Here is a 72,089-nt window from a genome sequence, read left to right as displayed (position 1 = left end):
AGGGGAATAAAATATTCTAGAGGAAATAATATATGAAAACTTCTCAGACTTAAACAACAGAAAGCATATTAAGATTCAAGAAGCCCACAGAGTCCCAATCAGAATCAACTCAGACCTGAAGACACTAAGACACATCATAGTTACCAAGAAAAAAAGTAAGGATAAACAAAGGATCCTAAAGGCTGCAAGAGAAAAACAAAAAGTCACATACAGGGGAAAACCCATAAGACTATCGGCAGACTTCTCTACCCAAACTCTAAAAGCCAGAAGAGAATGAATGGCAAGATATCCATTGAGCCCTGAATGAAAAAGGGTTTCAACCAAGGATAATATATCCTGCTAGACTTTCATTCAAACTAGATGGAGGGATCAAAACCTTCTTATACAGATGTCAGGCATTAAGTCAGCCACCCCACCATCCTGCATTGCTGATAGTATGGCCTATTTACATAATCAGTGTTTTTCTTGAAAGATCTCTATCCATCCCATTGATCTATCTTCTTTCTACCTCAAGACCTGCCCTGCCTGCAGGGTAACATTAATCCCACTGGTTAAAACACTCACAACAATTGCTAAGGAAGCTTCTACCTTCCCAGTGTGTTTTTGTGTTTCTCCACCCCCTTTCCTAGCCATTTCTGGTTCCGACTTGCCACTTTCGGTTTTATTCTATAAAAGCATTGGCTCTCTGACCAATAGTTTCTTTTGCATTACCACACTGCCACAAGTTCCTGAGTCATGTATCTTCCATGTCGCTGAGTGAGTAGCAGCCCAGGCTGAGTCTGGTTGAGTTCTCTCCAACACAGAGAGCACGTGCCTTTGGAAGAAGCACCCCCACACTAGCCCGGCAGACAGACAACAGTTAAAGGAGGCAGCCATCACCAAACCTGCCCTGAAAGAGCTATTAAAAGACCTATTATAAACAAAAACATCACTATGATACTTGCCATATATGAGAGCAAATAAATAATTGTTGACTAATGGCATTACAATACTTTCAATCCATAATATCAATAAATGTCAATGGATTAAATTCACCCATTAAAAGGCACAGAGTGGGAGAATGGATCAGAAAACATAACCCAACCATATGCTGCTTGCAAGAATCCCACCTAACCCAACAAGACAAACACAGACTTAAAGTGAAAGGATGGAAAACTATCATACAGGCTAATGGACCACAAAAAAAGGCAGGAACAGCCATTCTCATCTCTGACACAATAGATTTTAAATTAAATAAAGTAATAAAAGATAGACAAGGCCATTACATAATGATTAGAAGACCAATCAACCAAGAAGATTTAACAATTATTAACATCTATGCACCCAATGAGGGACCATTAAATACATCAAACACCTATTGAAAGAACTACAAAAATACATCAATGGTAATACAATAATAGTGGGAGACCTCAACACCACCCTCTCACACTTAGACAGATCAACGAAGCAGAGAATTAACAAAGCAACAAGAGAATTAAATGAAGAGATAGACAGACTAGACCTCCTGGACATTTTCAGAGTCCTTCACCCCAAAAAACTGGAATAAACATTCTTTTCAAATCCACAAGGCACATCCTCAGGAATAGACCACATGTTAGGCCACAAAGACAGCATCAACAAATTAAAGAGCATTGAAATCATCTCAAGTATCTTCTCAGACCATAGTGGAGCAAAGCTAACATTCAACAATAAACAGAGAAGGTGGGAATTGTGTGGAGTTGTACCCCTCTTATCCTATGGTTTTGTTAATGTTTCCTTTTTAATAAATAAGTAAATAAATTGAAATATGTATAGAAAAGGATAAAAGTGAGTAAAAAAAAAGGAATAAATTTCTTATCTTATGTATAAGCAAAGAAAAAGGGTTTGATAATTTTTTTTTCCCTCCAGGGTTATTGCTGGGCTCGGTGCCTGCACCATGAATCCACCGCTCCTGGAGGCCTTTTTTTCCCCCTTTTTGTTGCCCTAGTTGTTGCAGCCTCGTTGCGGTTATTATTGCCATTGTTGACGTTGCTTTGTTGTTGGATAGGACAGAGAGAAATGGAGAGAGGAGGGGAAGACAGAGAGAGAGGGGAGAGAAAGATAGACACCTGCAGACCTGCTTCACCGCCTGTGAAGCGACTCCCCTGCAGGTGGGGAGCCGGGGGCTCGAACTGGGATCCTTACGCCGGTCCCTGCGCTTTGCGCCACGTGCGCTTAACCCACTGCGCCACCGCCCGACTCCCAAGGGTTTGATAATTTTTAAGTGTGTACTCACACAGCACACAGAAAAAAATGGATAGAAAAATAATTTCTAAGATAAAATAGATGCCAATGTAAGCAGCATCAGTCAGGACAAAAATGGAAAGTCCTATTAGTAATAACTTTTAAAAGTTAATTTATCTAATGTCAGTCTCCTCATTTGTTTTACCTGTTTCTGTTCTTGCCTCCTTAACTCAGGATATAACCTACATTTCCAAAAGTTTGGCTTAAAATTTGGGAATCATTCTTTATAGACCCCCTTTTCTCATCCCACACACCTAATCCATTACTCTTTCAGTTCTGTTTTTCTACCTCTTAAATCCATCTTAATCCATCTCAATCTCATTCCTTCTATGTCTGCTGCTGCTTTGCTCCTTTAAAACAGCTTCATTGCAATTACAGAAGCCAGACCTTCTACCTTCTGCACCCCATAATGACCCTGGGTTCATACTCCCAGAGGGATAAAGAATAGGAAAGCTATCAGGGGAGGGAATAGGATACGGCGTTCTGGTGGCAGGAATTGTGTGGAATTGTACCCTTCTTATTCTATGGTCTTGCCAATATTTCCATTTTGTGAATAGTAATAATAATACATCACCAAAAAATAACAAGATTCTAAAAAATGAATAAAATAAAATAAAACAGCTTCATTTTTGGCTTCCTATCACATTCTTAAAATTAGCTCCTCTCAAATCTGTTCTCTACCAGTAAATCAAAGTTGTCATTAAGACATCATGTTGAGGGGAGTGGGCAGTAGAGCAGTGGGTTAACAATGCAGGCGGCACAAAGCACAAGGACCTGAGTAAGGATCCTGGTTCAAGCCCCCAGCTCCCCACCTGCAGGGGAATAGCTTCACAAGTGGTGAAGCAGGTCTGTAGGTGTCTATCTTTCTCTCCCCCCTCCTCTTTCCATTTCTGTCTGTACTATCCAACAACGACGACATCATCAACAACAATAATTACAACAATAAAACAACAAGGACAACAAAAGGGAATAAATAAATACTTAAAAAAAATGACATCGTGTTGAAATGCAAAATCATTTCAAAAAATCCTTTTCTGCATAAAATACTTCTGCTGCTGCCAAGAAAGCTAGCAGGTTACCTGGACAGTGTGCCTGTTTTGGCATGCATGCAACCCAGGTTTGAACCCAGCACTCAGCACACTGGAGAAAACTTTCCATCTCTCCTACTCTTTGTCTCTATTTATCTGAAAAAGTTGGCCTGGGATAGTGAAACCCTGCATGCAGGAGTTCCTGGTGATACCAAATGTAAATGGATAAAAAAATAAAAGAGTAACAAAATTATCTGTGTAATTTAATGTATCTTTTAAAACAGCAAGTTTCTTGGAAAACCATAATACAAAACTGTCTTAATAATTATAAAGTTTGAAACTCTAAAACCTATGAAGGAATTTAAAAAATTATTCCTTAGTAATTTTATTAAAAAATGTCTACTAAACTAGACAATTTTTTTTTTTTTTGCCATCTGGTATATTACTAGGGTTTGCTGATGGCACTATACCATGAATTCACCACTCCTGGTGGCTATTTCTTACCTTTTTTTTTCCTTTCTATTTTGACAGGACAGAGAGAAATTGAGAGGGGAGGGGGAATAGAAAGGGAGAGCAAGTTAGATACCTGTAGGCCTGCTTTACTGCTCATCAAGTGTCTCCCTGCAGGTGAGGCGTGGGGCCTTAACCGTGGGTCCTTGTGCATGGTGATATGTTGCTTAACTTGGTGTTAAGTTAACTTAACTAATGCCTGGCCCCTAAACTAGACAACTTACATCTTTCCCATTTGCAAGGAGTAGGTCATTTCTGCTAACGAAATTGTTCATTGTAAAAACAAACAAACAAAATAAGGTTAAACAAATACTATCATATTCACTTTATGAAGATTAGCTGCTTCAAAAAGCCAAATAAGGGGCCAAGTGACTGCTTACCTGGTAGAGTTACTATTTTACCATGTACAGCTCCTAGCTACCACAGGGGAGCACTATGCAGAAGGGAAGCTTAATAAGAGGTGGAGTGGTGCTACAGTATCTACCTTTCTCTATTTCTCTCTCATCATCTATCTGGACAAAGAGAAAAAAAGTTTGCCACAAACTGTGGAATTACACAGCAAAACTCCAGTAAAGCCTTGGTGAAAAACAAACAACTGAATACAAAACTCACAACTCCTGAGTTGACTTGCAGTCTCATCATTGAACATAATATCAGCAGGAATCCTTGAGGTATTAATAATCTAAATACCTTAATAAATCACCCATGGTATCCAAGTAGGACTTATTTTCTGAAATTCAAGAATGAACTACTGAGGAAAAGATTAGCATAACTACACATGAATCTAATAAGAAAAAAAAAGGAGTAAATCTTGTAAAACTATTTCAAATACATTCTGGATAAACATTTTTAGAAAACTAAAACACAAAGGGTTTGTTTGTGAAAAACTGTCCAACTGCTAAATAACTATGGTATTTATAAAAGATGGAATATGAATGCCATTATCACTTCTATGGAATGCTCTGAATATGAGTTTTGGCTCATAGAGGCCAAAATCTTCTTGTATGTTTTTTTATTTGATCTTGACCATCAAGATGGATAAATATCAGCTTGGATAAATATCAGCTTCAATTATATTTCTGACATCCCTGAGATCAAAATTAGTGATTATGTAAATAACCATCATATCTCACCAATGATGATAATTAATTTTAGTTTATATTTTGAGATTTTCATTTGCAGGTAAAAATGAACAAGTGACAGTCATTTTAGTCATTTAGTCTAATACAAGTGCTAAAAGGAAATATACTCACTAAATAACTTTAAGGAGAATGTTATATCAAAGGAGATAAGCAAGAATTTATGAGTGAAGTAGAAATTGTTAGGAGATGTATGGTAAGAAGGGAACAGTGCCTAATTCAGTATCTCTTACTTGGGTGATCAAGACCAAGTATTCTCTAGCTTTCTCCTTAAAAGCTGGTATGAAATGGAATAGGTTGGCATCTGAAATCCCCACCACTTACCTCCACTCCTTAGGAACCATCAATTTAATAATGAGAGAGCAAAATTCCTTTGTTGGGATAGTCTTGGGGTATATGCAGCTGTGATAGGGGCAAGGTGCCAAGAAAATAACTGTAACATTGGCAGATTTGTTCCTGTTTTAGGCCATGCTGAGCTCAAAATTTACTTGAGTTTATTAGAGATAAGAAACTATCCATGTGATGTCAACAGCTGTGCTGTAAATTACCACTTCCCACAATAAAGTTATTTTAAAAGTAAAAAAGAACTTATAATAGCTTGTGACACATAGTAAGCGCTATATTTGTTTTACTATTTAAGTCATAGGAGACACTGTTTCAATGAGAAAAGAGAGAAGAGAGAAAGAAGCCAGAATACAGGTTTGGCACAGGCAGCACTGGGAATCGAACCAGGAACCTGAAGTAAGCGAATCCTATTCTCTGCCAGTTGAGGTATATCCCTGACCAGGTTAAATTCTATGCTGAAATGCTATATTTATTATATAAATAAAACACAAGATAAATTAAGAATTTAATATAAGACATTACACTTTTGAAATAAAGAACATGTAGGGGATCTGTGAATTTGGGAATTTCATATATATATGTATACTCTAGTGTCAGAAACAAAATATAAAGCAGTGACTGGGTAAAACATTTTCTAATAAACATGATAGAGAAATGTATAAAGAATTCTTATATGCCAGTAAGAAAACTGGTAACATCTGGTAAAGTACATAAACAGTCAAATTACAAAAGTTATATGAAATTCCGCTTGAGGACCCAGAGAGAAGCTTACTTCTATAGCATGACCCTTCCCATGGGAGCAGTCTCAATATAAATTCTGGTACCACATGGGAACGGCACTGCAATGGAAGCAACTCTGGAGCTGTGTTCTGTCTTCTTCTTTCTGTATCTCTTGCTGAATGAAAAAGTTGACACAAAAGGAGTAAAATCCGACATGCTTGAGGTCCCAGCTCTGCAAGGAAAAAAGACAAAGAAGAAAAAAGGAAGAGAAAAGAGAAGACAGTTTGAGAAGAAGAAAAAAAAACAGAAGAAGAAAGAAATAAAAGAGGAAAGGAAGAAATTCCAATACTCAAAAATTTCCCAATCCAAAATTATAAAAATTATAAAGAATTTAATTTCAACATTTAGACTTGTCAACATATTTTTATTTTTAAAAAAATAATTTATTTTATGAGAGAAAATGAGAGACTGAAATAGATATAAATATATGATACATACATACATACATACAAGAGCATTGCTCAGCTCTGGTTTAATAATGATATTGGGGATTGAACCTTGGCTTATGTTCTAATGCCTTGAGATATCTCTTGACTCATAACCTTTATGGTTAAAAATAACTCAGTGAAAAACAGTAGGTTCCTTTCATTTTTCCCCCAATTCCACTCTGTTTTATTTATTTCATATGAGAGAGGAGGGAGAGAGAAAGAGAGAGACACACAGAGAGAAAGAGAGGTGGAAGGGCATCACACTGTATGTAAACTTCTCCTCAAGTATGCAAGCTGAGCTACTTTCCTGGCCTGCTCTGTCTCACTCTGAATGGAAGCATTTACCATTTTGTTCCTTCTCAGATTTATCTTCATATAATAAGTAATAAGCATAAATTGTTTTCCCTACTTTTTTTGTGTTTTCCCTACTTTTATCTCTTTATACACTAGCTATTGATCTCAGCTCTTACAAGACACTTCCTCTCCCATCTTATGCGATCATGTCACTGATTAAAGTTAAGTCATAACATGATCATAATCATAAATAATAATTAAGTATCAGTCATTGAGAAAATAGATAATGTTTTATGATTTTGGTTTTTCTTTCTTTCTTTTACAGATTTTCACTCCTTGGTATTCTGGAGTTTCTGTTTGCTTTTATTTTTTTATTGCACCAATTTCTTTTACATAGTGTCAATTTTTTTTCAGTGTTATTAAAATCAGGCCTTCTAAACTTAGATGAACAGGCCTGAATCTTAGATTTTTCTATTATAATTTAGACTGATTCTTGCACAGATTTGTTTAAAAGGTTATATAAAAGCAAAAGTTGTGGGAGTCGGCCAGTAGTGCAGTGGGTTAAGCACACGTGGTGCAAAGCACAAGGACCAGCATAAAGATGCGCTTTCGTGCTCCCTGCTCCCCACCTGCTGGGGAGCCACTCTTCACAAGCGGTGAAACAGGTCTGGAGATGTATATCATCCTCTCCCCCTCTCTGTCTTCCCCTCCCCTCTCCATTTCTCTCTGTCCTATCCAACAATGATGACATCAATAATAACTACAATAAAACAACAAGGGCAACAAAAGGGAATAAATAAATTTTTAAAAAATGTGGTGAGACACTCAAACACTGATGGTGGAGAATAATTTGTTATAACCACTTTGAAAACACGTTGTCAATGTATTAAAAGCTACAAATAATCCAAGACTTTGAACAAATGCTTAACTTCTAGAAATTTCTTCCAAGAATACAACCAGAGATATTGGAGTTAAATCTACTTGTTTGTGAGCTATTATTTGGTTGTAGATTGTCTGGATTAACTAAAATTATTTAGCGGACAATTTCTTCAACTTTGGGGAAACACCTCAAAAAGAGAAGTGGATATTTTCAAGAGTTAAAACGGAGGTGTAATAAGGAAATCATGTGTTTTTAAACCAGATGAGTCATATTACTCAGTCAGAAGTCCTAGATAGAGCAGTCAAAATACTGAATCTAATTGAGAACCTCAAGCATGAATTCTGCCACTTGGGCTATTTCTTTAAACAATAAAATAGCCTTAGAAGTTATCTGTAAATTAAAAGATAAAAGTATGTACACTGTAGTTTCAACTATTGACTTACTCTACAGTGTTTGCTTACCTGGATTATCTTGTGTAGCCTGTATGCTCTGGATGCATAGTAGGAGCTTTATTTTAAAGCCAGTGACGGTACCAGAGAAATAGTTCATCTGGTAGGTTTCCTGCATTGCCAGTGGCAACAATCCAGACTCTACTTCAACATTCCAGAGGGGTCTTATAATAGCACTATTGTCTCTTCCTTGGTCTCTCTGTTTTCTATTTAAGTGAAAAAAATATATATGTATAAATATATATATGGTGGTCTGAAATGATAAAATCTTGCATGCCTGAGACAGTTTCATGAAAAAAAGTCAATTGTAATTATGTTCATAATTACATAAAAAGCAATAAGGAAGACAACTGTGCATGAATCAGGAGTTGGGTTGTTATTTGAAACTGATATGGAGGAGAGAGGTGTTATTAGAGAAATGCTGAAGGCTCATAGTGGGAGTCACAAACTGTTGCTTGAACGCTCAGGTCATGAAGAAAGGGTGTGGTGAGGGGGGAGGGATGAGTAAACTCACATTGAAAATTACAAGGGAAATTATGTCATCACTGGGGAAAACCAGGTTTCAGCTGAGATGAGGCAGAGGAGGGTGTACTTGAGTAAAGATTTCCAAATTTCTGAAAGCTTCTTGGCAGCAGAACAGGCCTATGAGAGATCTGAGGTTAACAGAGGGTCAGAAGAAAGGAATGTGCCAGAGAATGGTCAGAATGCTCTGATTGGAATGGAGAGTATTCTCAGTGGTGGGCCTCTAGACTTTGTACCTTCACAGATCAAAGAAGGGAAATTCTAGGAACTGAGGGTTAGAGGCACAATGTCTCAGCAGAGCCAACAGGAGGAAACTGACAGTCCCAGAACAACAACTGAAATTTTGAAATGAACTTGTGGAGATGTCTCCATATACTATTGTTTCAACTACCTTAGGTGCAACCTATTGCCTTCGACTTGTCAGGAGTTTCAAGGCTGACTTTATTTACAAATGGTTAGGGGAAAAACCTATGACTAAGAATTTGAATAAATGCTTTGCCAGGGAATGAAGCAGTAGACAGGGTGAATTGGAGGTTGTTCACTAAAGCATGAAGCACAGATGAGAGAGTTGAAGAATTCAATAAAAGATAGAAAATCCAATATTCATTCATAGCTGGGACAGGCTATGTACCCCAAGAAAGAAGTGGCTTCTGTGGGAACATTTCTGGCATAGTATGAAATCCTAACTGGAAAGTCGAACAAAATATAGAAAAAAAATTCTTCATATTGATGGAGAATGAAAATATATCCGGTTCTGTTTATTACCTTTCCTCACCACCATCACCACAGTGTAATGAGTATTCACAGAGTAGACTCGTTTTTCACATCTCTTACATTGTACAGTTTACCACTTGGAGTTTGCAGAAGAGGTTCTAATACTTAACTTCCATCATCAGAGTTCTTAAGGAAAAAAAAAATCTTTCACCACCATGAATCAACTTGCCTGTTATTGATGCTTGGTCTAAAGTTAAACAGACACCAAGAGATCTTCAAAGAGAGGGTCAAATGGATTATTCTGAATGTCTTTCATGAGAGTTACATTCTTCTCACATTTGTTTTTCCTTTTCTGACCAACTTGTTAATTTCAGTATAGCCATTTTCTTGATTCTTTCCAGTCCTTGTGAAATAGAGAAAGAAATGTGTTTTCAGATATTGCCTTGTGAGCAAAAACATTTCAAATTACATTACAGCTTTCCATAGCTCCTTTGTCTTGATCTCTAAATAAAGTAGAATATTTTCCAGAGTAGACTGATCCTCTCCATCCAACGCTCCTTAAACTTGAGTTTGTGTTCAATGGACTTCTTTTGTTTTGAGCTCACTGAAATACTGAATGATACTTTCATTAGTAAACAAAATGCATTTACCAGCAGTTTTTAAAAAATTTATTTATTAATTAAAAAATTTTTTAATTATATTTATTTTTTATTTACTGGATAGATACAGCCAGAAATCGAGTGGGGAGGGGGTGATAGAGGAGAGACAGAGAGACACCTGCAACACTGCTTCACCTCTTGCAAAGCATTCCCCCTGCAGGTGGGGACTGGGGACTTGAACCAGGGTCCTTGTGCACTTTAACATGTGTGCTCAACCAGGTGTGCCACCACCTGACCCTAAACTTTATTTGTTTAGTTGGTTAGGACAGAGAGAAGTTGAGAGGAAAGGGAGATAGACAGATGATAGATAGATAGATAGATAGATAGATAGATAGATAGATAGATAGATGATAGATACCTGCAGACTTGCTTCACCACTTGTAAAGCTTTCCCCCTGCAGGTGGTGACCTGGGGGTTGAACCTGGTTTTTGTGCATGGTAATATGTCTACTTAATTAGGTCTGCTGCCACCCAGTCCTTCTTTTTTATTATCTTTATTTATTTATTGGATAAAGATGGCCAGAATTCTAGTAGGAAGGGGGTGATAGAGAGGGGTAGAAACAGAGAGACGCCTGGAACACTGCCTCAACACTTGCAAAGCTTTCCCCTTGCAGGTGGGGACTGGGGGCTTGAACCCGGGTCCTTGTGCATTGACACTGGAACATATGTGCTGGACCAGCTGTGCCACCACCCAACCCAACAGTTTGTATGACTATTTTTCACCTATAACACTCAAGAATTTCAAATAATGGAACAATAATTCCATGTGGAGTATACAGAATTGAAACACAAGAACTAGTAGGAGAAAAGTCGCCAGTCTCTAAGACTTTTTGAGAACTATAGTAGTTATTGTGTGTGTGTGTGTGTGTGTGTGTGTGTGTGTGTGTGTGAAATTTGCTGGTGGGTGTGATGTGGAACTATATCCTTGTAATTTTATAATGTAAATCACTATTAAATTACAAATGAAAATTAAATTAAAACAAAAAGCTCATGATGACCCAAGGGATGTGGACATTACTGTGTTGTGGAAAGATTCAAAGTGAGGACTGCACTATAACCGAACAAGATTAAAAAGACCTCCTCTGCCAGTCCTTAGCCTGTGGGCATGAAAAAGGACACTTCCATCCCCCAGCCCTTAAACCTGGAAACAATGAGAAGTCATTTGCATAAATACATGGAATGAACTTGCCCACAGTTGCAAAAACCTGAAAACCTTTAAAAGGGATTGAAAAGGGCACTAGGGAGTGGAGATGAATTTGGGACCTGGGTATACTTGCCTTTATATTGTGTGATGCGTATTTTTATTTTGAATATTTTTAATTAAACATTTATCCTAGCACAAATAAGTAAGTGATTCTTACGGTGTTTAGCAAGGTATCTTAGTTTACTGAATTTGTTGAGTGAATGTAAATAATCCTCCTGTTATGGGTTAAATTGTGTCCCTTGTATATTCATATGTTGAAATCCCAACACCCAGGGCCTCAGAAAGTGACTATATTTGGAGATAGAATTTTTGTTAAGTTACAGTGGTGGTGTTGGGGTTACTAGGGACCAAAAAATCAGTGTCTTTATCTTTTTAGGGTGAGAGGTAAGAATGCACAGAAAGACAAATGCATACAAGGAGAGATGACTATCAAAGAGACAGTCAAAAGACAGTAAAGGGGAAAGGCCTCAAATAAATAAATAAGACTGCTGACATCTTGATTTTGAACTTCTGGTCTCTAGAACACTTAGTTAATAGATTTATGTTACTTAAGTCACTCAGTCTATTGTGTTTGATTATAGTAGTCTTGGAAAACTAATACAAGGTCTTCACTTTAATATTCCTTTAGATGATGAGTATGTTACAGTTGTATGTGTTGTCTATTCCCATGGTAGCAGCTCATTTGTGTATATGAGATTTTAAGTAACTAAAGGAGGGGGAGAGTAGAAACTTAAATTGAAGAAATTTGGTCACACATAGAGAGAGAATAGAAACAAAAGTCTACATGGAAAAAAAATGCAATTGAAATGGCGCAAGCACTACCTAACATTGAGGAATCCCTCTCCACCCTTTTCCAGTGATTCAGAGTGTGACAACAAACAGAATTTTTTTTCCTAGAGAATTCATTGGTATTCAAAGTAGAGGCAGAACTGAAACCAAAACTAGTGTTTCAGTTCATCCTTTTGGATACTGCATGGGGATAGGCATTTGATGAGTACAAGTTGGGGTTAAGGAAATGAGACCAGAAGGAGAGTTGGGGGGTCAAAGGAAATTAATCAAGTGTCAACCTCCCTTTTTTGGGGGGTATGCAAGAAAAACTAGTTACAAACATCATGGAAAATAACTATTAATTTTTAATCTTATTTTTTGTGGAATGCATATCAAAGATGGCCTTGAAGATATAAAAAAAGTGGAGAAATAACCCCAGAGCTCTCAATTGATCATTAGAGGTGATCAAAAAAAGTTAAGTTTACTAGAAAAGAATGTAAAGGAGAGTTGCTGGGAAGAATATAACTATCCCAGTTGCTTTTGCTTGACTTGCTTTTATTCATTTAAATAGTATCTAGGCATGAGAATACAACCCACCTCTCAAGGGAAGAGGCATCCAGGCATGAGAGTACAATCCAAACTTCCAATTTAGTAATGAAAACAATAGACTGTGCTGAATAATACTGTGATTAGTACAATGTTATTACTTCAAAGATGAGAACACATTATGCATATTAGAAAAACAGAGGAGAGACACCTTGCTTGTTGTTGAAAGAAAGGTAGGCAGAGGAGATCCCTAGAAAAAGTGATGTTTAAGGCAAGTGCTAAAAGAAAGTGAAAGACAAATAAAGAGATAGATGAAAATTTATTTCAGGCATGTGAAAAAATTTTGATATGTAAGGCAGGGAGATGTATCTCTCTGGTTATGCAAAGAGACTCTTATACCTAAGGCTCCAAAGTTCCAGGTTTAATCCCCTACTTCAGAACTGAGTAGTGCTCTTATTAAACAAACAAAAAAAAATACAACTGTGTATGTAAATTGTTATAGATTAAGTTTGAAACAATATTTCTGACTCGGCTTTTCTTAGTGTTGGGGAGAAAGGGTAAGGGAGGAAACTCATAATATTCCCTCAGAATTTGAAAATACCTTTCTTTCTCTACACATATATATGATATAGGTATTATTATGCTTGTTTTAGTCCTTGCTGGCACTTGACCATTCTGGATTGAGTTAGAGAGAGAGAAAGAGAGAGAAAGCAGGAGAGAGAGAGAGAGAGAGAGAGAGAGAGAGAGTCTATAGCACTAAAGTTTCCTACAATACAGTGGGGTCTGGACTCACACCTGACTTTTGATCATATGACAAAGCAGATACAGCCTTTTTCTTTTTAGTCTTAGCATGAATATTATATATGCTTATTATAATATGCATGTATATTATGAATCATCTGAATGGATTGGATTTAGTGTCCATTTTTTACATCTTTTGTATTGTCTTTATTTACTTGTTGGATAAAGCCAGTCAGAAATTGAGAGGAAAGGAAGAGACAGAGAGGGAAAGAGAATTACCTGCAGCACTGCTTCACCACTCACTTCCTCCCTACAGGTGGGGACTGAGAGCTTGAACCCAGGTCCATGAGCACTGAAATGTATGTGTTAAGCAGGTGTGCCACCACCCAGTCCCCAATTTGGTGTCTATTTACAATAAAGATAATTTAAATTACCACTAGAGTTAGCAATGTATTGTTTTTCTTTTTAAAAACATTACTTTGGATAGAGGTAGAGAGAAACTGAGGGGCTGGGAGAGACAGAATGGGAAAGAGAGCGATACTTGCAGAACTTTTTGCCTCTTGTCACACACACCCCTGCAGGTAAGAACCCGTGGTTTGATCCTGGGTCTTTGCACACTGTAATGCAAATGCTTTACTAGAAACTTTCTCCTACAGGTGAGGTTCTTTACAAACAGGTTTGACTTATAAATATTTATTTATTATGAGAGGGAAACCAGAGCATATGCTCCCAGGATCAAACTCAGGATCTCATGACTGCAAGTTCTGAGCTCTTCTATGCACTACACCACATCTCAGACTGCTGTCAGGTATTTTTAATACTTGGTCTCACCAAACTTCCGTATTCTATTTACCCAAGTAAATGGTTCAGAGACACTAACTGTCCAAGAAAAGTAGCTAATAATTTTCAAATATAGTTTGACTCAGTCTTTCTTTTTTTTTTTTTTTTTTTGGCCTTCAAGGTTACTGCTGGGGTTTGGTGCAAATCTACTGCTCATGGAAGGCTATTTTTTCCTTTTTGTTGCCCTTGTTGTTTATTGTTGTTGTTGGATAAGACAGAGAGAAATGGTGAGAGGAAGGGAAGACAGAGAAGGGGAGAGAATGATAGACACATGCAGACCTGCTTCACCACCTGCGAAGCGACACCATCCAGCTGGCATTTCCTAATGGGGAAAGAAGAGGGAAATTTGAGATGGTTAGTTCAGAGACCGTGCTGAGAATTTTATGTTCCTAATAAGCACAAGTTGTACAATTTGCATGTGAAATGTGATCTATTTAAATTTGTATTTAAAATATGATTCTATCAGTACCTTCTGAAACTAAGTTAATGTGCAAAATCTGGAAAACACAGAATTCATAGTCTAGTGGATAAAGAAAGAGAGCAAGTAGTGATTCTAATTGAGTGTAATTATGTAAAGGGTCTGTATGGTGTCATTATGCAGGAGCACTTAGAAGGGACACCTAGACTTCATCTTAGCCAGAAGATGACAAGCTTTGGTACTGGCAACCAGACTAGGATGATAAATAGGTACATAGTAGTGTTTTAAGGAAAGTTCTCCAAGAAGGTGACACCTGCCTTGGGTCTTGAAACACTGACACAGAAATGGGTGTTAAGGCAATAGAAAAGTTGATAATTTCAAAGACACTGCTTAATTACTATGAGTGGAAGCCAGTGACATTTTAGAGGATTTAAAGTTCTCTTGAGGATAGTGGAGAACCAGTGAAGCTAAGTGAAGGAGAAACAGAATTAGTTTTGCACTTTGTAAAAATAAGTCTGCTAGAATCTGTTTGTTTATTTATTTATTTATTTTTACTGTTCAGGTGTTTATTTTTACTGTTCAGGTTTATTTTTACTGTTGCTGGTGCTTGGGATAAATCTGGAATCTCTCAAATGTAAGTCCTGTACCCAACCATTGCACTATCTCTCTGACAGTATGCCAGCATTTAAAATAAAGCATATCATTAGTTTTTGTTTGTCTGCACTTTTGTCTGGAGTGATAAGGAATGCAGGACAGGAGGCTTGCTATGGATGACAATTTACATAATCTTCTGATTGTTGTGGTAGTTGTTGCTCCAACTGTCTCCTCTTCAAACTTTTTGTTGGGACATTTAGTAGATTATAAAATTAGTTCATTTAAGTTGTCTTGCAACATGGTAAGTGGATTATGGAGAAAATGAGACTGGAGGCAAGAGATCTGTCATGAGTAATCCAACAAGTGCAAATGCTGCTCTAGGAGCTAGAAGTGAGATAATTGGGAACAAGGAAGGAGCAACACTGCTGTCAAGGATGGCTTACATGATTTCTAGCTTAGGCAACTTGGAGGATGGTGATATGGCAGTAGTTAATATTTATTGAGTGCTACATTCAGTCATGATTTTATATGCTTTATATGATTTTATATGTGAGCTCACTTAATACAATATAATGATCTGTGTATCACCCCCCCACACACACACACAGTTTACATATGAAGAAATGGGGACATGAAAAGGATAACTTGTCCAAAGTTACACAACTACTAAGAAACAAATTTGGGAGGCATACATTTATAGGGGTTCTCAAGACAAAAAAAAATTGGATTGAGTTAGCCAGAAACTGGGAAGAAAAGGAAAAGGCCAAGGGTAGAACCTCTGGAAATTCCAGTATTTCAAGAGGTGGCACAAGAAGAAATGCCTGAGAGAGATGAAGTTGGATCGGCCCAAGAGGATGGAAATTCTCAGCAAACAATGGTGCATTAAATACCAACGTTGGGATTGCCTCCTTCTTTTTCCAGATGAGGAAATAGAAACCAGGAAGTGACAGGGCTGGAATTCATGGCAATCCTGGATATTGCATTCTTCCTGCTGCTCCCTGCCCCCTTTGTGATTAGGTAATATTTGGAAGACAAACATGATTTTCATTTCATAAACTTTAAAATTTTTAGCTTGATAAGAAATGAAAGACTTGGTTGCAAATAAAAAATTCAGATTAGTCCCTCATTTTAATAATGTTGGTTGTTAGGCCAATCTCCTTCCTATGGGATCTTTTACTCTAGTACTTAATGAATTAGAAATTTTAACTGATTTAAATAATTTCTTTTTTTTTTACTCTTTTATTAATTTATTATTGGATAGAGACAGACAGAAATTGAGAGGGGAGGGGGATATAGAGAGGGAGAGAGACAGAGAGAAGACATCTGCAGCCCTGCTTCACCACTCATGAAGCCTTCCACCTGCAGATGGGGACCAGGGGCTTGAACCTGGGTCCTTGTGCACTGCAGTGTGTGCGCTTAACCAAGTGCACCACCACCTGGCCCCTGATTTAAATAATTTCTATCTAGGAGGACAAGCAATAGATGCTGATGATGCCCCAAATACTCATGATTAGAATACCAACAACAATTTGTAGCTCAGTAAGTTTACTTGCAACCATTATTTACAATGACTGTTAACATAACCTCATCGAATGTTTTCCCTGGACTAAAATTCAGCAAATCACCATTTGTTCTCAGGGATCTTTTCTTTTTCTTGTACCACTTTGTGTAATTAATCATTTTCTTTTCTTTTCTTTTCTTTTCTTTCTTTCTTTCTTTTTTTTTTTTTGAACTCCCCATCAGTCTGAGAAGGCACTGTTATCCTATTGTTTTTGTCCCTAAATAATAGTTGCTGAACTAGCCCCCTAATGACCCTCTGGGTCTTTAATCTTCAAAACAGCATCATTCTCCCACTTTAAATAATTCTTGTCACATATATATGCTATATAGATTTTACACTTACTTTTTTTTTTTTTTTTACCATATCTACCACACATTTTTTCTTCCTAATTTAAATCCTACATTTAAAAAATCTCTTGGAAAAATCAGTTGAATAATTGAACAGCTTAATAAGCTTAGTGCTGAGTTAATTGTTAATTTTGTCAAAGAACACTGCCTTTTTACCTGAATGGTTTTTGTCTGTCTGTTTGTTTTTCATAATTACACCATAGATTCATTGACTATTACTAGTGATTTAATATTGGTTTGCTGAATTGATTTACAAGATTTCAGGGGTGTAGTTTCTCCCACCTATAGCCACCTGATTTTTTATGTTTTTATTCCCCTCCTTTCTGTGGTAGAGCTTGCAGTTAAACTCTCGATTTAGTCATTACAAAGTTATTGTAACCCTATTTGTACAATCTTCACAGAACTTCTCAAGTTTTGTTTTATTTTTGTTTACCCATCTGGCTACTTTTCTCAACATCTTAATGACTGAAAAAGATGTGAACTGTATAACTTCTTACTTATCCCTCAAATCCTATTTGCAAGACAAGATCAGTAGAGTCTTTTTAGTACACTGCACTTGAAATAATAAAAAAAAAAGGGTGAATATGAGAATGTCATGGAAATTGTCCACTGCTGAAGTTATGTGAAAGTGCAGTGTTAGACAACCAGTTTAATGGAGTTGAGTTAGTTCTGCAAGGCAACAGTGAACTTGAAATGAGAAGAAGTGTCAGGATGGAGGCTAAGGAAGACAATAAACCAAGTTGTGAGATAAAATGAGCACAATCACATGTGTAAAACTGGAAGAATAGAATCGGAGAGAAATCAGAGTATGCTTGGTTTAGTAAAATTTTGCTAAGTAGGAGTAGCTGAGAACATTAGTAGCTGAGTTAGTAACCAGTTTTCACACCCTTGCTCCACATGTATGAACTTGAAGTCATTTCTTAGAAAGATACTTTTATGAAAACATCAACTGAGCAGGAGAAAAAGTGAAGGAAAAATTAGAAACTTAAATCATTGACTGACTACGACCTTTCAACTCTGAAAGAGGGTAAGTCTGGAATGATGGGAGACAAACACCACAGATTCTTAGAAAATCGAAAATAGAATTTACAGTAACTATTTGGTGTAAACCCCAATGTTAAATATAACTAAAAAAAAAAAGATATAACTGAAAAATCCAATTGTATGGCTTTCCCCCTGCAGGTGGGGACCAGTGGCTTGAAATGCTGTCCTTGGGCATAGTAGTGTGTGTCCTCTAGCTGGTGCCTCATCAATCAATCACTCTTTTTTTTTTTTAAATTTATTGTCTTTGTTTATTTACTGGATAGAGACAGCCAGAAATTTAAAGGAAGGGGAAGATAGAGAGGGAGAGACATCTGCAGCCCTGCTTCACCTCTTGCGAAGCTTTCTCCATGCAGGTGGGGACCAGGGGCTTGAACCCGGGTCCTTGTGCATAGTAACATACGCACTCAACCAGGTGTGCCACCACCTGACCCCCAATCAATCACTCTTTACTTAAAAATTATTTATTACATATGAAAGAGATTTGGGGGAGCTTTACATGATGCAGAGACAGAGACAAAAAGTGAGGGAAGCCAAAGCACTACTCAGGTATCTGGGTCGTGAGCTAGGGACCTCAATCATGAAAGTCCAATGTTGTATCAGTTAAGCTATTTCCCATGCTACCTTTCATTATTTTATTGTTAAGGCATCGCTTTAGCTATTGGTTTATGGTTTCTACAACCCAATAGAAATGTTCCTATAACAAATTTCATCCTTGATAAGGAAAAATTTTAAGCTATTAAAGTGAAATGAGACTTTCCCTCAGATAATTTTTTCCTTTTCAAGGTAACAGTTAAGTACATTTTCCCAGTTTACAGTTCAAACCCTATATGTCAGCTAAAATTTAGAAGAGCTAGTATGTTCACTCCTAGAATAGTATCTTCACTCTGATATCGTAAATGTAAATGTTCCTCTTTCAGATATCTGTATTAATAGTTCCATGTTTCAGTTTACATATTTTTAACTTTTCAAGCTACAAATCTGTGCCATTATTTACTATTTTAGTATTGTGTTGTCACCAGTCAACATATGATAGTAAAACTTATTTATATAAGAGATGGAGAGCTAATTTACTAGCTCGGGGGAAGCACTGCCAGGTGTGCAGTCCAAGGTTAAGCCACATGGCAGATAGGAGATGCTATAGCCAGGGAGAAAGTTCCAGTGCTGTGGTCTCTCCCAGCCCCCCTCGCTGTCTCATTCTCTCTCTGTGTGTGAAAATGGTCTTGAGTGGTGAAGTAGTAAAATTACACACATGAGAGGCCTGGATTCTACGAAAAACAAAAAAAAAACTTCTATAAAACTATTTTATAGAGAAAGAAAGACACACTGTAGAATCTGAAGAAAGAAAAAAAAAACCTCAGGAAAAGAGATCAGATATTTTGGGGAATCACTTTATTGATAAAATATTGATTTACAGTGGTTATCAGAGATTGGTAGTGGAGGAAGAGTTAGATGAAAGTGGTCAAAAGAGAAAAGTTCCAGTTATAAAGTAAATAAGTAGGGCAGGGGAGATGCCATGGTTATACAAATAAACTTTCTTGCCTGAGGTTTCAAAGACTCAGGTTCAATCCCTTGTAATACCACAAGCCAGAGTTGAACAGTGCTCTGGTTTCTCTCTGTGTCTTTTTCTCTCTGTATCTCTCTCATTAAGATAAAGCAAACAACATACAATTAAAAAAAAACATACAGGGAGTTGGGTGGTATAGCACAGTGGGCTAAGCAGTGGCTCAAAGCTCAAGGATTGGCATAAAGATCTGGGTTTGAGCCCCCGGCTCCCCACCTGCAGGGGAGTTGCTTCACAGGTGGTGAAGCAGGTCTGCAGGTGTGTCTTTCTCTCCACCTCTATGTCTTCCCCTCCTCTCTCCATTTCTCTCTGTCCTATCTAACAACAACGACATCAATAACAGTAATTACAACAAGAATTAAAAAAAACAAGGGCAACAAAAGGGAAAATAAACAAATATATAAGTAAAAGAACATACAATGTGATGACTATTGCCAACACTTTATATGATATATAGGAAAGTTGTTTTCATTAACTGGATATGAAAGATTTTTCAGAAGAGGTACTGGATGTTAACTAAATTTAATATGTTAATTATTTTTCAATATATAAAAATCAAATCATTCTTATATACACCTTAAATTTATCAGTTATAATTCAATAAATTGGGAAAACATGACAAAATGAGAAATGGCAACTACAGAAAGAATAGGTAAATGGCATTGTTATTTCAAAGTAACTTTCAAGAGATAAAGGTCTGTTTTTCCTAAACTTTACACTTCATGACTTAAAAGGAATTGCATGTGGGTCTTTGTGTAACTTACTAATCTACTTGATTAAGTTTCCCTCATTCTTTGACATACAGTCTCAATTAAATTTTTTCATCCAAACATTTTTGAGATATACAACAAGATATTTTCTCATTTTATAGTGAGAAAAGTCACATAGAGTACATTATTTGTTTGAAAGTGGGGATTTTGGATATGTTGATTGTATTTCTGTAAAGTTGTACAACTTTGTATTATTATTAAGAGTCTCACTTTCCTAGGGATTGAGTATTTATATAATTTGACATTCTTCTTAAATTAGAAATTGGGTCACATTCTCTAGGCAAGTTTTAATTTTTCCCATTGTGCACTTTTTGTTTCTGCTCTGCAGTTGTTGAGTGGTGGTTTCTCTGAAAGGTGACTAAATTTTTCAGAATCTGTTACGCTTAGAAGGGAATAAAGTGGGAGTCAGGTGGTAGCGCAGAGGGTTAAGTGCACCTGGCGTGAAGTGCAAGGTCTAGTGTAAGGATCCCAGTTCGAGCCCTTGGCTCCCCACCTACAGAGGCGTCGCTTCATAGGCAGTGAAGCAGGTCAGCAGGTGTCTATTTTTCATTCTCCCTCTTTGTCTTCCCCTCCTCTCTCCATTTCTCTCTGTCCTATCCAACAACGATGACATCAGTAACAACAACAATAAAAAAACACCAGGGCAACAAAAGGGAAAATAAATAAATATAAAAGAATTTTAAAAAAAGAAGGGAATAAAGTCCTTAGTTTTGAAACTATACAATTTACTATTTATTTTATCTTGGGTTTTGAATCAATTTCATATTATCTTTAAGTGAAAGGAGTGTAGAATAGATTAAAGAAAGTTAGAAGACAAATTTGGGATTATAGTGTTCAAAATATTTTCTTTTTACTCTCTGACAGCAGGAGGAAATTAGTCTGCATATATAGGGAAATGATAACCAATGAAAAAGAAATATTTGTATGGGTTGGGACTTTGTGCTCATTATCCCACCTGGCAGGGTTCAAGCCATCGTAAAGTAGCAAAATACTCCTTGAAAGAAGGAGGCAGGAAAGAATTGGGGAAAAAGAGGCTGCTGGTGCAGAAGCCAGGCCATTTGTCCAAAAAGTTATTTACTTTCAGATAATGCACAAAAATAGAATCGGTGTTGGGGGAGGAAGAACAGCCAAAAAGAAACAATACTGTAAAATGTTTTATCTAGAAAATGTTAGTCCTCCCTGACTAGTCTTGAAACAACTTTGGAACAAAAAGTCTTTATTTAAATTACTTCACACTTCACAAGATCTTTCCCACTTTGTAGCCTGAGAATGTGTTTTGCATAAACATTATCAGCTTTAAGATTCTCTAATTCATACTTCTCTGCTTCCCTCATACCTCAGGAAGGAGGAGGGTTGAGAATTGGGCCACAGACCCATGCTTAATTTTTTAAAGTTACCTTCTCACCAGTCTTGCTTCTTTAAAAGTGAATCTTCACTATTACTTTCAGTAAAATTCTACAAGGGGTTGAAATTCAGCCATAAGTAGATACCTTCTCCTTCTTCTTCTTTTGAATTCTGTTTCTGTTTTTACCTAAATTCTCTAAAATAAATCTATGGATACATAATAAGGCAGTGACAAACACAGTGCCATCACTTCTCATTCTGTACTTTTGTGAGTAATATGTAAGGAAGAAATGAACTCAGTGTCTTCAATTTACTCACTGATTGGCAGTAAGAACTATACACAGTGAAAGACACCAGTCAGTTAATGCCAACAAACAAACAAACAAACATAAAAAAACTGTACAGTCCATTAAACTTACAATAAAAAATTTAAAGGCATCAGCTTCCAGGAAAATTATTCCTGTAACCATTAAGAAAGCTTTTTATCCTTTTTCATTGAAGGAACAAATGGAAGATAATAATAATAAAGTGCAAATGTCAATTAAAACAAAACCCTTACTATTAAATGTATTTTAGAGCTTGTAAAATAAATTTGCATTTTTAAATTAATTGAAATCCCTTGCTAGGAAAGTAACTTATTTTTCCTCCTACAACGACAATAAGTAATAAGCATTTGCCATTCTTTCACTGTATAAACTTATTTGCAAAATTATAATACAAAGATAAATTTAATTTTATAGAGGGAGGAATTCTTCATGGTTCCTGTGACTTTCCCCTTTTTTATTTTTTAATATGGCTCTAGATACTTTTGTGGATAGGTGACAGCACAGTGAAGACTAATTTCTTCATTCTCTATTTTTGAGAAGGAGGGGGATAGAACAGAGAAATGGAGAGACAGCCAGAGAAAGGCAAAGGAAGAGACACACACAGGGAGGATAGACACCACAGCAACACTGCACCATCTATGGAATTTCTCTTTGCTGTCCCTAGTGCTTCCATAGGATTTCAGGATTTGAACTCAGGACTTTGCACAAAGTGAGATTAGTGTCCCACTGGAGGAGCTATCTCCTAGTCCCTGACTCTGCCTTTTAGTACTCCATGTTCATCCTCAGGACTTCAAAAATCATAATGTGAAAACCACAGACATACTACTAAACATTACAGAATTACTGGAAGTATTGACTACATATGTCAGCTATATAATCTCTCATTAGTATTCCTCATCTGGTTCCACTGAAAATGTAAATTTAATAATAAAAGCATTTCCTTAAATTTCCTTGCTCCTCCTTAGTTACTACTGTTACTTTGCCACAGCTCCTAACTCCCTCATCTCTGAAGATCTTCCAAGCTGTTCTTATAAATCTCCACCCAGGTTCTTTTTTCTCTTTTTCTTTGCCCTACTTTTCCTTTTTTGGTAGAGCAGGAGCCTCACACATGTGTGATTCCATGGCTTCCAGGCTGATTTTTCATTTTTTTCTGAGATAGATTGAAAGAGAAAGAAACCACAGCACAGAACTTCTCCCAGTGTTGTAGTACTCCTATGTAGCACTGCGGTTAGAATCTAGACTTTGAGTATGGCAAGAATAGAACCCTGCCTGTAGGCTACCTCTCTTCACCCAATGCTAACCCTTTCATATACCATGATTAGTCCTCAGATCATTTAATACCTTGTATTATATAACCTTTACTTTCCTAAAGATATCTTAACTTTTCCTACCTCAATGATTGCTCATATCTTGATCCTCCTGGTGATTGTTATTAATCTCATATTGACTTGTGAATGTAGAATGCATACTCCCTTTATATTGAAACACATGAAGTACATAAAATTATACCCAATGTAGAAAAATTTATGTGCTTTAATTGATGAAATTAAATAATGGGAACTTTATTATTTCATATTTCTAACATGATAATTAATTTCAAAGGCATATATATGTATTTTACCTTTCATGGATAGGTTTCTATAATAAAGGGGGACATAAAAGACATTTTACTACAAAAATAAGCTAAGACACCCTGCTTATTATTTTTCAATTATCTGTGGTATGAAAGCTTTTCATCCTTGCTGAAATAATTGAAAAATAACATTGTATATTTGAAGTGTGCAATATGGCACTTACATATTACAAATATTTACTTACCACTCTTGATTTTAGCTAAGGCCTCCACCATAGTACATAATTATTATTTATTTATATGATGAGAACATATAAAATATATCCCCTTAGTAACTTTCAGGCATAAAATATAACATGGCCAAATATCATCATCATGCTGCACATATGTTCCAGAATCAATTAATCTTACAACTGGAAGTTGGTACCCTTTTGGTGATCTTTTGTATGGTTTCCTTATTTTCAATGTTATTTATTTCTGCCCTAACTATAGTTATTTAAGTCCTTCTGGTTGCCTTAAGGTTCATTTGCTATTCTTTCTCTAGATCTTTAAGGTGTATAATCAGGTTGTATATTTGAGCCTTTTCTTGTTTTCGAATGTGTACTTGTATGGCTATGAACTTCCCAAATATTTTGATAGCTTGTGTCTTCATTTTCATTGATCTAGTGAAACAATTTGATTTCTTCCTTAATTTTCTCTTTGATTCAGTAACTGTTAAGTAGTATACTGTTGAGTTTCCATATTTTAGGACTACTACTAATCTTTTGTTCATTGTTAAGTGTTAGTTTAATTCCACTGTGGGCTGACAAGATGCTTGGGATGATTTCAGTGCTCTTGAATTTGCTGATACTGTCTTTGTGGCCTTACATATGGTCTGACATCCTAGAGAATGATCCATGTAGACTTGAATACAATGTGTATTCCAGTTTCTTGGGGTGAATGACTCTGAAAATGTCCAATAGTTCTAGTTTATCTATCTCTTCATTTAGCTCCTTCATTTCTTTATTGACTTTCTACCTAGATGATCTGTCAGGTTGAGAAAGTAGGGTGTTGAAGTCCCCTACTATGACTGTGTTGCTGATACTGCTGTAGCTCTTTCAGTATCAGATGGCCTCTCATTGGGTGCATAGATGCTAATAATCATTAAGTCCTCTTGATTGAGTGATCCTCTGAGCATTAAGTAATGTCCATCCTTATCTTTTAAAATTGTATTTATTTTAAGTTTTATTGTGTCAGATATGAGAATAGCTGTTCCTGCCCTTCTTTGTGGTTCATTGGCTTTTATGATAGTTTTCCATCCTTGCACTTTGAGTCTGTGTTTGTCTTGTTGAGTTAGGTGGGATTCCTGCAGACAACATATGGTTGGGTTGTGTTTTCTGATCCATCTTCCTATTATGTGCCTTTTAATAGGTGAATTCAGGCTACTGACATTTACTGACATCATAGATTGACGATAGTATAATGCCATTAATGTAGATTTTTAGAGTGTTCTCATATACGGCATGTTTATGGTAATCTAATTATAGGAGACCTTTCAGAACTTCTATCAGGGCAGGCTTGGTAATAGTTAATTCTTTCAACTGTTGCTTGTCTGAGAAGGTTTTTATGCCTCCAACTAGTCTGAATTACAGTCCCGCAGGATACAGTAGTCTTGGTTGAAAGCCTTTCTCATTCAGCACTGGATAGATAGCTTGCCATTCCCTTCTAGCCTTTAGTGTTTGTGTGGAGAAATTTGCTGCTAATCTTAAGGGTTTTCCTCTATAGGCGACTCTTTGTTTTTCTCTTGCAGCCTTCAGGGTGCTTTCTTTATCCTTATTACTTTCCATTCTGACTATGATGTGTTTCGGTGTCTTTAAGTCTGGGTTAATTCTGTTTGGGACCCTCTAGGCTTCTTGAACCTTTATGTCTTTTATGTTGTCTAGATTAGAGAAGTTCTTAGCTATTATGTCCAATAGAATGCTTTCTTCCCCTCCCTCTCTTTCTTCCTCTGGTAAGCCAGTGAAGCATAAATTACTTCTTTTGAAGTCATCCTACATGTCTCTGTTGTTTTCAGCATCTCTTAATCTCTTTTTGAGATCTATTACTTCTTTTTTAGTTGTCTCTAATTCATCCTCAATCTTGCTAAATCTGTTTTCAGCCTCATTTATTCTATTCTCTCTCCATTTTGTCATTTTCTGTAGTTCATCTATTTTGTTACCCTGTTTGATACTGTATTAACTTGTTCAGCTAATTGTGCTCTTAGCTATCTGTTTCAGCTTTCAGCTCTCTGACTGCCTCAAGATAGTTAGTGTTTTCTTTCAGAGTCTAATTTGTCTCCCCATTTCTGATGACTTTACTTGCCAACTCTTACCTCACTCCTGTGACTAATTCCTCAATTGTCATTTGGATATTGACTTCATTCTTATGTGCTAGTTCTACCTTTTGGGGGATGGCTTTTCTCTGGGCTTTTGTCCTGGTTCATTTCTCCAATGTTACTTCTTGGTTTAACCATTATATATAGTGTGTTATTAGGCCCCCTTTCAATACTGTTAAATCTACTGATCACTCTTGGCTAGATTGACTTGTATCTAAGTAAGGTACTTAAAGAGTTCACAGTTGTGGAAATTAACAATTGTTTCAATATTATCTCAATCCCTGAGTTGAAGCACAGTGGCTGTTAAAGTCTCTGTTGTTCTTTTTCTTCCCCATAGGCTATGGGAGACTGAGGGCTCTTTAACTATAAGTAGGCTTTTTAGCTTCATCACTCACTCCTGACCAAGAGCTAAATCAGGGTGGGGGAAAGACAGTACAGTGGTTATGCAAAGAGACTCCCACACATCCCAAGGCCCAGTCTCAGTTCAGCTGCTCTGCCAACTGCCGGAGCCAGGCTGGCAGTACTACTTGGACCTGTGACTTTTCAAAAAAATACCATTTGTACTCTGTGGCAATTATTCATCATGTATGTACAAAATATCATATTTACTGTTGAATGTAAAAGATTAATTCCCCAATAAAGAAATAAAAAAAAATTATTCACGTCTCCCAATTCATCAGGAGAACAATTTTTGAAAGGCTCCCACTATACAGCCCCATGTCTAGACCACAGAGGTGTATATCTTTTCCTGGTTTCCCTGCCCTCTGATGTCAGCACAAGGCCTCAGTGCTGCTGTTCCAGCTCCTGAGTGGCAGTAGCAATGGAGACTCACAGTTGCATTTGGAGAGCCTTAGGCAAGTCCTTTCCTCCCTTCAGCTTTGTTTTTCTTGGTAAAACAGACTGGAAGTGGCACCTCAAATGGCAAACTGCGGGACTGTTACCAGCAGCTCTGGTGTAGATAAAGTCTTTTGCCCCAGGAATCTCTCCTTAGGCTCCTCTCTATCTACAAGCCACATGTTTGAACTCACTGGTGATCTGGTGGGTTCACAAAGTAGTTCTAGTCATGTCTTGTTGCAGTCCAGGTGGTCTCCTTTGATACTCCTAGTTGACAGGGGAGAAAAGTTTGTACCCTTTGACCTATATCTCCCTTACTGTCCCTCCCATTCCTTAACCACAATTCTACAGGAAACTTCTAAAAAAAAATGTAATGCATAATCAGAAATGAAATGGAGTCATGGAAATGGTTCTGACAGCTGTGAACTTAACAAGAGTCAGTTTACTGGATGCCCTACACAGGCTGCTTGCTTAAGAAAATATGAGGGTGGCAGTTGTGTTTATATGGCACCCACCCCCAAGTCAGTTTCCATTTCTGTATCATTCAAGCACAGGGAAGGAAAGCTTGTTTGCAATTATTATACAGATTATCTTTAATGAAGTGAGATGACTTCACTTACTCTCAGATGTCCTTTCCTCCTGTGTCAGAATCCCTTGTGTTCTACATGACATAAATGAAATAAAATTAACATTCTGAAGAAGATGGGGAGGCAGTCACTCCTGTCATATTATTTGATGTTCTTGTCTTCTTGGACGTGGGAGATATTACAAATAATTTTACTCTATTCTACTCTATATATACCTATATATGTCTCTGTGTGTAAACGGTCAGAAAGGATATTCATATTTGGAAATGATGCCCTAAAATAAGATGACAGGCAATTGCCAAAACCTTGAATTGATAAGCCAAGAGGGTGTATAAACTAGCTATTTATTTTAATTTCATTTTTTGCATGAGACATTTTATCTTTTTAGATCCTGGACACCAAAATTTCTTTTTCTTTTGCGGTGTATCCACATCAGAATTTTAATGTTGGATATTTGGAGATTATTTTGAAAGTAGAAGTCAGAACTGAATGAAACCAAGGATTAATTCTCACCATAATGATGTAGAAAATGTCACAATAGAAAGAGCTATATTTCCCCAGAGTGGTGAGCATGCCAGTTAGGCATATAAAATAGTAGTATATGCAAACAGCTTCTATTTCTAATAGCTAAATAAACACACAATAGTAATGATTATTTTAAAAGTATATTAAACTATTATTTTATGTATATTATTTGACTACATAAATATGTATGTTATTTAGTTAAATAAGCCAAAACTTCATGTATTATTCAAGTAAGAAAGCCAGTAGATTGGAAAATTCAGCTAAAGGATATGGGTGGCACACAATTATGGCAGAAGCTATGATAGTGGCTTATAGAAGTCTAAGGTTTGGGAAATCTGAACTAAAGAACTAGACATATACTTGTAAGCTGAACACTTACTAACTCTTATTGTCTCATGAATGAAAGTATCAAGAAAGCTGAGTTGCATATGTTGTGTTTTGAAAATGCATGGGATGAGTCTATCCTGAGCATCATCCTCTATTTCCTGTGCTAAATCAACCATTGTACTTTGGACTTAACTCTTGTTCATGACTCTTGGAGCTGTGTAATGTGCCATGGGGTAATGTCTATAGTGCACAGTCTTTCACAACAACACTATGCAAAGTACAAACATAAAAGTCAACAGCATGTAATTTTTACGGTTAGTGGCTTGAATAACTTCACCTTGCCTCCAGTAAACAAGTTCCTGTTCTTTATGCTATTGTCAAACAAACCAATTGCTGTTCTTTTTGCTGAGATAAATGCAACATCTCACACCAGAATTATGGGCTTGGAAAAGCTGCAAGTTTTATTACGCAAAAGTTGAAAGAGAGAAAGCTGAAGAGTGCTAAAAGCAGTACACTTTGCTACTGTGTTGCATCTGTATTTGGGGCTCAGGGCATTTTATTTATAGATATCTATTAATACATAGTAAGAGATAGAGAAAGAAATGCGTGAAAACAACTTTATCAAATAGTTGCAAGTATTCAAGTGTAACATCAGAAACAAGAACAGGCATCAACACACAGTTATAGTGAGGGAAAAAGCCTTCTCTTAAGACCTCTTCTTTCCCTTCCCCTCCCTTTCCTCTTTGAGGCAGACTGACTCCAGAGCCTTTCCCCCTCCTAAATTTCTCATTTTGGAAGGTTATGGTAGGGGCTGTGGAGAGATGTGCCTCCCTCCCATGATTATTACTTTTTCCAGCTCTTTGAACCTCCACTTCTCCCATTTTCCTTTCTAGCAATGCTGCATCTAGCTTGTGAAACTGGTTTGTTGGGGTTCTTTTCCCCCTCCCTCTTTTAACTCTTGAGATTTCTTGCTGGGCAGTCTCCTGGCAGTGCCAGAGCTGACTTCTCTTCCTTTTTCTCCTACAGGAGAAGAGAGGCTGTCAGAAGAGGTGGAGATGGAGAGACAGACAGAAAAGGCAGATGTCCTTAGCTGCCCCAAACACACAAAAAGCAAGCTGTGGACATACACACACACACATACACACACACACACACACACACACACACACACACACACAAAAACTAAAGACAAGATTGCACTTGGAAGACTGGAACTCTCTCAGGCCTGAAATCCTGTATGTATAACAGAGCTCTAGAAGGCCTCCGGGTGAAGGGTGGGGGTGGATTGCTAGCCACTTTAGCATTTATTATTCAAACTCAGGATGACACAGACAAGAGGCAGAGAGGGCCGTGGGAAGCCGTGTGGGCAGTTTCATTTTGCTTCACTTCCCCTTTTGTTTGTTGGGTGCTGTTGATACCTGCAGATGTAGTGGGGGTGCTAGTGGAGAGAAGGGCTTCTCTGCTGGAGGGTGGCCCAGGCTAGACCTGGAGATACAGGAGAGGGTGGGCACAGTTATTTCTGGAAGCTTTGGACAGGTGGGTCCTGAATGTTGCCAGTGTTTTGTCCAAATTGTCAGAAAGTTAAAATAAAAGGTGGTCAGGAATGGGGATGGGGGTGGGATGCTGCCAAGACATATTACCTAGGTCACCTTTTCCTGGCTGAGGGAAGCGTGGGTCATGACATCATGATCCTCTGCTCTCCCTGTGGTCTACTGGAGGAGGACATTTGGACTACTGATCAGGGCTAAGGTGGGCTGAGCTGGCTTCCTGCTTGATGTCACTTAGCCCACTATGTGGGGGCTGTGTCCTCTCTGGACCCCCCCAGGGCTAGGTTGAGATAAATTAGAGAATCAGGGGACCCAGCAGAAGTCCCTGGGGAGTATGTGGAGGCCTCTCTGCTATTTGGTCTAAGATAGAGAATTCTTTTTTTTAGAAAAATTAATTTATTTATTTAAAAAAGGAGACATTAACAAAATCATAGGATAGGAGGGTTACAACTCCACACAGTTCCTACCACCAGATCTCCATATCCCATCCCCTCGCCTGATAGCTTTCCCATTCTTTATCCCTCTGGGAGTACGGACCCAAGGTCATTGTGGGATGCAGAAGGTGGAAGGCTTCTGTAATTGCTTCCCCACTGAACATGGCACTGACTGGTCAATCCATACTCCCAGTCTGACTGATAGAGAATTCTTGTCTCTTTCATATAGCTAGTCTTGAGATAGTGGCTTTCTTAGGAGATGGATCTTACTAGTGGTCTACTACTATTACTACTACTACTAAATCACTACTATTATCATTTCTACATAGTGACTTCTAGGGAAGTCCAGAGTGCCCAAGTGTACCAGGTCCATGACTTCAGTGTTGGCATACAACCTGTCTTCTTGATTCTGTAGTTGGATGGGCAAGTATGGAGAAAGAGATGGAAGTAGTTACTTTACCCACAGTCCTTATTCAGCACACTTGAAGACTTGGTGGAACACTGGGTCCCTCAGTATCTCACCTGACAAAATGAGTTACACACACACACACACACACCATTAATCTTACATTGCCTCTTTTCTTTATGCATTACAACATGTTGTCTTCCAGGCAGTAAGTGCCCTGTGTAGAGATCAGAGGGTATGTCAAGGTTACATAGACAGGAAGTTGCTTTGAAAGTGTAAACACATTATTAAATGTGTTTACCCAATCCCCTTATTCAGCAAGGACATTTCCTTCTGACCAACATTACCACCCTCACTGCATGTTCACCTAAGCTGTACAACACCCTCACTGCATCTTCACCTAAGCTGTAGAATAACACAATTTTGCTTAAAAAAGAAAAAAGAAAACACACACACACACACACACACACACACACACACACACACACACACACACACAGACGGGAAAAAAAGACTCTTGAAAGATGCCCTGTGTAGGGAGCACATGGAATATTCTGAATTGCATCCTCTTTCTCTTTATTTTTGGCACCATTTCTTGTCTTTCCTCAGCTCCATCTCACTTTTTTGCCTCTTCTTTTAGAAAAGCAAGGCCTTTTACTTTTTGTTCCCTTAATACATCAACCCCTATAGCTCTTCATCGCCCCCTGGTGGTCTACCCTTGCTATTTCTTAAGATTAGTGCTATTGAAAGGGAAGGAAAGAATTAAGGACACAAATAAAATTTATCGAGGCTTCTGTCCAAGGATATCGGAAAGATTTGGAAATGATACTAAAAGTGCTCTACTTTTTTAATGTTCCCCTTTATTCCTACTCTTTCACTTATTTTTTTCACTGTGAACGCAAAGAATTTCAGAAAAAGAGACTTGGGGGAGGGGGCTTGACAAAAGAAAAAAGTATACTTATTCGCCAAAATAATTTGATCTTGAGTAAGGCAAAGAGAAGAAGAAAAAATTTCCTTTTCTGATCAACACTAAGAAATTCGGAGAGACATAAAAGGAAAATTAAATGGACAACAATTAAAAAAAATTCCCGCACACAACAATACAATCTATTTAAACGGTAGCTCATACTTTTCATACCAATGGTATGACTTTTCTGGAGTCCCTTGTCTGATTCTTGAACTCTGGGGCTGGCAGATTGCAAAGGGGGAAGTAGATTCAAGCGCTGCACGGGCAGGTTTACCAAAGGTCTCTAAATGGGTATTTTCTTTTTCTTAGCCCTGCCCCTGAATTGTCAGACGGCGGGCGTCTGCCTCTGAAGTTAGCAGTGATTTCCTTTAGAGCCTGGCCTTATCTCAGGCTGCACGTTGCCTGCTGGTGACTAATAACACAATAACATTGTCTGGGGGTTGGAATAAAGTTGGAGCTGTTTACCCCCGCTCTATAGGGGTTCAATATAAAAAGCCGGCAAAGAGCTGTCCAAGTCAGACGCGCTTCTGCATCTGCGCCTGGACCAGCAAGCGCGAGACAAGGTCTCGGGTCTCCCCTGCAGCTCCCGGGAGCCACCGCCACAGTGTGCGTCCTCTGATCTCTTGCAGCCACTGTCTTCTCTCCAGGCAGAAACTTCTTTTTCTCCCTGTTAAAGGGCACTTAGGCTGAAAGATCGCTTTGAGATCTGGATAACTAGAAGAGCTGCGAGGGAATTTAAGCAGTTTTTCTTCGTTATTCCTTCGGGTGTAGGTTGCAGGGGGAGGATTTTGAGCCCCCCTTTCCAGCATGGATTATTTCCCCATGATTTTCTCTCTGCTGTTTGTGGCTTTCCACGGAGCTCCAGAAACAGGTAGGCACGGTTGACTTGTGAATTTCGGAATGCTGGTGTCTTCTACCTTCCTTGCTGCTTTTCTCGCTTGTTTCCACCCTCTTCTTATCACTGCAGCTCAGATAGCAAGTGTCTGGGAATTATTCCTTAAAATTACTCAAGCTTTCCAGTGATAAAAAAAATTCCTCTGTTGAATGAATACAATTGCTTCTATGACATGAAAATTAATTATTATTATTATTATTACTTTGTGCGTTTCCTTGCCCTTCTTGATTCAAGAGAGTTAGGGTGCAGTATCATTTAGCCAAAACTATACTTGCAGTATATGTGTTCATATAAGTAATAGGGTGTGTATTAGTTTATGTCTTTCTCAAATGCTGTTTTAATAGTGTTAACGTGTAAAATATTTAAACATTTCAGCTTGAAGCCAAGGAATTTTATTTAAGTCATTCAAGCAATTCATGAGCAGTAAAATCACCTGCAGAACAGCCTGTTAAATAACCCCCGCAGGCAGTTTCAGGGTGAAGCAGATGTTGTCTTTTAAATTTGTCATTATTGACTTTAGGTTTCTGTTGGCAGGTTTTTGGCACCCACAACAGTCTGAGCTCTATTTTCAATTTGATTCACCTGTCCTGAGAAGCGAACTAGGATAGATTTTGCTGCTCGAGGATTTAAATAGTGCATGCACATCACTGTTATTTTCTTCTACTAGGTTCAGCACACTTTTTTTTTTCCTTTTCAGTATTTTCATGACCCTGTCTAAAGAGAAAGAGTACCAAGTAGATGAAAATGTTGGAATGTGTCTGTCCATTTGAAATATACAAGGATGGGCAGATAAACCACATGACTAACTTGTCAGTAAGAGGAAGCAGTGCTGTGGTGGAAAAAGGGCAGTGGTGAATCCTAATTGTGCCATGCTGTCTTGGATTTCTAAGCTGGACACACACAGAACCTTGACTAGGTTCCCTGAGCATCACTTTAGGTCCTAAGTGTTAACCTCCAGCAATGTATACTGTAGAAAGAAATTCTCTTCTCTTCATCCAATTATCTCCTCAAAGCTTTCATGTAATCTCAAGAGGCATTTATCATGTAGGCTACTCCTGCTCTGTGGAAGGTGTGAACTGGTCAGTACTGTCAAAGGGAAAGTCACCCAGCATAGCCAAGTGGCACTGCATTGAGGAATAAACTGTAATTGACATACTTTTAACTAATTAGTCTCTAATTAGACCTAATTTTAGGTCTTTGTTAACTAAAAAAGTCCCATGTAGAAACCAATCTAAATTTTTAACAGGTGAATGCTAAGGGAAATATCCAGGCATTCCCTTGAAGGCTGCCTCAAGGGAGCTAATAAGCCCCTTTTGTCTCCCTTGCACATGTATAGTCACTCCTTTGAAGGCGGACAAATCAGTAGTGGGTAAAGGTGAAGTCATGGTAAGGGGGAGGAAATAAATAAATAAAGTCCCCCCTGCCCCTGCATTTCTTGCTTCATCTTGTATCGCCTGCTTCATCTACCTTTATCTCTTCTGCTAGACGTGGCATCTGTACTCTGTTGCAGCACCTCCGAATCTTCAAGGAGACAGCCCCCACTGACCTGCTCTTTCTCTCCCCAGTGGTCTTGGGTGCAGAACTCAGCACAGAATCGGAGCAAGGTGGGGAGCAGCCCTCCCCAAGTCCGCCCTGGAGGCCCCGCAGGTCCAAGCGCTGTTCCTGCTCTTCCTTGATGGATAAAGAATGCGTTTACTTCTGCCACCTCGACATCATCTGGGTCAACACTCCTGAGTGAGTCTCTAGAGGGCATTGTTACTCTAGTCATTACTTCTTTCTGAATCCAGTTACTCCCTTGACTTAAGGGCTCAGTTGTGGGTTTGAATTCTGAAGGTAGCGGTGTCTGACAACAGAGAAATGCCTTGCTGTATAATGGCACTGTTCCACTATTCCTGAAAATAACAGACCACTTCAGGTCTTACCAAAGGAGGGAAGAGTTTGCTGAGACCCTGTGACTTAGATTACTCATTATAGAGTAGATGAAAAGAGCTGGAGGAAATCAAGAGGCTGCAGTACATTTTAGATACATTTTGAGGTACATGCATGTGAGTCGGGGTCGGGGAGAAGGTCTTTCACTATGAACTGCCCAAGTTTAGGGAATAGTTAGTTGTACATGCTAGCTATACCTATGCTTCTCCTTGAAGCTTAGAGACATGAGAGGCAGAAGGGATTATTGAGAGTCAGAATTCAGTCCTTTCATTTAATTTGGAAAAGATCCCAAATGTTGAAGTCAAGGGTGTAGTAATGAGCTTTTGGCAATGTTAGATCTAGAGTTTGAATGCCCTGAATACTTTATACTTTTCCTATTGAGAAAAAAAAATCCATTTCAGATCAGAAATAGAAACAGGTTCACAGATTTTTTTTCCCTTGAGTCTGAATAAAGCCTTTTTTGCCTTGAAGATTAGTTCATTGATCCAGAAGCCATCATAAATAAGAACAGATTTATTGTGCCTACAGTGTCCCGTTGTGGTGAGAGATGACCACACACTAAACAAAATGAAATCCAATCACAGCAAGCCTAGTGATCCTCCCAAGGCAAGAACACAGTGGGAATTACTGGAAAGCCTTCTTGCAAGGCTTCTTTCTATAGTGCTACAGCATCATATTCCTGCGTGAATCTTCCTGTGGTAGCCCATTTCTCTCCAGTCCTTTAGGAGGCACTTTTAACTTTATTTTCTATGTCTGTACTGAAATCAGGTTTTCACAGTTTTGTGATTGCATTTAAGTATCCTCCCCCCAAGACTGCAACTGAATAGAGCATTAGAAAGAGGAGGGGAGGAGAGGGGAGGGGGGTAAGGCCATAGCACAGTGGGTTAAGCACACATGGAGCAAAGTGCAAGGACCAGCAAAAGGATCCTGGTTTGAGCCCCTGGCTCCCCATCTATAGGGACGTGCACCGGGTGGGGTGGGGGGGTCACTTCACAAGCAGTGAAGCAGGTCTGCAGGTGTCTATCTTTCTCTCCCTGTCTGTCTTCCACTCCTCTCTCCATTTCTCTCTGTCCTACCCAACAACAACAAGAAGAAGGGGGAAAAAAGGCCTCCAGGAGCAGTGGATTCGTAGTGCAGGCACTGAGCCTCAGCAGTAACCCTGGAGGCAAAAAAAAAAAAAAAAGGAAAGAAATATATGCAGTACCTGTAGAGATGAAATTGAAATTTGGTGATTGGAGTGAGAATTGTGTCTGAGCTAGGTATATATTTATATATTTTTATGATCGGTGATGCTACTCTCCCAATTTTTGTTCTCAAGCTTTGTGTAGTGATCAACTTGTGTCCCAATTAAATGAGTTTGTATCAAAGAATGCATCACTGTGAAGACTATTAGCTGTGCTAATATCTCTCTCTCTCTCTCTCTCTCTCTAACAGGCATGTTGTTCCATATGGACTTGGAAGCCCTTTGAGGTCCAGGCGATCCTTAAAGAATTCATTTCCTACAAAGGCAGCAGATCACAGGAATAGATGCCGATGTGCCAGCCAAAAAGACAAGAAGTGCTGGAATTTTTGCCAAGCAGGAAAAGGGCTAAGGTGAGTGGAAAACACTTCTGTTTTAAATCTTAACTTTTATCCCATTATGACATTGCATTCTTGTATAAAACGGCATTGGAAGCAATTGAAAGAACCATTGCTGAAATATTTTTCTTTATGTGTCTTTCAACAGACTCCAAGACACTATGGAGAAAGATTGGAATAACCAAAAGAAAGGAAAAGACTGTTCCAAGCTTGGAGATAAGTGCATTTACCAGCAGCTAGTAGAAGGAAGAAAAATAAGAAGGTAAGATGTTCCTAAGAACCCTAGCAACTTGTCACCATGACATAACACTCCTTGGCTCACTGTCATTTTTATCTTAATGGGAGACAGGCTTAGGAGAAAATAACTTAGGGGGCAATCATATTCTATAGATTAAAAGGACAAAGAAATTACTTTCTCATACTTTCTCCATGAAGACATTGAATGCAGACTATATATTAAGCAATCTGTAGCACATACTGTGCTGGCTAAAGGCAGACTTTTCATACAAAATATATTCAGATACTTTTGTCACTTAGTCTTAACATCTCTGAATTAATGTATTGATTGCTTTTCTTGAAAAAAATCGTGAGAGATTTTTCTTTTTTAAAAAAAAGAAGTATCACATATTATTAGTCTATTCAAAAAGTAGCAGTTGTTCAAATGGTCAAAAGGAAATAAAGGTTTTAAGTAGGGTTGGTGAGACTGAGAGCATGTTGCTTTCCTGGGTTTGCTTATTTATTTTGTCTGATATACAAATATATTTGTTGGAGAGCAAATGCCATTCCCCAAAGCTCTCATCCTGAAGTCAGCAGCTAGTGATCTAGATGAAGAATTCCATAGGTTTTTATTTTAATTATTTTTAAAATATTTTTATAAGAAGTTCATAATGAGAATTCTCCTAAATCCTAAAAATTTTGAAATTCACAAACTGGAGGATGGAAAGCTGCTCTCAAATCTGTCACATGTTCTATGCTTCCCTATTATGGCCTTTGGGAAGTTTTCTAGAATTCCAGTTGCAAGAAGTTCTCTGATGGAGAGTTCTGAGCATAGGCCTGAAAGCGACAAGCTGCTTCTAATTTGTTTACTACTTATGTGTGTAGTCAATCGTGCTTCTGATGCTCTCCTATATCCCAATATTATATGAACCACAGCATCTGAAATGACCTAAAAGTTATTTTTGTTGGTTTCTATGATATCAACTATTAAATCAACTCTATCCGCCCCCCCCCTTTTAACCGTAAAAGCATTCAATTTGCAAAACAAATGAATGTTATAAATCATTATACAGTTTTTGTTTTGGGCCTTCTTGTGCATTTCCTTTATTTCTTTCCTAAGTCATCTTCAATGTTATGTGACTATGAAGAAACACTCATGACTAAAACCTACTCTAACATTTCTTTGTTGAATTCCCTGTTGGTATTGGTTGGAATAGGGCTAAAGAATAAAGTAATGTCTCAAGTTTATCTTAAAACTATACTTTAAAACTATATTTAATACCCAAACCCCTTTGAACATGACCTTATCACTATCTCCCACCCCCCACCCACCCCCACTCCGGCACGACTCTGCTATAAGCATAAGACTTTATTTTCACTTGAGGGTAGCAGAGGGTAACTTGCTGTTACCGTTGGTGGTAAAAGTTCAGGAACCAGATTCAGATTTGTTTGTGCCAGATTCTAATTTTAGATGTTTCTTTTGCCCAGGAATGATTACAAAAAATAACATTTGCTTTCTCTTGTCTTGTTTCAATAGGTTGGAGGCCATCAGTAACAGCATCAAAACATCTTTTCATATTGCTAAGCTGAAAACTGAGCTCTACAGAGAGAAAAAAGTAACCCACAACCGAACACACTGATTGCAGAAGGTCTGGGGCTGTCTGAAGCCTTGACTGCCACAGAGAGGGTCATGCAGCTGGCTGGCTATTCATTCTCTAGACACTGGCTGGGATCGGAGTAAAAACATCCTATCAATTTAGATAATTTCTTATTCCAGACTGGCAAAGGACAACAGTCCTTGTTCTAGACATTCCAACAAAGGTTAAGGAGTCTGTCAACCTTTCTTCATTTGCTTCTGTCAATGGTAACTGCTGTTGTCTCTCCTCAAGAGTGCCATGAACCACTTAGAGAGAGCAGAAAAGCACAGTATCTTGTGAATTAGGGTGGCATCTTCTGGAGGGAGGAACAGAGACTTCACATGCCTGTGGGGTTCCTGAAGAGGATCCTAAGAGAGTGTTTGTGTTTCAGTCAGGTGCTTACTACATTTCAGGGGTAAGCTCAAAAGTCCTCACATTTTTTTTTTTAAAGAATGTACAACCTGAAAACACACTTAAAGGACAGACACTCAAGTTACAAAAAAAAAGGGGGGGCTTTGTTTTTTGATTCACAAAATGCAAAACTGAAAGATACTATTACTACTGTAAATTAGAATGTGTTTCATGAATATGCGTCTACCTCACCTCTTTGTACTCAAGTGGAAGTATTTCTTACCTTTAATTATTGCCTCCTCAAACTCCCTCCTGCCACAGCTTCCTCACAAAACTTCATACTAAAGCTTAGCCTAATGGAAGCATGGTTTCATGTATCAGTAATAGAAACAGCATTTTCATGGGTATCTACTCAATCTTATCTACAACAACAAGAAAAAAAAAAACAGAAACAAAAACAAACAAGATCTTTGTGTCAGGAGATTCCCTTGCCTTGTTTTTTTTGAGATGCAATGGTATAGAGATACTAAAATGTATGTGTTGGTTATGCTTTAAAGTGGTAAAAATTGTTTTCCATAATATAACTGGCTAATGGAAGAAGTTGGATTAAATTTTGATGTACTTATTTTTTATAGATATTTATATTCAAACAACTTATTCCTTATATTTACCATGTTAAATGTGTTTGGGCAGGCCATATTGGTCTATGTATTTTTTTAAAAATGTATTTCTGAATGAAATTGAGAAAATGCTTTGTTTTGCCTGTCAAGGTAATGACTTTAGAAAATAAATATTTTTTCCCCTACTCTACAGATGTTGAATCATTTCTAAAAATTTTAAGTGGGCCAAAGTGGTGGGCATTGTGTGGAATTGTAGCCCTCTTATCCTATGGTCTTGTCAATATTTCCATGTTATAATTAAATTTTTTTTTAAAGTTATGAAGAGAAAAGTTTAAATGTGGTTTTCTCAGAAGGGATAGTATTAGAAGAAAAACAGATTCAGCTTATTAAAAAGGAAAACTCAAGGTAGAAGCAAAACAAGAACCAGCTTTAAATACCTCTTTCCTTCCCTGGATAGCAGCCTTCTGCTTCCCCTTCACCTGAAAACTCCCTAGAGATTCATCCATTAACTTTGCTTAGGCTATTAAGCAGGATCCCACAGCTTAAACTAATGGTGTGGTGAGAGGTGCTTTCTCCATGTTAATGAAGAGGAAGCAAACGTAAAGCAAACTCCCAGTGTGTCTAACAGAGCTGTTTTACATTAGAGTGCCTTGGAGTAAAAGGGTTTTGCAGAGCAAACTACATCTTCCTATATCTTTTTATTTGCTCAGATTAAGAATTCTGTTTGTTAAAGGACGGTGAGTACTTTTGCTTCTTTATCAATAAATCAGAACTGGGCACATGCCCATAGAGGTAGACATCTGAGATGCTGATTCTAGTTCTGCATAAAACACCACCCACTTTGTCCTGGCAGGCCTTGCCAAGACATTGGGAAACACTGTATTGTGATTGGCTGTTACTAGCAGACACTCATAATAGCTTGATGAGCTTTCAATAATCTTCATTGCCCTTTTCTAATGGAGTTTCAAAGAATGTCTGGCATTTAACAAATATTAGCTAGTGGTGATCACTGTTGTCCAAACAGAGACACATCTGAAGGATGTTAATAGCTTCAGGTGTTTACAGTCATTGTGCAGGACAGTTTCTATCTTTATTGGAATTGTTTTTCATCTTTCAGTTTTTGAAGGCACAACCCACTCTCTAGGTAATTGCTTGCTAAATCTCACTTTATCAAGCAAACTACTTCTCTCTGTGGTGGTTCTGAAAGGGATTATGAAGTTTCTTCTGTGTTGACAAGATACTTGTCTTGAACTTGGCTACTATGTATCTTGAGCAATCATTAAATCCTCCTGCAACTTGATTTTCATCTGCTCAATGAGGGGGTTGAAGGAATTTCTCTAACAGCTTTAAAAATAAACTCATACATGAAGAATATGAGGTGGCAGGGAATACTAAAACTCTGAGCTTAGAGGACATGGATATAATGCATTTAAGTGGGAGCTGGGCTGGGAAGATTCCTCTGGGTAAAAGAACAAGAAAAATGTTGGGGATAAGATTCTCGATTTCTTGCATCCTTGATTCAGAATTTTAAATCCTCCTCTCACACGAAACTGTCAAGAAAAATAAAAATATGAAAGTCGTTCCTTGAGGACATAAAATAGTAAAATAAATTGGAAAGTTCATATGAAATTACTACTTTTCGAGTATGTAAAGGCAATACACAATATTATTCAAGGCTCATGCCAACTTGAGTGAACTGAATGGACAGTCTGCCACACTTCCTGCTGTTTTGTCAATAAAAGCATGACTTCTGTAATCCCACTCTGGACAGACTTTTCTCTTCACATTAATAGTTAGGCAGATCTTTGATCTCAGAGATGCAAAGACCAGAGAACCCTAAGGGGGAAGTGATAACTTTCAGTAGAGGGAACAGAGCCCACTAATGTCTTCATCAACCCTCCCCTCCACCCAGCAAAGAACTGGTTTCTTCTGTGATGGCTTTAATCTTGCCTATGTTTCTTTGAAGTACAGTAAATATACTAGGTAGAATTTGCATTACTCAAGATACACTTACCTCAGGACAATTCTTTTAACATTAGAAAAGGGAAATTTTTCCAGGCAAAACCCTCCAAGTTCCAATAAAAGAAGTGATCTATTTAAAGTCACACAAACTGTTGCATTTGAATCTCTGTTCATGATTGTTTCACCCAAAGTCACTTGAAAGTCAGTAGAGACATATGCCAAGCAAATTTTAATAGAGACTGCTGGGTGGCAACTCCTCAAATCTGGTGAGACCTTTCCTAACATACAAGAATATCTAGTTCCACTTTGGATGGCATATCACCTAACAAAGTTATAGATACTAGATATAGGATGGGGTTTAAGGTACTAGGTACAGGTGTACATGTATCCATAAACAATGGGCAATTATAGAATTCAAGGTAAAATTGATTAATAGCCTTCTGTGGTAAGACTTAGACCTAATAAGCTTGGAATCCTAGTAGAAGTGCTTAAAGAAGGCATCATAATTCTCTAATGGATAAGACCTAGACCAAATTAGCTTGGCAATCTGGCAGAAAGACCCAAAGAAGACAGATCCCAAAATCCTACTTCTGGTTGGGAACAACAAATGACATTCAGTGCTTAAACAACTGGGAGAAGTCTAAGGTCATCAGATAGAGAACTACAAAAGTTGGATGGGGCAAGAGGCTGGTTCAATTAATAATGGCCTCTTTGGTCAATATCATACTACCCTATCATCTGGGGCCTAGTCAGGGAAACCTTGGATTCCCACACAAATATGATGGGTGTCGACCTCTAGTGGATCCCTCTCTCCAACATCACTGGTCACTCCATCAGGAACATCATCATAAGCCCTCTTGTGGGCCTACCCAGGATCACGTCCTCACCATAAAACAGCAAAGATAGGGACTGCCTCAGGCTCTGAAGGGAAGCTGGGTTATCCTGCCCAGCCAATGGCGGAAGACTGGTCCTGAAATGAGTACAGTCTTGGAATGTTCCCAGCTGTGGCCATGAACTTTGAGGCTGACAGGGACTCAGAGGTTATACAGGCTCTTGTGCTAAATATATATACATGTATGGGCCCTGGGTCAGGTAGATGGAGTAAATGGTTAATTTTATTTTATAGATTTTTTTTTTCAAGATTGGAAGCTACTCTCTACCCTAATTCAATTTTCTAGTCCCTTTCTCTATCTATTCTGACACTATCTTGTCAGAAAATCTTTTTGTCCAACTCCATGCTAGTTATCAAACTCAAGCAAAAACTACCATAGGCATGGGCCCCTAGAAACATGCTTAAAATGCATTCCCTAGCTTTCTTCCACCCTAAAATACCTAATCTTAACTGCTCTGTTCCTACTTTTTGGTTTCTGTTCATTAACCACTTTGTCCCACTTTATATCTTCTGCCTTTCAGCCATTCAGTTGCAAATGCTGCCATGATTCCATCCTGACTTTCCCGGGCAAATGGGCAGATGACCTTATCAATGTGTTCTGGAACGTCTCCTCTCCAGAGCTCTACCCCACTAGGGGAAGAAACAGGCTGGGGGTATGGATTGACCTTCCAACACCCATGTCCAGTGGAGAAGCAATTACAGAAGCCAGAAATCCTACCTTCTGCACTCTGGTAGTGGGAACAGTATGAAATTATACCCCATCGCTTCATCTGCACTATTCCAGCCTTTAGGTCCATAACTGTTCAACAATTTTTTTGGCTTTGTATGTTAACTCTCTTTTCAGCCACCAGGTTCCAGAAGCCAGCATGATGCCGACCAGACTTCCCTGGACAGACAACCACACCAATGTGTCCTAGAGCTACACTTCTCCAGAACCCTACCCTACTAGGGAAAGAGAGAGGCAGGCTGGGAGTATGGATAGACTAGTCAATGCCTATGCTCAGCGGGGAAGTAATTACAGAAGTCAGACCTTCTACCTTCTGCATCCCACAATGACCCTAGGTCCATACTCCCAGAGGGGTAAAGAATGGGAAAGCTATCAGGGGAGGGGACGAGATAAGGAGATCTGGTGGTGAAGATTGTGTGGAGTTGTACCCCTCTTATCCTATGGTTTTGTTAATGTCTCATTTTTTGAATAAAAAAAATTATACCCCATTTTACATGTAATTTTGTAAATCAGTATTAAGTCACTAAAAAAAAAGAGAATGCCGGATGGTAAAGACACAATCAACTTTTCTTGAAGACTTAACAGATTCATCCTCACTAGGATGAAAGAAGAAAAATGTAGGGGAAGAAAAAAGGATGTAAGTAGGCATACCAACCTTATGGCACTATGAAAGCATTTCTCAAGAAAAAAATAGAATGTAGTTAGAATTTCTAGTCACTGTCAATTATTTTTAGAATTAATTACTAGATGTTCCTGACATAATATGAGTGAAGAGAAACATTGGGCCAGTTCATTTATTCTTTACTGTAAGGCGCTGATTTCTATTTCTGTGTCTACTGATCAAGTTCTTAATGTATAATAAATCAAGTTCTTAATGTATAATAAATTGTTTTCAAGTTCAAGTTCATGCTCTCAAAGGAATTCCACTTTAAATTTTCTTCATTTTTTTTCTAGGTCAATGGTAAACTTTCAGGTGGTGGTTTGTGTGGAAACCTAGTTTTCTCTGAAATTTTGAGAAAAAGTGGAAGGGGACTTTATTGAATAGGTTTCTTGATTCTGCTTTTGAAGAACATGGAATAGTAATAAAATATAAAGTGAGGGGTTGGGCAGTAGTGCAGCTGGTTAAACGCACATGGCGCAAAGTGTAAGGACCAGCGAAAGGATCCCGGTTCAAGCCCCGGCTCCCTACCTGCAGGGGAGTCACTTCACAAGCAGTGAAGCAGGTCTGCAGGTGTCTTTCTCTCCCCCTCTCTGTGTTCCCCTCCTCTCTCCATTTCTCTCTGTCCTATCCAACAACAACGTCAATAATAACTACAATAAAACAACAAGAGTAACAAAAGGGAATAAATAAATATTAAAAAAAAAAAGAATCCCAGTTCTAGTGCCCCGGCTCCCCACTAGCTGGAGGGTTGCTTCACAGGTGGTGAAGCAGATCTGCAGGTGTCTGTCTTTCTCCTCCTCTCTGTCTTCCCCTCCTCTCTCCATTTCTCTATGTCTTATCAAACAATATCATCAATGACAACAATATTAATAACCACAACAATGAAAAAACAACAAGGGTAACAAAAGAGAAAAAAATAGCCTCCAGGAGCTGATTCATGGTGCAGGCACCAAGCCCCAGCAATAATCCTGGAGGCCAAAAAACAAACAATCAACAAAACATAAAAAAAATAAAGTGATTCTCTTCACTGTATTTTAAAAGGAGTGTGAATATTGTATTTTATTTACAAAAATATCTGACTGTCACCTTTACAGAGAAGAAAATTAGAGAAAAATCTATAGACAAACTGAAAAAAACACCAGGAATATAGATTATCAAGCATATAGTTAGAGTATAAAAGAGTATATCAAGAATACCAAGTGATGAGATTCTGTAAGTCTTGAGTATGTATTGGATGTCTATATCTTAATAAAACTTCATAGGCAAATTACAGTGTTTACCAACTGAGAATCACTGATCTAGAAGACGCCAACTTCAAATTAAAGAAAAGTTACAAATTTGGGGGAGATAGCATAATGGTTATACAAAAAACATTCATGCATGAGGATTCTGAGATCCCAGGTTCACTACTGAGCATCTATCCCTAGCACTACCATATGCCAGAGCTGAGCAGTGCTCTGGTTTATCTCTCTGTATCTTTCTTTCTGTATCTCTTTCATTAAAATAAATTTAAAAATATTTAAAAGAAGAAGAAACAGGAAGTTGGGCGGTAGCACAGCGGGTTAAGTGCACAGTGGCACAAAGCACAAGCATAAGAATCTCGGTTTGAGACCCCGGCTCCCCACCTGCAGGGGAGTCACTTCACAAGTGGTGAAGCAGGTCTGCAGGTGTCTGTCTTTTTCTCTCCTGCCTCCCTGTCTCCCCCTCTTCTGTCCATTTCTCTCTGTCCTATCCAACAACGACAACAAGAATAACAACAACAAAACAACAAGGGCAACAAAAGGGAATAAATAAATAAATATTTAAAAAAAGAAGAAGAAACTTGTGGCCAAGTCAAGGTTTTAAAAAGCAACTGAAAGTATGACCAATGTCATACTACTGTTGCCTAATATTAGATAAATCAGCTCTAGGATAAATAGAAACATTTCACATACAATTGATATGTTGAAATGTTGATAACTATCAAGAAACTTCTTATATGGTTCCTAATTTCTGAAATATTTACAACATTTTATCTAATCAGATTTTATCTAGAAAATATAAAGTGCCTCTTCTGAAGGGCTATTTCATCAAATAGCAGCACATTAACTGCACCTTATTTCTAGCACTTCTCATTCTCTCTCTTTTTACAAATATGAAAAAAATCTCAACTACTTTTCAGTAGCCCTCCAGAAAAGGAAAGGCAATTTAAAATACAAAATATATTATTATAATTCAATGTCTAGAAGACAAAAATTGAAAGTTATCAGACTTTATACTTGTTTAAGATAATGAGTGACCAAAATTATTGTTTGCCCCCCCACTTGTGAACAACTGATTTTTGACAAGGGAGCACAAAAACATCAGAGAAAGGGGAGCTTTTTAGGAAATGATGCTGGGAAAATTGGGTTGAAACATGTAGGAGAGTAAAACTGGATCACCACATGTTATCATGCAAAAAAATCAACAGCAAATTTATTAAGACATGGACATTAGACCAGAAATAATAAAATATAGAGAAGCAAACACTGACAGAACACATTGTGATCTATGCTTCTGAAATGCCTTTGAATAATTATGTGCAACATCAAGGAAAACAAAAATGAAAATAAACCATTGGGACTACATTGAATTGAAAAGCTTCTTTGTAGACAAAAGAACTATCATCAAAACAGAACTAAACCCTAATGACTGGGAGAATTTCTTTACATCTCATGTATCAGACAGAAAACTAATAACTAAAATATAAAAAGAGCTCACAAGTGCAGTGACAACAAAAACAAAAACAATAATGAAATCAAACAATCTCATTAAAATGGGGAGATGATATGAATAAACATTTTAAAGGAAAAAAGTGAGAAACACTTCTATCCTGTTTAGTAGAGTTGTAAATTGGTTCATCCACTGTAGAAAGCAATCTGGAGTTTCTTTAGAACACCAGAAATGGGTCATCCTGTGAACTGGCACTTCCTTTCCTTGTGGTCAACCTATAGAACACAGAAACACCTATCCAAAAAGATCCATGTTTGTAGCAACACCATTTGTAATAGCTCAGACCTGTAAGTAATCCAGATATCAGCAATAGGTGAGTAGTTAAGGGAGTTGTGGTATTATATACACAATGGAAAACTTCTCAGCTGTAAGAAGTGATAAAATTTTCTTCTTTTACATATCATAGATGAAACAACAGGAATTGTTTAAAGTGGGTTCAGAACTTATGTCACCTTTGAAAAGCTATTTTACCTTCTTGAATGTTTGTCTATTCATATGTAATACCTACCATAGAGATGATAATATATATATATAGTTATTATAAGGATTAATGTTTCTTATAAAAGAAAATCCCAGAGTCAGCTTTCACTATGTAATATAAACCCTTTACTCTGAACACCAAATTTACTTTTCCTATTTCATTTTAATTTCCACCTTTAGTTTCAGGGGCTATTGTAGGACATCATGTTTCATAATTTTTGTGAGCTAGAATTACACACATAAAATTTATCCAAAATGAAACTTACCAAGACACAAATCCTAGAAATCATAGACTAGTACATAATTGAACTCCTAAATCTTTACTTTATAATTTTATCTGATTATTTATCATAGAAAATATTTTATTTAAAATCAATGTGGCAAGAAAATGCATGTTTTTAAGCAATAATTTGTATACCAATAGACCACAGTTAACAGAGTTTCAGTATTAGCATGTTATCAAATGAAGCTTAGAGAAAAATTCTAGCCATATATGTCTGCTACAAAAATAGCCAAAAGTTCAATAAATAAAAATTTAATGATGTTAAATATGATACATTATTAACTTTTTTCCTAGAGCCTCATTAAAATTCTTTCTCCCCTATTAACATCTATGCACCCAATGAGAAACCACCTAAATACATCAAACATCTGCTGAAAGAGCTATAGCAATATACTAACAGCAACACAGTCATAGTAGGGGACTTCAACACCCCACTCTATCAACTCAACAGATCTTCCAGGCAGAAAATCAATAAAGAAATGAGGGAGCTGAATGAAGAGATAGATAAACTAGAATTATTGGACATTTTCAGAGTCATTCACCCCAGGAAACTGGAATACACATTCTACTCAAATCCACATGGGTCATTCTCAAGGATAGACCATATATTATGTCACAAAGACAGCATCAGCAAATTCAAGAGCATTGAACTCATCTCAAGTATCTTCTCAGACCACAGTGGACTTAAACTAACACTTAACAAACGACAAAAGATTAGTAATATTTCCAGAATGTGGAAGCTCAACAGTAAACTACTTAACAACTACTGGGTCAAAGAGGAAATCAAGGAAGAAATCAAAATGTTTCGAGAGTTCAATGAAAATGAAGAAATGAGTTATCAAAATATTTGGGACACAGCTAAGGCAATACTGAAAGGGAAGTTCATAGCCATACAAGCACACATTAGGAAACAAGAAAAGGCTACAAAAAATGGTAATAGATGGAAAATTCCTGAAGATAGTGGAGTCTATATATAGCAAACCTACAGCCAACATCATACTCAATGGTGAAAAACTGGAAGCATTTCCCCTCAGATCAGGTACTAGACAGGGATACCCACTATTACCTTTGCTATTCAACATAATGTTGGAAGTTCTTGCCATAGCAATCAGGCAGGAGCAAGGAATTAAGGGGATACAGAGAGGAAGAGAAGTCAAACTCTCCCTATTTGCAGATGACATGATAGTATATATAGAAAAACCTAAGGAATCCAGCAAGAAGCTTTTGGAAATCATCAGGCAATACAGTAAGGTGTCAGGCTACAAAATTAATATTCAAAAGTCAGTGGCATTCACTTATGCAAATACTAAGTTTGAAGAAGATGAAATCCAGAAATCAATTCCTTTACTACAGCAAAATATCTAGGAATAAACCTACCCAAAGAAGTGAAAAATTTGTATACTGAAAATTATGAGTCACTACTCAAGGAAATTGAAAAACACACAAAGAGGTGGAAAGATATTCCATGTTCATGGGTTGGAAGAATTAACATAACATAATTAAAATGAATATACTACCCAGAACCATATACAAATTTAATGCTATCCCCATCAAGATCCCAACCACATTTTTTGGGAGAATAGAACAAATGCTACAAATGTTTATCTGGAACCAGAAAAGACCTAGAATTGCCAAAACAATCTTGAGAAAAAAGAACAGAACCGGAGGCATCATACTCCCAGATCTCAAATTGTGTTATAGGGCCACTGTAATCGAAACTCCTTGGTACTGGAACATGACTAGACACACTGACCAGTGGAATAGAACTGAAAGCCCAGAGTAAGCCCTCACAACTATGAACATCTAATCTTTGACAAAGGTGCTCAGAATATTAAATGGGGAAAGCAGTGTCTCTTCAACAAATGGTGTTGGAAAAAAATGGGTTGAAACATGCAGAAGAATGAAACTGAATCACTGTATTTCACCAAATACAAAAGTAAATTCAAAATAGATCAAGGACTTGAATGTTAGACGACAAACTATCAGATACTTAGAGGAAAATATTGACAGAATTCTTCTCCACATAAAATTTAAAGACATTTTCAATGAAATGAATCCAATTACAAAGAAGACTAAGGCGAGCATAAACCTATGGGACTACATCAAATTAAAAAGCTTCTGCACAGCAAAGGAAACCACCACCCAAACCAAGAGACACCTCATAGAATGGGAGAAGATCTTTACATACCATACATCAGACAAGAGGCTAATAACCAAAATATATAAAAAGCTTGCCAAACTCAACAACAAGAAAACAAATAACCTCATCCAAAAATAGGGGGAGGACACGGACAGAATATTCACCACAGAAGAGATCCAAAAGCCCAAGAAACACATGAAAAAAATGCTCCAAGTTTATTGATTGTCAGAGAAATGCAAATAAAGACAACAGTGACATACTACTTCACTCCTGTGAGAATGTCATACATCAGAAAAGGTAACAGCAACAAATGCTGGAGAGGTTGTGGGGTCAGAGAGGCCCTCCTGCACTGCTGGTGGGAATGTAAATGAGTCCAACCTCTGTGGACAACAGTCTGGAGAAAAGGATCTACTCTATGATCCTGCTCCTGGGGATATGTCCTAAGGAACCCAACACATGCATCCAAAAAGATGTGTATACACATATGTTCTTGGCAGCACAATTTGTAATAGCCAAAACCTGGAAACAAACCCAGGTGTTCAACAACAGATGAATGGCTGATTATGTTGTGGTATATATACACAGTGGAATACTACTCAGCTATAAAAAACAATGACTTAACCGTTTTCAGCCGATCTTGGATAGACCTTGAAAAAAAACATCGTAAGTGAAATAAGTCAGAAACAAAAGGATGAATATGGGATGATACCCCTCTCAGGCACACAAGTAGAACCTGAACTGGAATTGGTATATTTTACCAAAGTAAAAGACTCTGGGGTGGGTGGGGTGGGAAATACAGGTCCAAAAAGGATGCCAGATGACCTAGTGGGGGTTATATTGTTATATGGAAAAGTGGGAAATTTTATGCATGTACAAACTATTGTATTTACTGTTGAATGTAAAACATTAATTCCCCAATAAAGAAATTAAAACAAAATCTTTCTCCCCAACCAATCCTTTTTTTTTTTTACATGTGATTAATTATAAGATTATGAAATTACAAGGTATAGTTCCATACTGGATACACCACCTTCTCAAAAATAAACACAATAGTTTTCACAAAGTCTTAGAGAATTGTTTACTTTTTTTTTCTCCTATAAGTTCCAGTATTTCAATACTCTAGATTTCACATATGAGTAAAACCATTCAATAGTTACCTTTCATCTCTTTATTTCACTAAGCATAATCACCTTCCTTTCCATCCATTTTGTCCCAGAAGAAATTTTTTTTTTTCTTGCCATTTAAAAAATATTTGGTGGTCCGGGAGGTAGTGTAGTGGATAAAATATTGGATTCTCAAGCATGAAGTTTCAAGTTCAATTCCCGGCAACACATGTACCAGGGTAATCTCTGGTTCTTTCTCTTTCTCCTCCTATCTTTCTCATAAATAAATAATTTTTTAAAAATACATATTTTAATTGAGGGAATTAATGTTTTACAGTGCAGTCATGATCACATGAGTATGTTTTCATTATGCACCAGACCTCAAAATTCTCTTTTGCCCTCCCTTTTCGTTGATGTGACTCATCACACACACAGTCCACATTTCACTTTGGCTCTTCCTCTCTGTCCTTAAATTTATTTTCTCATTTATATCTTATTTATTGGATGGGAACAGAGAGAAATTTAGAAAGAAGGGGGAGATAGAAAGTGAAAGACAAGAATTTGAAAAACAAGATCAAAAGAGAAAACACTAAGCAGAATTTGGAATGGAGTTGGTGTATTGCATTAAAGTAAAAGAATGAATGAGGGGGAGGGTTCGGGTTCTGGAACATGATGGCAGTGGACCTAGTGGGGGTTGTATTGTTATGTGGAAAATTGGGAAATGTTATGTACAAATGAATGTACAAATTGTTGTATTTACTGTTGACTGTAAAACATTAATCGCCCAGTAAAAAATTAAAAAACTTCAATACACAATAAAAGGTGAACCCATACCCATAAAACATGTACAGTAATGTTAACCAATTTTAAAATAAGATGAAAACTAGAAAGATTACAAGCATATGCCAAAAAAAAAAAAGAAGAAAGAAAATGAAGGAGAAAGAGACACCCTGGTCCTGAATCATTGTAATCAGATGTACTACCACTACCACTTGGTACCTTTCACACCCTTATTTATTAGGTACATGTAGAAATGGAAGATCTTCCTAGCATCAAACCAACATTGCTACTTGTGTGTATGGGTAAAAAGTTGCTAGGGCAACAACAGGCTGCTGCTACCATTCCTGGGTCCAGTCACCTGTCAGTGACCCAAAGTCAGAAGTCAGAGGCAGCTAACATTTTGAAACTATGCAAGGCAAGATGCTCACCTCCACTCAAGAATGTGGATGAAAATTACTCTTTAGCTATGGCAAAAAAAATCAAGCCACAAAATGAAGATAATTAAGTTTAAAATGCTGAACTTGGTATCATGTGAACATAAATAGCTTTATAACTTGTTGAGTGAAAAACAAAGCAGTTTCAACTTCCTCCAGGAGTGATTATATCTAAGTAGAGTCCAAGGGACATTTATTCTTTTGTTTTTGTTTTATCTGGAAGTTGAAAACATGGGTGTTTTCATTTTATGGGAATTTTTCAAACTGTTCATCATGGTATATGCTCTTTTCTGTATGTCATATTTCAGGTAAGTTTACTTCTACACCCCAGCCCCAACACAAAGCATTTTTTCCCCTTTCTTCGCTAAATAAATGCTAGCAAATATGTAAAGAGTAATAGTTTAAAGGGGTATCAGAATAGTATCATGCCTCAAGCAACACATAATCTTGGTTCAACCTATCCACCAGAGGTACAGCTATCAGTCACTCCATGTAATTGATTTCATTGTTTCACTGTCTAACTTTCTTCTTTGGAGCAAAGATTTCCTAAGCATTTCTTCTGGAACAAGGTAGTCATTTGCACTGCACACAGAAAAATCCTCCAAGGTCATGGCTGTGCCTCAGATTAGTTTCCTTGTTCATGTGGCCTGGGTTTGTCAAGTCTTGACGCCATCCTGCAGGTAGTAAAATGAGCCAAGTGATTTCATCTCACGGCACACCTTGAGGACATTACTTGGACATGGGCCAATTTACTGCTCACTACTCAAGAGAGATGTTTTTTCCCACGAGCTAGCTTACCTCCCCCTCTCTCACAAAGAACTCCCCCATGGGAACAACACATCTGAGAATAAGGAGCATTGTAACTAGTGGGAAATATGCTTCACATGGGAGATGCTGTCCCCACTCCCTGCTTACCCACCCACTCAACACTGATGTGTCAACTCTAATTTCTCACTGATTCTTGGGTATCACCCTAAGCTCTTTTTCTTTACTCATGCCCATCAGCAAATACATCCAGGGCGAGAATAGCCATCAGGAAAGACTGGCCTGTGTGTAATCATTTCTTTGTTGTTGTTCTTAAAATTCATTGACAGGAGCTGGCTTCTTGTAAGCATGTTTATCTCCACCAATGGGCTGAAACTAAAGATGATGATAAGCATTGATTGGCAGTTGGTGTTTGTGGGTTGATTTCAAGAACAAACTGTTAATTTGCTTTCTTTCTATCAAACTCACTGGTTTTCTCACTAAGTTGATTCTGTGACTTTCTGACACAGGGACAGAGGAATCTAGCATCTCTGCTAAGTTAGACACAATTACAACAACAAAAAAGCTGGTGTTGAAATGCGTAGGAAATAGGTGCAGAAGTAGTCTTCTGTCTTGTTTCAGGATATTTTGTTTGTTTGTTTTGTTTCTGTCCAGTAAATGTGTTCAGCATGATTCCCCCGGTCTTTTCAAGTATTTTGTAAAGTATAAAAATTTCCATTAAAAGTTATAATTTATATGTCCAGACTTTAATTTTTTATTGGAATTTGTGATGTTTGACAATTGTATAGATTTATCTTAACCAGGATAGAAGACATTTTTCTCACCTGGAAAAGTTCATTAAGTCTTTTCCCAGTTATTTCCCTCTCACAATTCTTCTTATCCCATCCTACCTCACAATAGAACTGATACGAAGTTCTAATTTTTCTCACCATAGATTAGTTTTGTCTAATAAAATAAACATATAATAGGTATTTTCTTACAGATGAAGTACTTCTTCACCATGGTGTTCCTAAGATTTGTCCATATTATTACATGTATGTGAAGATCTATCTATATCAAAATAGTATTCCACTTTATAATACACTGTAACACACCAGTTCTATAAAGGTACCACTGAGTTTTTCCCAAGTTGGAATCCATATCAAGACTATTGTGGGCATCACTATAAAACTTTTCTTGGGCTTTTTTTTCATTTCTTCTGTATAAATACTTAGGAACAGATTTGAAGCATGACAATAGTCATATGGTTCACTTTATTAGAATCTTCTGGAGTTTTTTGTTTGATTCTTGTTGTGGGCCATGTGTTTCAGTTATCTATATTCTATATAGGAGTGAAATCATGCATAAGCTATTTTCCACTTCTTTATTTATTTCACTTAAAATAATCACCTCCAGTTCCACCCATTTTGTCCAGAAAGATACAACATTATCTTTTTTAAAATAATTTTAAAAATATTTATTTATTTATTTTCCCTTCTGTTGCCCTTGTGTTTTTTATTGTTGTTATAGTTGTTGTTGTTGTTGATGTCATCATTGGTAGATAGGACAGAAAGAAATGGAGAGAGGAGGGGAAGACAGAGAGAGGGAGAGAAAGATAGACACCTGCAGACCTGCTTCACAGCCTGTGAAGTGATTCCATTACAGGTGGAGAGCCGGGGGGGGCCTGAACCGGGATCGTTATGCCTGTCCTTACACTTTGCATCACTTGGGCTTAACCGGCTGTGCTACCACCCGACTCCTAACATTATCTTTTTAATTGTAGAGTAGTATTCCACTGAATATGTATCTCATAATTTCTTTATCCTGTTACCTGTTAATGGGCAGTTAGGTTGATTTTACTCCTTGTCTATTGTGAGTAATATTTTTCACAAAATCTGACATCAATTTCTTCTTATATGATTAGTGCTTTTAATATCCCATATAATCAACCTTTGTCATGCATTCAACCCAGGTTTTAGCCTAGCCCCTACTGCATGGAAGGAAGTTTTCGTGCTATTATTTGTATCTATTTATCTATCTATCACCTATCTATCCTTTATCTGAAAATTAACCTTTAGTGGTAAAATCCTAGTGATGACCAGAAAAAAAAGTCTTTATTTGTTCCTGTATTTTGTTTGTTTCCTAGAAGAATCGTAGTTTTAGTCTTTTCAACCATATCAGAGACATCATTCTATGTGTTATGTGTTAGGAGGATCATGATTAACATCCTGAAATGCTCAGGTATTTTAGCAATGTTTGTTTAAAAAAAGGCTTATAAATCAACTTCATCACTGAAATGAATTCTTGCTTTTTTTTTTTTTATAATCTGAGAGCCATAGATATAGCATAGTGGTTATAAAAATAACTTTCATTCATGAGACTCTAAGGTGGCAGGTTTAATTTCCAGGACCAACCACTGTAAGTCAGAGAGGAACATTGCTCTGGTAAGAAAAAAAGAAAGTAAGAGAGAAAGAAATTGACATGTATGGTCTACTCTCCTCCCTTCAGTTACAGGTGATCTCCTTTGATATTCCTAGTTGACCAGAGATAACCTGGGACTGCAATAAGACAGAACTAGAGCTACTTTGGAAACCCACCTAATCCCAGTAAGTGCAAATACATGACTTGTAGATAGAGAGGAGCCTAAGGAGAGATTCCTGGGGCAAAAGACTGTATCTACTCTTGAGCTGCTGGTAACAGTCCCGCAATTTGTCAGTTGAGACGCCACTTCCAGTCTTTTTTACCAACAAAAACAAAGCAGAAGGGAGAAGCGGACTTGCCTAAGGCTCACCAGATGCAACTGTGAGTCCCCATTGCTACTGCCTGTCGGGAGCTGGAGCAGCAGCTGGGAGGCTCCATGCTTACATCTGAGGGCAGGGAAACTCAGGAAAAGATCTACACCCTGGTGGACTAGAGGTGGGACTGTATAGTGGGAGCCTTTCAAAACTTTTTTTCCTCATGAATTGGGAGACATGGTGAATAACTGTCACAGAGTATCAATGGGATTTTTTTGGAAATTCACAAGGCCAAGTAGTACTGCCATCCTAGCTCTGGCAGTTGGCAGAGCAGCTGAATTGAGTCTGGGACTTTGGATCCTCCAGATGTGTGGGAGTCTCTTTGCATAGCCACTGTGCTATCTCTCCCCTACCCTGATTTATCTCTTAGTCAGGAGTGAGTGATGAAGCTAAAAAGCCTACTTATAGTTAAAGAGCCCTCAGTCTCCCATAGCCTACGGGGAAGAAAAAGAACAACAGAGACTTTAACAGCCACTGTACTTCAACTCAGTGACTGAGATAACATTGAAACAATTGTTAATTTCCACAACTGTGAACTCTTTAAGTACCTTACTTAGACACAAGTCAGCCTAGCCAAGAGTGCTCAGTAGATTTAACACTATTGAAAGGGGGCCTAATAACACACTATACATAATGGTTAAATCAAGAAGAAACATTGGAGAAATGAACCAGGACAAAAGCCCAGAGAAAAGCCACCCCCCAAAAGGTAGAACTAGCACATAAGAATGAAGTCAACATCCAAATGATAATTGAGGAATTAGTCACAGGAGTGAGGAAAGAGTTGGCAAGTAAAGTCATCAGAAATGGGGAAACAAATGAGACTCTGAAAGAAAACACTAACTATCTTGAGGCAGTCAGAGAGCTGAAAGCTGAAATAGATGAGCTAAGAGCACAACTAGCTGAACAAGCTAAAACAGTATCAAAACAGGAACCCAACACACCCACCCAAAAAAGATCTGTGTATACATATGTTCTTAGCAGCATAATTTGTAATAGCCAAAACCTGGAAGCAGCCCAGGTGTCTAACAATAGATGAGTGGCTTAGCAAGTTGTGATATATATTCACAATGGAATACTATTCAGCTATTAAAAATGGTGACTTCACCGTTTTCAGTCAATCTTGGATGGACCTTGAAAAAATCATCTTAGGTGAAATTAAGTCAGAAACAGAAGGATGAATATGGGGTGATCTCACTCTCTGGCAGAAATTGAAAAGCAAGATCAGAAGAGAAAACACAAGTAGAAGCTGAACTGGAGTTGGCGTATTGCACCAAAGTAAAGGACTCTGGGGTGGGTGAGGGGAGAATACACGTCCAGAAAGGATGACAGAGGACCTAGTGGGGGGTTTATTGTTATATGGAAAACTGTAAATGTTATGTATGTATAAAATATTTTATTTACTGTTGAATATTAAACATTAATTTCCCAATAAATAAATTTAAAAAGAAGTAATATATGAATCACTGGATTACCAGAGGAAGAGAGAGAGGGGAAGAAAACATTCTACAGGATGCAATAGTTGAGAACTTCTCTAGTCTAGACAACATAAAAGACATAAAAGTTCAAGAAGCCTAGAGGGTCCCAAACAGAATTAACCCAGACTTAGAGACACTAAAACACATCATAGTCAGAATGGAAAGTAATAAGGATAAAGAAAGCACCCTGAAGGCTGCAAGAGAAAAACAAAGAGTCACCTACAGAGGAAAATCCATAAGATTAACAGCAAGTTTCTCCAGAGAAATACTAGAGGCCAGAAGAGAATGGCAAGATATCTATCGAGTGCTCAATGAGAAAGGCTTTCAACCAAGACCACTGTATCCTGCTAGACTTTCATTCAGACTAGATGGAGGCATAAAAACCTCAGACAAGCAACAGTTGAAAGAATCAACTATCACCAAGCCTGCCCTAAAAGAATTTCTGAAAGGTCTTCTACAAACATTTCGATCACCATAAACATGCCATATATGAGAACACTCTAAAAATCTACATTAATGGCATTATAATATCATCAATCTATGATGTCAATAAATGTCAGTAGCCTAAATTCACCTATTAAAAGGCACATAATAGGAAGATGGATCAGAAAACACAACCCAACCATATGTTGTCTGCAGGAATCCCACCTAACTCAACAAGACAAACGCAGACTCAAAATGCAAGGATGAAAAACTATCATACAAGTCAGTGGACCACAAAGAAGGGCAGGAACAGCTATTCTCATATCTGACAAAATAGAACTTACATAAATACAGTTTAAGAAAGATAGGGATGGACATTATTTAATGTTCAGAGGATCACTCAATCAAGAGGACTTAATGATTATTAGCATCTATGCACTCAATGAAAGGCCATTTCAGTAAATCAAACATCTACTGAAAGAGCTACAGCAATATCAGCAACACGGTCATAATAGGAGACATCAACACCCCACTTTCTCAACTTGACAGACCATCCAGGTAGAAAATCAATAAAGAAATGAGGAAGCTAAATGAACTATAACTATTGGACATTTTCAGAGTCATTCACCTCAAGAAACTGGAATACACATTCTATTCAAGTCTACATGAGTCATTCTCTAGGACCATATGTTAGACCGCAAAGACAGTGTCAGCAAATTCAAGAGCGCTGAAATCATCCCAAGCATCTTGTCAGCCCACAGTGGAATTTAAATAACACTTAACAATCAAAAAAAAGATTAATAATAGTCCCAAAATGTGGAAACTCAACAGTATACTACTTAACAGTTACTGAATCAAAGAGAAAATTAAGGAAGAAATCAAATTGTTTCACTAGATCAATGAAAATGAAGAAACAAACTACCAAAATATTTGGGACACAGCTAAGGCAATACTGAGAGGGAAGTTCATAGCCGTACAAGCACACTTAGGAAACAAAAAAAGGCTCAAATATACAACCTGATTATACACCTTAAAGATCTAGGGTAAGAATAACGAAAGAACCTTAAAGCAAACATAAGTAACTAAAGTTAGGGGAGATAAAAATAACATTGAAAATAAGGAAACCGTACAAAGGATCAATGAAAGTAAATGTTGATTCTTTGAAAGAGTATAAACAAAATAGTTAAACCTATAGCAAGACTCACAAAACAAAAAGGGGAGAAGACACAAATAAATTAAATTGTAAATGAAAGAGGAGATATCACAACAGACACCACTGAAATTCAACTTATCATGGGAGGCTTCTATGAACAACTACATGCTACCAAGCTAGAGAACCTGGAAGAAATGGATGATTTCCTAGATACCTAAAAACTTCCAAAATTAAATAAAGAGGAACTAGAAAATATGAACAGTCCCATCACAGACAAATAAATCGAAACAATTATTAAAAACCTTCTCAAGAATAAAAGTACTGGGCCAGATGGTTTTACAAATGCATTCTATAAAACCTTCAAGGAAAAGTTAGTATCTCTACTTTTAAAAATCTTCCAGAAGATTGAAGATACAGGAATACACCCTTCTAGCTTCTATGAAGCCTATATCACTCTGATACCAAAAGCAGACAGGGATATAACAAACAAACAAAAAAAAGCAAAGAAAAAAAACCACTACAGACTGGTATCTCTGATGAACAAAGATGCTAACATAAATCAATCAATGTGATCTACCACATAAATAAATGTAAGACCAAAAACCATATGGTTATATCAATATATGCAGAGAAAGACTGACAAAATCCCTTATCCCTTTATGATCAAAACACTACAACAAATGGGAATAGATGGAAAATTCCTGAACATAGTGGAGTCCCTATATAGCAAACCTAACCTTAGATCAGGTACTAGACAGGGCTTCCCACTATCACCATTACTATTCAACATAGTCATGGAAGTTCTTGCCATAGTAATCAGGCAGGAGCAAGGAATTAAAGGGATACAGATTGGAGGAGAAGAAGTCAAACTCTCCCTATTTGCAGATGACATGATAGTATACACAGAAAGACCTAAGGAATCTAACAGGAAGCCTTTGGAAATTATCAGGCAATATCGTAAGGTATCAGGCTATAAAATTAACACGCAAAATCCAGTGACATTCTTTTATGGAAACACTAAATTGGAAGATGACGAAATTCAGTAATCAATTCCTCTTACTATAGCAACAAAAACAATAAAATATCTAGGGATAAACCTAACCAAAGAAGCGAAAGACTCATATACTGAAAATTATCAGCCACTATTCAAGAAAATAGAAAAAGACTCAAAGAAGTGGAAAGATATTCCATGTTCATGGGTTGGAAGAGTTAACATCATGAAAATGAATATAGTACCTACAGCCATATACAAATTTAATGCAATCCCCATCAAGATTTAATCACATATTTTAGGATATTAGATCAAAAGCTATAAATGTTTATCTGGAACCAGAAAAGACCTAGAATTGCCAAAACAATCTTAAGTAGAAAGAACAGAACTAGAGGCATCGCACTCCCAGATCTCAAATTGTATTATAGGGCCATCATCATCAAAACTGCTTGGTACTGAAACATAAATAGACACACTGACCGGTGGAATAGAATTGAGTCTATAAGTAAACCCTCACACCTATGGACATCTAATTTTTGACAAAGGTGCCCAGACTATTACATGGGGGAAAAGAGAATATCTTCAACAAATGGTGTTGGAAATATTGGGTTAAAATATGCAGAAGAATGAAATTGAGCCAGTTCACCAAACACAAATGTAAATTCCAAGTGGATCAGAGACTTGGATGTTAGACCAGAAACGATCAAATACTTAGAGGAAAATATTGACAGACTATTTTTTGTATACATTTTAAAGACATTTTCAATAAAACAAATCCAATTACAAAGAAGACTAAGGAAAGAATGAACATTAGGACTACATCTAATTAAAAAGCTTCTGCACAGCAAAAGAAACCATTACCAAAACAATGAAACCTCCCACAGAATGGAAGAAGATCTTTACAAGTCATACATCTGACAAATTTAGTTAATAACTAAAATATATAAGGAGCATGGCAAACTCAACTACAAGAAAACAAATGACCCCATTCAAAAATGGGGAGAGGACATGGACAGAATATTCACCACAGAAGAGATCCAAAAGGCCAACAGACATATGAAAAAATGCTCCAAGTCATTGTCAGAGAAATGTAAATAAAGACAACAATGAGATACCACTTCACTTCTGTGAGAATGTCATACATCAGAAAAGACAGCAGCAACAAGAGCTGGAGATGTTGTGGGGACAAAGGAACTCTCCTTCACTGTTGGTGGGACTGTAAATTAGTCCAATCTCTGTGGAAAGCAGTCTGGAAAACTCTTAGAAGGCTAGAAATGGACCTATCCTATGATCCTGCAATTCCTTTCCTGGGGATATATCCTAAGGAACCGAACAGAACCAGCAAAGACTTGTGTATACCTATGTTCATAGCAACACAATTTGTAATAGCCAAAACCTGGAATCAATCCAGGTGTCCAACAGCAGATGAATTGCTGAACAAGTTGTGGTATATATACACAGTGGAATACTACTTAGCTATTAAAAATGGTGATCTAACTGTATTCATCCCATCTTGGATGGAGCTTGAAGAAATCATGTTAAGTGAAATAAGTCAGAAACAGAGGGATGAATATGGGATGATCTCACTTACAGGTAAACAATTGAAAGGCAAGATCAGAAGAGAAAATACTAAGCAGAACTTGGAATGGAGTTGGTGTATTGAACTAAAGTAAAAGACTCTGGGGTTCATGAGGGGTGGGGTTCAGATCTTGGAACAGGATAGAAGAGGACCCTGTGGGGGTTGTATTTTATGTGGAAAGCTGAGAAATGTTATGCATGTACAAACTATTGTATTCACTGTCAAATGTAAAACATTAATCCCCCAATAAAAAATAATAAAAAAAGAAATTGGCATGTATTTTTGTGTCTCTCTAGTTTATCCTATGAATCTATTTTCAGTAGTTCTGTTTCATTGATTATTATCACAATTTTGTATCTTTAAATTAAATCTTAATTGATTAGTGTGTACCCTATTTTTAAAATCTTATTAAGATTTCTTTGCTTACTCTAGAACTTGTGAATTGATTGATTTTTTCCTTTTTATGTTTCTCCCATTCCTCCCTCCCATCTCCCTTCTGCCCTTCTCTTTTCTTTTCTTTTCTTTTCTTTTCTTTTCTTTTCTTTTCTTTTCTCTTCTCTTCTTTTCTTTTCTCCTTTTGTTTTTTCTTTACCAGAGCATTAATCAACTCTGGCATATGATGGTGGATTAAACCTGGAACTTCAGAACCTTGGGCATGAAAATGTTTTGTAAAGTCATTATATAGTTCAGCTAGAACTCCAAGATTTCTATATTTATTTTAGATGCAGTTTTCCTCTTTGAGGAAGAGAAATCACTGAATGTTTGATCGGATAAATTTATTATCAATTTAGAAAGGTCATGTTAGTAAGTTGAGTCTTCAAAGTTATACAAATATTGTATATTATATCATTTATCTAGGATTTTAGTGTCTCTTCATAGTGTATCATGGTTTTCATTGTAAAGACCATGCATACCATTTATTAAGTTCTATCTTAGCTATTTAAATGATAGTGAGGAACCAGAGCACCTCTCTAGCATATGCAATGGCAGGGACTGAGTTTCTGCCTCACACAAGGAAGGAACTGACACTACTCAGCATTCTGATTTTTGAGTGACACTATCATAAATGATGTTTAAACCTTTTTATGTGCTTTATATCCTAAAGTCTTGCTAAATTCACTTCTTAGTCTTAATAAAATTTGTGCGTATTTCATAGATACTTCTTGGTACAAAATTTTTATTTGGATACTAACACTTTGATTTTTCCTTTGCTACTTTTATGTTTAGTATAGCATTTGCTTTTCTTGTAGAGTATCTATGTTTTCTAGAACATTGTTGGGTAAAAGAGTTGAGGAGGGGGATGTTCTTGCCCAGTCTTAGAGGAAAAACATTCAATGTTGAAGAATAGCTTGTAACTAGATTGAAAAGGTTTTCTTCTACTTTTAGTTCACAATTATTTTTATTATGATTGTATGTTGAATTTTGTCAATAACATTTTATGAATCTATTGATATTGTTTTCCATCTTTATTTCCCTAATATGATAAGTTACAAATTATTACATTATCTACTTTGCCCACATATTAAATCTTTCTTGCCTTTTTGGATAAATTCCACTTGGTCAGGGATTATCATTGCTAATTATGACTTATGTGTATTGAAATTATCTACATATTTATATATGTTCTTTTTAAGTCCTTTTCTTTAAATATTGACATTTCTTGAAATTTTGTTATAGTGACAATGCTTTCTTTTCCAATTTCCTTCTATTGTTTATTTTCTTTTTACCTATCACTTTCTGTTGTCTATTACTTTGAAGTCAGTGGTTCTCAATAGGGATGGTTTATTTCCTTCCTTCCTTCCTTCCTTCCTTTCTTCCTTCCTTCCTTTTTTTCTTCCTTCCTTTCTTTCTTCCTCTCTCTCTAATATATATATATATTATACATTATATATAACTAGCCTTCATTTCTTCCTTCCTTCTTTCCTTCCTTCCTTCCTTCCTTCCTTCCTTCCTTCCTTCCTTCCTTTCTCTCTTTTAGAGAGAGGGAGAATGAAAAAGAAAGAAAAGAAGTAAAGCACAGAGTTAGAGAGGGGGGGAGGCCTGGCTCAACCCTGGGTCATGCACATGACAAAGCAGCACACTCTTCAAGTGTACTATTTTGCTAGCATGAAGGGCTGATTTTGCTAACCAGTGGACATTTTTGATTGCCTGAGCAGAGGCATCATTAGCATCTCATGGGTAGGAACCAAGGATATTGCTAAACATTCTACAGTAAGTAGGCTAATCTTCAATAACAAATAATTATTTGGGGCAAAGTGTTAACAGTGTTAAAGTTGAAAGGGAATATGACCTTATGCTCATAGCAGACTCAGTTTTTTTTTTTTTTTCTTGCAATAGATTCTGGCGGCTCTCAAGCAAGTGAAAAATGAAATTAAGGGAAAAGAAGTATCTTTATAATCTGAACAAAGCAGTGAATATATTTTTCATATTGCCACATTTCCTGTCAGTCACTTGTCATAATACAGTTGTCATAAATACATGGAAGAAAGAGAATATAAAATTTAAATATGTATGTTAACATAAAAATAATATAAACTATCCAGGAACCATTGCTTCCAACTTTAAGCAAATCCAGGCAAGAAGTATAATTTGCTGTTTTAAGAAATCTATCAGAAAATTGTGGAGTTAGTCAATATAACTGAGATGAATTTTAAGAGAGAGAGAAGTCAAGGATTGCTTTGAATAAATACATGCGCAAGGACCCAAGTTCCCACTTGCAAGTGGTGAAGCAGGGCTGCAGGTGTCTCTCTTTTTCTCTTCCTCTCTATCTCCGCCTTTCTGGCTGTCTCTATCTAATAAACAAAGATTATAATATAATATAATAGTGAAATTTTTAAAAAGAATAAGTACATGAATCAGTTTTAGTTGCAACCTGCTAAAAGGCCTGTTCTAGAAAATCTTTCCCCAAGTAACCTATCTTTGTCAGAATATTAGAGAATTTGAAATATGTGTGCTATGAGTTAATACGGTTACATCCTGACTTTTGACATTAACTAGTTCAAACCATTGCCTCTTTTAATTTCAGTGTTTCAAAATCATCCTTCCAGTTTTACATTTGTTATTAGTCACTACTCTGAGAAACTGCTTAGACTTGCAGTTATATATTGACTACCGCATGGACTTTGTATTCACTGAAACTTTCCTATACATGCTCAGCAGAAAAGCATAGAACCCCGAGTTATAAAAGCTAAGTTTATGTTCACAACAATTCTGAAAGTACGATTTCAAATACTGTTTTAAGTTCTTAGAAGCAAAATTGAGATGGGGCCTGGTTGTGGTGCACCCAGTAGAGTGTACACATTATCATACGAAAAAAACCTCGATTTAAGTCCTTGCTGCACATCTGCAGGGGAGAAACTTCACCAGCAGTGAAATTGTGCTGCATGTGTTTCTCTAGCTTCCTCTCTCCTTCCTTCCTTCCTTCCTTCCTTCCTTCCTTCCTTCCTTCCTTCCTTCCTTCTCTCCTTCTTCTTCTTCTTCTTCTTCTTCTTCTTCCTCTTCTTCTTCTTCTTCTTCTTCTTCTTCATCTTCTTCTTCTTCTTCTTCTTCTTCTCCTTCTCCTTCTTGTTCCTTTCTTTCTTTCTTTCTTTCTTTCTTTCTTTCTTTCTTTCTTTCTTCTTCTCCATCCTTCCTCCCTCCCTCCCCTCCTTCCTTCCTTCCTTCCTTCCTTCCTTCCTTCCTTCCTTCCTTCCTTCCTTCCTTCTTTATTTACATAGGATAGAGACAGAAATTGAGAGGAAAGTGGGAGATAGAGAGACACCTGCAGTACTGCTTCACTGCTCCTGAAGCTTCCCCCTGTTGATGGGGGAGTGGCGAGAGGCTTCAAGCTGGGTCTTTGTGCACAGTAACATGTGTATTCAACCAGGTGCGACACCTTTGGCCCTTCTGGCTCCTTCTCTATCTCCCCCTTGATTCTAAATGTATCTTTGTATCTATCAAAAAGAAAATTAAAGAAGAAAAATAAAGGGAAAAAGATAGCCACCAGGAGCAGTGGGTTGGTATTATAGGCATTAATCTCAGCAATCAATTTTCATAGCAAAAAAAAAGAGAGAGATTAAATTTGTCAAATTATTACATTGATAAATTTAACCATGCATGTTGAAATTCTACATTTTTATTTTGTCAATTATCAGCAGAATTTTATGTTTTTCAAAATTGAGAACGAGATGCAAATCTTTTTTTATTATTTATTTACTTATTCCCTTTTTTTGCCCTTGTTATTTTATTGTTGTAGTTATTATCATTGTCATCGTTGATGATAGGAGAAATGAAGAGAGGAGGGGAAGACAGAGAGGGGGAGAGAAAGATAGACACCTGCAGACCTGCTTCACCACTTGTGAAGCGATTCCCCTGCAGGTGGGGACCCGGGGCTCGAACAAGGATCCTTACGCTGGTCTTTGCGCTTAAGCCACTGTGCTACCGCGCAACTCCCTAGATGAAAATCTTACAACCAATTTACACCTATGGAGAAGTACTTCGAGTTAGGCTTATATTTGTTGCTGGCTTTTATTTTTGCTTTAGTTATCTGATGTAAACATTTGAACGGATGACTTATTATTATGTTTGAGACCTGAGGCTTTTTCACTGAGGCTTGAATAATTTGTGGAGAAATGTTTTTCAAGCATATCCCAGATTAAATAAATCATGTGTTTATGTGTGGGCATGTATATTTGTGCTCTGTACTTTATGGGAGTGTTCCAGCAGCTTTTCTTTAACTTTTTTTTTTTTTTTTTTTTTTAACCAGAGCATTGCTCAGCACTGGCTAATGGCGGTAAAGGTGGGATCTTAGAGCCTTAGGCATGAGAATCTCTTTGCACAACTATTATGCTATCTACCCCTGCCCAGTTTTTCTTTAACTTTAAAAAGATTTTTTCAGATCAATATAAAATAAAAATCTTGTGAGTGGATGCAATATATTTTCTTCATCTCTTTTACAATATTTTTCTTTTGTTTTCTATAAATGGGTTTATGAAATTGATAATCACTCCTTAAATTTACTATACCTTAAAGCATTTGGGCCTTTTGGCTGAAATTAAAGGTCCAGATAGCATTGTTAGGTTCTAAACATATGTGAATACTTGCCGTACTTGCTTGCTCCCATGAACCCCAACCTGAAGTAGGACCTTGGCAACTCTGTCCATCTGCTGTCATGCTCCTTTATTCACTTCTCAGCTAATTTTTTGAATAGTGTCTTGCTAGTGACCACGTAAATTAAAGAAGGGGGAACTTCATCTGAAATGAAATCTTCTGTGAAAAACATGTGCAGAAGTGCGAAAGACATACAGTGCTGATGATTATTTCTGCTGGGCTTTTGGAACTAGGTGTGTCCCAGGTGTGATTCATAAGCATGGTATTTATTCAATTAGCTTAAGGAGGCCTCACAGAATATTCACTATCCTTGTAGAAGTCTTTAGTCAGGAGGCCAGATTTCCAAACAGAACTGGATGAGTCCATAATTGGATGACTATGAAGTTGAAAGAGGAAATCTATTATTGAGATCTTTATTCATCTCAGTGTATGTGGCACACAGATCATAGGAGAATAATTTCCTTTCCTTTGAATTCTGGATTTAAGAATGCTGAACTCATTGGTGAAGTATGAAATCTGGATCAATAAATATGTTTTCTATTGCAAGTTGCATTTCCTCAATACCGGCCTCTGATAAGAGAGACAGGATTTTTTGCCCTCCAAGCTGCTACCATGCAATTATCACGAAGATAAGATCAGCAGATATACACTGAGTGCTTAGCATGACTAATTGAGGCTTTACCTCTCTCCTATGCTCCTCCACTGAGGGTGAAATTAGGAAACACAGGGACAAGGAACCTTCACAGGCATAGCAGGTTATCTTGCTACTCTGGAGGTGGCCTTGCTTTGTCTTCACAGCTTGTAGTACCCCTAGGGAAACAAGACATTTACAGTGGGTTTGCCTATGGCTTTCTGCTTTCTGGGTGGTAGGAGCTTTGCCAGCTCTTGGTGGGAGATTCACAACTGAGGAGGGACCTTGTCAACATTGTGAGGGTGGTAGCAAGAGTTCACTCATTAAGTCTTTGTTTCAGAAACCAAGCGTCTAATCAGGATTTGTGTGTGTGTGTGTGTGTGTGGTGGAACTAGAGGCATTTCTCTTTTATTTTAAAGTGATTTACAGAAAGGGGATGGGACTAGCTGATAAGACAACAATCTTTCAATATCTATAGTAGGTGCTGAAACCTAGAAGAGAGTAATACAGATTTTCAGGAAGAATTCCTAGCACTTGGTGTTGAGGCTAAAGAATATTGTAAGTTTTTATTTCCCAACTATCTTAAAGGACATGGTAAAGCATAATTTCTCCACAATTAGCAAGAGCAAGTCAACCTGGAAGGAAGCATGCTAAGAATGATTTATTCACTTACTCCGAAAAGTTAATTCAGTACCTACCCAGAGACAGGCAATGTGCAAGCTTGTTCTGGGAACTACTAGCCTAATTGGACCCAGCCTCTTAACCTTTATGTAGTTTATATTCTATCGATCAGAAAATTTGGTGACTGAAGTTCCTCATTATTTGTATTTAGTATAAATAGCATATAATAATATTGACAAATTAGATTTTAATGTCTGGCATTCCTACAGGTCAAGCTAGATGCTAGAGGGCTAAGTACTTTGTAGAATGCTGCACTTAAAAATTTTCTTCAGAGATAATTTTTTATTGTTGTTGGCCATGGTTTAACTCTTTGGATTACTGCATCCTGTAAGTAACTGGATGTTGTAAGTTAGAGGGAAGTACTGATTAAGTAATTTATCTATATTCACCTCAGTATTATTAAACAACTTGCTAGGAAAAGGATATATCCTGGAGTGATATCAAGAACAACATGTCCCAGGTGCTGAACAGAGCATGGAGAAACTAGATTTCTGACCCTGAAAAGTGTTTATGCTCCATGGAACACCCACATTTTCCTACTCCCAGACTCCCGCCATGAATCTGCAGGCAATTTAGTGGCCAAAGCAATAAGAAGGCTCAGCATAGTTTGCCAACTACCCAGTAATAAAAGAAAAAAAAAAGAGAAGAGAACTTTATTATTTTCTCTGTCGAGAATTACTGATATTGAAACATCTATACTCCACTTTGAAATCCTGGGTTCTTAGTGTGCATGAAATTTACAAATTCAGAAAAAAAATTAAACTTTTAGCTCTAAATTTATATGGTATAGCTTATCAGAAGACAACATGATAAAGATCTAAGTCCATTTGCTTCCAACCCACTCCTTTTTGCTAATTGACAGGCATTATGGTATTACTGAGGGTGGGGATGCACTTGGTTATCTGTTCTTAGGGAGTTAACATCTGCAAGAGGGCATAGTCATGAATAAGCAGAATCACTATAAAACTATGCTAAATACATATGTGATATATAGAGTGCAAGCCTAGCCAACAACTAAAATATCCTTTGGGGATTCAGAGCTAGGGTGGTGAGGAATTATTTTCTAACATTTTTTGTTTGTTTGTAATAGGGTATATTAGTGATGTGATTTTTTTTTTAATCAAACATATCAACCAGCAGGTTTTCTTCCACTTCTTTTTAAAGAAAATACTTTATTATGATAAAATGTTTAGAGTAAGGAGAAAAAGCAAAAAAAACAAACAACAAAAACAACAAACATACTAAAGCAACAATAACTTTTGTATTACCTGAAGGGGAGTGAGCAGGCTAGTGCTTAGTTTTCCTAAACACTGTGGGGTATTTCAGTTTATGCTTTTGGGGGTGGATAGAAAATGGATATAGATGGATGAATCTATATGGTTGGGAGGAACTCAGTTTTAAATTCATAGAGATCAGGGGTTCAGGAGGGGAAAATGAGCTATCTACTAACAGAACACAGGAAAGCACAGTGGCCAGGTATTCTTTCTGCCTCCCCCCCCCACTCTATTTCATCTTTCCTTCTTTCTCCCCTGTCCTCTCCCTCTCCCTCCCCCTTTCCTCTTTCTCTCCCCACCCCTCTCCCTCTCTCTCTCCTCTCCCTTTCTCCCTCTCCCTCTTCTCTCTCCCTTCCTTTCTTTTCTACTAGGGTTATTAATGGGGCTCAGTGCCTGCATGAATCCACAGCTCCTGAAGTCCCTTACTTCCTTTCTTTAGTGTGAGTAAAGAGAGAGGGAGAGGGATACAGAAATAAAGAGAGAGATAGCAACACTGTTTTATTGCTTTTGATGCTTCCTCCCTGCAGGCATTCCCATGTGGTAGACTGGGCTGCAGCATGGTAATGCATACCTTCTACTGGGTGAGCGATCTGAAATGATGTTTTCAAGATAGCTTGTTTGTGATAGAAACATATCTCCTCTTCAGATCTCTCAGAGGAATCTTTAGTGAAGTCAATAACCATTAATATAACCTTTGTATATTGTTTTTAGGATTTTGGCATCTCATTTGAAGACCCACTGGTTTTTGTGAAAGGAGAGGATGAGGAAAGAGTCTGAATGAGCTTCATTGCCACTCACTGCTCCAGGCATGGATTGTTAACAAGTTCCTAGTAGGTCTCTTCATCGACTCTAGTTCTCCAATGACCTTTTCCCCATAAACTGTCCAAATGATTGTCTTAAAACACAAGTAATATTATATCATACTTTTATTAAAAACTTTCCTGTAGCATTCATTTCATTTAAGACAAAAATTGCCTCTTTTATTCACTATTATTATTTTCATTATTATTATTTTCCCCTTCAGGCTTTTTTATTTTTTATTTTTTTTATAAACAAGAAACACTGACAAAACCATACGATAGAAGGGTACAACTCCACACAGTTCCCATCATCAGAACTCCATATCCCATCCTCTCTCATGATAGCTTTCCTATTCTTTAACCTTCCAGGAGCATGGACCCAGGGTCATTGTGGGATACAGAAGGTGGAAGGTCTGGCTTCTGTAATTGCTTCCCCACTGAACATGGGCATTGACAGGTCAATCCATACTCCCAGCCTGCCTCTCTCTTTCCCTAGTGGGGTAGGGCTTTTGGGAATGGGAGTTCCAGGACACATTGGTGGGTTTGTCTGTCCAGGGAAGTCTGGTTGGCATCATACTAGCATCTGAAACCTGGTGGCTGAAAGGAAAGTTGGGAGTATGGATCAAGGTTGTTTTGGGGGCGCAAAAGGTAGGAGTTTTGGCTTCTGTAATTGCTTCTTCACTGGATTTGGGCATTGGCAAGTTGATCCATATCCTCATCATGTTTCTATCTTTCCTCAGTATGCCAGAGCTCTGGAGAAGTGATTATCCCAGGACACAGTGAGGTTGTCTGCCCTGAGAAGTCAGGGTAGAATTATGGTAGCATCTGCAACTTAGTGTCTTGAAGGTGGCAGGACATAAATTGAGACAAAATGGTTCATGAACAGGAACCAAAAAACAGGAATAGAGCAGTTGATCTTAGGGTAGAAGAAAACTAGAAAGTCCATTTTAGGCATCTTCCTGAGAGCACACAATTATGGTAGTTTTATTTGAGTTTGATAGCTAACCTGAAATTGGGTAAAAGTATTGTCTGAGAAAATGGTGTCAGAGTAGAGAAAAGGGCTAGAAAGTTGGATTAGGACAGTGAGTAGCTCCCATTCTTGAAAGAAAAAAAAATTCTGTGGATAAAATTAACTATTTAGCTCCATCCACTTGATCCAGGGTATATATGTATGTATGTATGTATGTATGTATGTATGTATGTATGTATATGTATATATATTTGGCACCAGAGCCTGTGTAATCTCTGAATCCCTATTGGTCTGAGCTCACAACTCATGGTCATAACTGGAACATTACAGGTTGCATTTATTTTAGGACCAGTCTTCCTCAAGTGGTAGGCATTATACCCCAATTTCCTTTTGGAGACTGGAGATAGCTCTACTGTCCCTGCTTTATGGTGAGGGCAAGGTCCTGGGAGGGCCAAAAGAGAGCTTATAATGATGTTACTGATGGAAGTGACCAGTGTTGGATGAGAGAGGGACATATTAGAGGTCTAGCCTCATGATGTTTGTGTGGAAATCCAAGGGTTCTCTACGTATGGCCCCAGATGATGAGGTGGTGTGATATTGAACAAAAGGGTCATTATTAGGTGGGCCATTCTCTTGCCCTTATCCAATTTTTGTAGTCCTCTCTTTATCTGATGACTTTGGACTTTTTCCCAGTTGTCTAAGCATTGATATCATTTGTTGAACCCAACCAGAATTAGGTTTTGTGGATTTGTCTTCTTTGGGCCTTTCTGCTAGGCTGCCCAACTAATTTGGTCTAAGTCCAATCAATTAGAGAATTTATGATCCCTCCTTTAAACATTTCAACTATTAATGAATACTTTAACTTTGAGTTATATAATTGCCCCTTGCTTATGGATACATGTACACCTGTACCCAGGACCCTAAACCCTAGCCTATATTTTGTATCTGTTAGTTAAATGATGTGAAGCACTTTCTCATGTTAAGAACTTTGTGTTTATTAATTGCTTTATCTTAGTGATAACATCTAATTTCCTCATTTCTTACTATTTCCTTTTCTTCACTCTCACCACCCTCCAACCTATCCTGGGTCTCTTTACTTCACAGAATTTATATGGCTGTTTATTATCTACCCCCAACTCATATACTCTTGCTAGAATGTACATTACATAGGAGTATAGACTTTGTCACTATTGTCATGCTCTATCTCCAAAGCTGAAAATGGTCACTGGTACAAGCAGGTAGTCAGTAAAATAAAATTTGAGTGAATGTATGAATAAATGAAATTAAACAAGGAAAAACAGTAAAGTAAGAATTAAAATTTGAAATAGAATGGGAACCTATCCAGCAACTGAAATATCCTTTGAGGAGTCTGACCTAGAGTGGTAAAGAATTGTGTTCCAATACCTTTGTTTGTTTGTTTGTAATAGGATATATATATATATATAATAAAATAAGCATTTCCAAAAGACAGAGGGTGAGTCTGGCCCCTTTCTATGGATGGGCAATTGACTTCTGGACAATAAAATTAGAAAACCAAGGAAACCTGGGTAATCAATAATCAAGTATGTAACCTTGTCTAAGCCTGACTCTCATTCTACACTGAGGAGTTCTAGTCACTTTCTCTTCAGGTCTAAGGTATTTGTAGGGAGACAGCACAAATAACAAATTATAGCCATGATAACACAGAAGGAAAAGTACATAATGAAGAAAAATAAGAAAAAAGAAATAGCAAGTCGGGCAGTAGCATAGTGGGTTAAGTGCAGGTGGCGCGAAGCACAAGGACTGGCGTAAGGATCCCGGTTCGAGCCCCCGGCTTCCCACCTGCAGGGGAGTCGCTTCAAAGGCGGTGAAGCAGGTCTACAGGTGTCTATCTTTCTCTTCCCCTTCTGTCTTCCCCTCCTCTCTCCATTTCTCTCTGTCCTATCTAACAGTGACATCAATAACAACAACAATTCTAACTACAATGACAATAAAAAAATAAGGACAACAAAAGGGAAAATAAATAAATATAAAAAAATTAAAAAAAGAAAAAAGAAATTAATGGGATAGAGAAAGAAATTTGAAAAAAAGTGATATATATCCAGATGGAATAAGAATGATGATCTGGAATAAGAAGAATGATCTAGAATTCATTGGATTTCTCTCCTATATGAAATTGTTTCTAACTCCTAAACTTCTATACTTATAATAGCATTTGAAAACTGTAGAAACCAAGGGCAATAAATGAGTCTAGAACTTTCATTGTTTGGACACACTCCTCTTTTGCTATTTCCTCACTGACAAAAGTTCCTGTACAGCTTTTAGGAAATTGATAGCTGCTTTGAACATCAATGAACTGAAAGAAAATAGGAAAAAAAAAAAAACTACAAGTAATAGATTCTAATTATCTTTATAAATATAATCATGTACAGTACTGCCTG

General features: G+C 37.4%; 1 protein-coding gene across 1 annotated transcript; it reads left to right on the top strand.

Annotated features, from left to right (window-relative positions):
* Positions 1–31,979: 31,979 nt before the first annotated feature.
* Positions 31,980–39,035, top strand: EDN1 (endothelin 1). Its single transcript, XM_007539255.3, has 5 exons — positions 31,980–32,497; positions 34,087–34,255; positions 35,885–36,043; positions 36,177–36,290; positions 37,782–39,035. Exons 1-5 carry the CDS (start codon positions 32,434–32,436, stop codon positions 37,882–37,884), a joined length of 609 nt encoding a protein of 202 aa, XP_007539317.1. The 5' UTR covers positions 31,980–32,433; the 3' UTR covers positions 37,885–39,035.
* Positions 39,036–72,089: the final 33,054 nt, after the last annotated feature.

This window comes from Erinaceus europaeus, chromosome 4, assembly GCF_950295315.1.
Source record: "Erinaceus europaeus chromosome 4, mEriEur2.1, whole genome shotgun sequence".
In the NCBI taxonomy this organism is placed as follows: Eukaryota; Metazoa; Chordata; class Mammalia; order Eulipotyphla; family Erinaceidae; genus Erinaceus; species Erinaceus europaeus.
The sequence above is the reverse complement of the archived record's forward strand: the minus strand, read 5'-3'. Positions and strand labels throughout refer to the sequence as shown.

Excerpts from the sequence above, each read along its gene's own strand:
- EDN1 (XM_007539255.3), top strand. The coding sequence starts at position 32,434 with ATGGATTATTTCCCCATGATTTTCTCTCTGCTGTTTGTGGCTTTCCAC. Across the intron at positions 32,498-34,086 it reads CCACGGAGCTCCAGAAACAG|TGGTCTTGGGTGCAGAACTC; the intron begins GTAGGCACGGTT and ends TTCTCTCCCCAG. Across the intron at positions 34,256-35,884 it reads ATCTGGGTCAACACTCCTGA|GCATGTTGTTCCATATGGAC; the intron begins GTGAGTCTCTAG and ends TCTCTCTAACAG.